The following is a 72,089-nucleotide window of genomic DNA, read 5'->3' on the forward strand; positions in this document are numbered from 1 at the left end:
GCAGGTGAGAGTCGCTCGCTCGCGGATGTCGCCCGTGAGTTTCTACCCCCAGTGACTGTACAGTGGTCTACTAGGCCCAAACCGGAGCTGGGCCTGCTCGTCCATGAGCTCCGTGTGTGGAGTTGGAGCCGGAAGCCGGGAAGCCCGTCCCCCTCGGCCGAGGGTGGAGAACATCCCAGTGGGGCCGGAGCAACAGCTGCGACGGAGACTGACGGAGGTGAGCAGCCTATACCCCAGCGGCCGGTTTCGCCCGCCACGACAGGTTCCACGGCGGCAGGGGGTGGCGCGGAGGCGAGGCCTCCCAGGAAGAGGGACCCGCAGGAGAACTTTTGGTCATTGGCCTTGGAGGCCCTGCATTCCCCCTCAGCAGGGCGGTGCACCAAGCCCAGAAGTCCGCAGTGGACTACCCGCGACCCTCCGATGACCTCGTGCGAGCAGCGGCAGTGGACCGACACCTTCCTAAGAGGCTGGCTGGAGGGGTCCAACGCAGTGCGGAGGGAGTCAGTGGAGGGCTCCCAGACCCGGGGGCGGGTCATAGAGTTCCATGTCCGCGAGGGATACGGGTTCCTTGAGGAAGAGTGGACCGGACATGAGGTATTTGTCAGCCGGGAAGCCGTCAATCTCGAATACCTGCCCGATCGCCTCCACAACCTGCACCAAGGGGAAATTGTTCACTTTGTGAAATGTGAATGTGCAAGGGGGTGGTACGCGGCTGCGGTCACCCGCCCATACAAATGGGAGGACAGGCAGGTCTTCCGGCGAGGAGCTGAGAGGGAGGCTCGGCAAAGTCGGGCTAGGGAAGCCCCTGTAGGATTCGTGTCCCCTCCCAAGGCCGGCATCCCACAGGAAGAAGAGTCGGGACGCCAGCAGCGGGGAGATGGCGTCGAAAAAGAGGAGGATGTCCCGGGTTGTAGTAGGCCTGACTCTCCCAGTGAGGCTGTAGGCTCAACCACCAAATACCCAGAAGGGGCCGAGGCAGTTAGTCGTGGAGTCGCCGAAAGGACTCAGGCTGCTGTCAGTCAGGAGGTTCACAACTTCACCGTGACTAGCTACGGCCCCACACAAGTTGGCTGTGGCAGCGCCACCTCCTCGGATGAGGACCCCGGGCGTAGCCGATACCCTGACCAGCCCTGGAGGTGGAAGAAGCCACCTTCCTCTACAGCATGGGCCGCCTTAATGAAGGAAAGGAAGGAGGCCCGAAAGAAGTGAGCTGGCTGAAAGGTCCGTTGACCTTCCACTTTCCTCTTTAGGACCCATCGATGGTGGTCCTGTCTGCAGTTTGTGACTGTTACCCAGTGGGGGCGGAGTGCCCCATGTTGATTTAAGTTAAAAAAAAAAAGGAGGACTGTTCCCCTACCTCCCAGGCCAGGAAGGCCTTAAGCAGCACCCAAAAGTTGTGTGCCCAGGAGAGCTGCTCTTTTTGTTTTTACTTTTTATTTTTCTTTCTGTTGCGCTTGTTGCGCCTTTTTCTGCTGGAATTTACAATGCCGGGGCACACCCTGAGGATAGATATCCTCCAAACCTAAGAGACTTGCGGCCTAGCGGGAAGAACCGGTGACCCCCGCTAGGGCCAAGAAGAAAGAGACTCACGGGGTGTTACCTGTGACTGTGTGCCTCAGAATGCAGCCTTTGAAGGAGATTGGGGGCTATTGAGGTGTTGGCCTGTCTTAAAAATATGGACATGGACACTGTGTTTCCAGGGTCCTTACCAAGAAGGACCGGTACCTCTGAGAGGTCTTGAAAAGTTGATAATGGACTGTCTTGAATTGCTGTTCCGGGGCCCTTAACCAAGAAGGGCTGGTCTTCCATCCAAGAAGATGACCACAGGACCAGTCGTTTGATAAAATGTTTTAGTAAAATTTCGTAATGTGATATAATGTCATAGCTGCTGATTTGTGTTTATTGTTTAGTGTGGTCGGGGACGACCAACATTAAAGTGTCGGGGAATGTAATAGTGGGGAAGGGCGTAGCCTTCCCTTGGTACTGAGATAGATAAAGGAAGTGTTCCTAAAGTCAGACCTCTCTGAACTGTTGGTAGACCAAGCTAGGGGTTAGCTTTAGTGGTCCAGTCAGTAGAGTAAAGGGGGGGACTTAGTGCCCAGATCAAGCCTTGAGTGATATAGAGCTTGTTCCTGGCATAATTCATTGTGGGCTGCAGTACCTGTAAACAGCCACAAGATGCCACTGTTCTGGGTGCAGATGTCAGGTTGAATCTGCTAGCAGGGTTACAGGCAGTGATGAGTTAATGCTGTGTGATGACAGCTCACCAAGGGTGGGCACTTTAGGAAGATTCCTGCTTAAGTGTCTAGAAAGTAGGAGGAGTAACTCAGTAAGAGACAGTACGGGGAATCGTGCGGGCAGCCTGACTATAGTGGCTGCTAGGGTAGACGGGAGCTCTACACCCTCAGACAGTGGGATCACTACTGTGCAATTCTCCTCACGCAAAAGCAAGAGTCCTGTTAGCTGGTCGGAGAAACTCATCAGAGCTAGTGAGGACCCGAGGCACTTCTAGTCTGCAGAAAGCAGAAGAAGATAAATAGGACTCCAGGCTAGGACGTGGGGGAGATATTTGATCCAGGTCACTGTTAATGTTACAGAAGAGTCTCGTGGACTAGAGATAGAGTCACAAGAGATGCTTCACTTAAAGAGGGAACCAGGGCTGAAGATGTTGTCAGTGCCTGTGAGAGAGATGATAGCCTGTCGGGCCTTATCCATTATATCTGCCTGTAAATACTGTATATATCCCTCTTCCCCAAGTAAAGTTCAAGTTCTGGTTAAGAACCTTGTGTCCTCTGAAGTTCTTGCTGCCCTGGTCCCAGAAGAGAAATGCCTGGAGACAGCCGCGATCGGATGGCTTGAAGTAAGTGAAGAGCAACACATACATAGCCACACTTCAGAGGGAGGACACGTATTGTCTGTAGGGTGCCATAGCGAGTGGGGACTACAGCTCGCCCACGACTACCTCGCTGGGGCACCTTACACAGTCACATTGGCTGAGGTTTCTTGCGCTCCTTTAGTAGGATCCTGTTCGTGATGCCAGAAAAGTTGTAATGCCAGTGATGCACTACTCTGCCATAGGTCACACATCATGTGGTGTACGGGTATTTCCACTTCACTAGCGCAGGAATAAAAGTAAAAGAAAATGTAGTTTGTGACGCCAGGATGCATTAACTTCTGTTTCCCGGTGTGATGATATGTAGTGCACTCGATTGTCCAGAAAACAGAGAGGCCGATAGGCTATTGATAAGCTTTACTTGCATACAAACACAGGTAAATCCAGACAGACGATGATTTAGCAGAGTTTCAATTACAATGCAGCAAGCACAGTTACTTTCCAGTATGATAATGCAGACATATAAAAGATGCAGTGATTCCTGAGTACTATTTTCTGCTTATGTGCACAGTCTTTATCACACAACTGCATGCAATTGAGGCTGTGGCTTCTCATACACAGGAGCTCTGAGCTTCCTAATTGCTCCTTCAGCTTCCAGGCAAGGACAACACACTTTTTACACAAAATGTCTCCTCCTCTCTGGGTGCTAAGCCCAGGACCTGGTCAAGTGGTATATCCATGTGACCTTATTGCCATATATGAAAAGCAGGGCTAATTTGTTAACTCTTAATCTCCTGATAGCAGAACATAATAAGTACATCAGTTTATGCATATATAAACCAATGCTAAGTACTAAACCATCCTGTACATTATCTGCAAAAAAGCTCTGCTACATCTTAAAGGTACATGCATAATAGCTTTTTGGGCATTACAATTACATTTACCAAGATAGAATAATTTCAAAGGGATTGTCCAAGAATAGGAAAACATGGCTGCTATTTCCAAAATAGAACAAAACGTGTCCACAGGTTATGTGTGATATTGCAGCTCAGCCAAATACACTTCAATATAAATTAACTGCAATTCAAGCCACAACCCATGAACAAGTCTGACATTGTTTCTAGAAAATAAGTGCCATTTAAAATATGTTTAATAAGTAATAAATAATAATGACCTTATATTTGCAATTAGATTTTTAATTTTTGTGTAAAAATGTTAAAATATTTTAATGCATTTTTCCATGAAAACATTTACCGTTTATTGGATTGTCTGATGGCACAGTCAGCATCTAAGCCCAGGTGGAAAAACGTGATCATATAATTGCCCCAGGGTTCAGACATCTTATGTGTGTTCCTGCCATTCTGTAGATTGCAGACTTAAAGGGGTTGACCCACGAACAAATTACATTTTAATCAATAGATCTTTAACCCCTTTTCTCCCAAAGCCTGTTTTCACCTTCATGACCAAGCCAAATTTTACAATTCTGACCAGTGTCACTTTAATAACTCTGACTGGTGGTAATAACTCTGGAACGCTTCAACATATCCCACTGATTCTGAGACAGTTTTTTCATGACATACTGTCTTTCATAATAGTGGTAAAATTTGTACGATATGACTTGCGCTTATTTGTGAAAAAATCGGAAATTTTTCCAACAAAATTTACAAAACCATTTTTTTAGGGACCACATCACATTTGAAGTAAAATTTGTATAAGTCCCCTTACTGGCTGTTTTGAAACCACATGTCCGGGCCAACTGCCCAGCAGGAGCAGCACCTATGTTAGGGTAGAAGGGAATAACAGAGAGCACCCCAACGAGTATTTTTTACAAGGGATAACCGTGGTACTACTTTACAAAAATTTTACTTTAGACACAAATTCTTTTATTTTCGCAAGGCTAACCGGAGAAAATGGACTCCAAAATTTGCTGTGCAATTTCTCTTGAGTATGCCGATACTCCATATTTGAGGGAAAACTATTGTTTGGGTGCACGGCAGGGCTCAGAAGGGAATAAGTGCCATTGGACTTTTGGAGCGCAAAATTGGCTCGAATCATTAGCAGACACAATGTCTCTTTTGGAAAGCCCCTGATGGGCCTAAACAGTGGAAACTCCCCCACAAGTAACCCCATTTTGGAAACTAGGCCCCCAAAGAATGTATCTAGATGTGTGGTTGGCACCTTGAACCCCGAGGTGCTTCACAGAAGTTTAAATAAAGCCGCGAAAATAAAAAATCACATTTTTCCCACAAAAGTATTAATTTAGCCCCCAAATGTTTATTTTCACAAGGGTAACAGGAGAAAATGGACTCCAAAATTTGTAGTGCAATTTCTCCTGAGTACACTGATACCCCATATGTGGTTGAAAACTACTTTTGAGGCACGGTGCAAAACTCATAAGGGAAGAAGCACCGTATTGGAGTTCAGATTTTGCTGGACTTGTTTGAGGGTTCCATTTCACATTGGCAGAGCCCCCGAGGTGCCAAAACAGCAGAAACCCCCCATAAGTGACCTCATTTTAGAAACTTCACCACCAGAGGGTTGCAGTTATTATATGGTGCCTCACAAAATTTTCTACCATTGGGTGGTGAAGAAGGAATAATTACAAATTTTCCTAGAATAGTTTGTGGACTCCATATACACAGCCCATAAGTGCTAGAAGAGCAGAATCCCCCCTCAAGTGACCCCATTTTGGAAAATATACCCCTTTGGGAATTTATCTACAGGTGTAGTGATGATTTTGACTCCATGGGTGTTTTCTAGAAGCAAGCAGCAGTGGATGTTGCCAAGTGAAAATTGCAAACTGGCATTGTAGTGCCCAGTAAGTTGTAGGGCCCAGCTCGTGCTTCTGGATACACGCACCTGTAAATTAGGCGAGCTCTCATCGCTACAGAAATACCAAACATGTGGATGCTAAATGTCGTTCAGGCACACTGAGGCTCAGAAGGGATGGGGACAATGATGATAAAGCATAGTTTTTTGCCTTATTTTTTTTTACGGTGTTCACTGAAGAGGTTAACTAGTTGGACAGTTTTATAGGTCGGGTCATTCCGAATGCGGAGATACCAAATATGTGTACTTTCTTTTCCATAAAAATATTTATTTATGGGTACAATATATATATTTTTTTATATTATTTTGAGATTTTTTTTTAACATATTTTTACAATTTTTTTTTTTACTTTTTTACTTAGTCCCTCTATGGGACTTTCACTAGCCTTGTGGTTCCTGGTCCTGTAATGGATCTAGCTTCAGGTCAGCCAGGGGCTTGCAGTCCTCCTGGGATGCCGGTGATCCCTACTGGGTATAAAGGACCCTGTAGGCGTGGACCCGGTGTCCAGTTTGTATATTCGGGGTGAGCCTATGATGCTCCTCTGCCCCCTAATCTCCTCTCTCCTCTCCTCTTGCCTTCGGCCACACTCGGGGCCCTCATAGCTCAGCAGCAGACGAGCTGCGTCTTCGCTAATCTCAGCGTCAGCACGCTCTCAGACTCTCTCTCAGTCTGTCTGAACTCTGCACTGAGCTGCCTGGCTCCACCTTCCATATATATCCCTAACGGGCTCCCTCTGGTGGTCTGAGGTGGTAGGGTGGAAGTGTGTGAATGTGTGAGGGCCTCTTGTGAAGAAGTCCATCCATGCACCCTACTGGGTTCTATGGCACCCGTGCGCAGCAGGGCGCCACATTCCCCCCTAGTACAATTCAGTACTCCTGTACTGAAGCATTTTTTAACAGGTTACTACAATAATTACAACAAGTATAATAATAACAATAAGTATAATAACATTAATAAAGTTACAGTAAGTCCCGTAACCAGGTGTCCATTTCACCGAAGAAAGAACATGAGAAACATGAGGGACCTGCCTGAAAACCCTCAACGTAGGCCCAAACGGGTTTTTGTTCTGTGGTCTTATAAGGGGGGGCACTTTTGACGAGTGCAACTGTGCATAGGAACAGCTTTTGGGCTGCTCACAGTCCTCAGCCTACGAGTCTTTATACCCTTATGGGTAACTAAATAAACACATATTAATTTTCAGTTTACACAATAAACATTAGTAGGCAATACCCCACTGGGTAACTATATACACTGCAGGTATTTCTAACTTATTCCTTGTACCTGGCAGGGATCTGGCCTTTTGTACTGCGTGTTGACCTACGAAGTACTGGGGTGTTGTTGATGTTTGTGTTTGCACTATCTGATACCCTATCAGATCTACGTGTGGGTAAATTGTAGAACTGTCTTAACCTCTCGATGGGACTGGCTAGTACACTGGTTACTGGGCCTACTGGCTCTGCTTCGACTGGTAATCCTTCTTCCGGGGATTCTTCCTGAGCAGGCTCTTCTGGGCCACTTACAGATCTTACTTGCTGTGGAGGGTCTTCTGGCTGTTGGTAGAAGTGCATCACAGGTATTATTACGGCTCCATCCAGTTGAGGCCAATCTGCCGGGAAATCTCCTAAGACAGTATGGAGTACATCTTCTTTGGGTTCTTCAGTCACTATAAGAGGTACTTCTTCCTGTGGCTTCAATAGATCTGGGCACAACTTCAAATGGTCTCTTGAGACTGCTGCAACTGTCTTACCTCCATCTTTACTGATTAGACATGTTTTTCTATTGTCGAACCTGGAATCCAACACAGTGTAAGGCTCTCTTTCCCACAGGTCATCGAGCTTGTGGCTTCTCCTCTTTCGCTTCAGCACAACTTCTCCAGGTGTCAAGGGTTCTGCAGGTGCACTCTTGTTATACTGTGCTTCCTGCTTATCTCTCTTCGACACAGGCCTGTACTCTCTTGTACTGCTCCTGTCGGGTCATATCCCAGTCTTCAGTGGACATGTCTGCTTCCGGCTCTACCACTCCAAGCTCCAGGTCCATGGGCAACTTTCCGGGTCTTGCTCTCATGAGGTACGCTGGAGTACAATTGGTGGAACTCACAGGTATGTGATTGTACAAATCTACCAGATCAGGTAGTTTGTCTGGCCACTGCTTCCTTTCTTCTAGAGGTAAGGTCTTCAGCAGGTCTATGACGATATTGTTCATCTTTTCACATAGACCATTAGTTTGAGGGTGGTACGGCGTAGTCCGAATCTTCTTACATCCGTACAGATGGCAAAACTCTTTGAACAGCTTGACTTCAAAGGCTGGGCCTTGATCCATCAGCACCTTATCCGGGTATCCATGGGGCCTGCAGAAGTATGCTTGAAACGTCCTTGCTGCAGTTTCTGCCGTCAGATCCTTGACGGGGGCTACCACCAGGAACCGGGAGTAGTGATCCACCATGGTCAGGGCATACGAGTAGTCTGACCTGCTGGGTGACAGCTTGACGTGATCCTAAGCGACGATCTCCAGGGGCTGGGTTGTCTTGATGGACTGCAAGGGTGCTTTCTGGCTGCTGTAGTCTCTTCTTCTGAGGCTACAGGGTCCACAATCCCGGCACCACCTCTCTATGGAACTCCGCATTCCAATCCAATAAAACCGACTCTTCAGGAGGGTTTCCAGCTTCTTCCAGCCAAAGTGCCCGGCTTGATCGTGGTAGGCCTCCAACACCATCTGGATGTCTGTCCTGGGTACTACGATCTGCCATACCATCTCATGGGTCCTAGGGTTGACATACCTTCGGCACAGCTTCTCTCTATAAATGAACAGCCGGCTTCTCTCATTCCACGGTTGCTTGGCCTGTGGAGGAGCGTCTTTCTCCAGGGAGGAACCTTCCTGGGTTATCAGTTCCTTGATACGGCTGACAACCGGGTCGCTGTCCTGGGTCTCCTTCCAACTGTGATGAGGTAAAGGGTTTAGAGTCTTACCACGATACCTCCTGGAGGTGCGCTGCTCGTGGACCATCCCATTTCTATGGAAGGCAGGTAGCTCAATCTCCTACAGGTCATCCACTTCTTCTTCAGTGTCCAACTGGTGAGGCATTCTGGATAGGGCATCGGCGTTGGAGTTCTTGTGGCCTGCCCGGTACTTGATGGTGAACTGATAGTTTGACAGTCGAGCCATCCAATGCTGTTCCATGGCTCCCAACTTGGCTGTCTCTAGATGTGTCAAGGGGTTGTTGTCAGTACAGGCAGTGAACTTAGTGGAGGCCAGGTAGTGCTTGAATCGTTCAGTGATGGCCCAGACCAAGGCCAGGAGCTCCAACTTGAAGGAGCTATAGTTTTCTGGATTCCTCTCGGTAGGACGAAGCTTCCTGCTGGCATAGGCAATCACCTTCTCTTTGCCATACTGCTTCTGGCTTAACACAGCTCCTAGTCCCTCGTTGCTGGCATCAGTGTACAGCAGGAATGTAGTCAGGGCCAGGATTTCTTCGCCAGTCAGGATCTCTTTCACCACTGCAAAGGACTCAGCCTGCTCTTTACCCCACTGGAAGGGGGGGTTTTGCTTCTGTGGGACTGTCCTACCAGAAGATCTTGCAAAGGCGCTGCCTTCTTAGTGTAGTCCTTTACATATCTCCGGTAATACCCGACTAGTCCCAGGAACTGACGTACCTCCTTGAGATTCTTCGGTTCTGGCCATTTCTGGATGGCAGTGACCTTCTCCTGGTCTGGTGCTACTCCTTCTGGACTGACAATGTGCCCCAGTTACTGAACCTTCTGTTTGAGCAGGTGGCACTTGGAAGACTACAATTTCATCCCATTCAGGGACAATGCTTCAAATACCTCCGCCAGGTGCTTCAAATGGTCCTCACGTCATCCAGGTATAGCAGCATGGTCTCGAAGTTATGGTGTCCAAAACAGCACTCCATCAATCTCTGGAACGTTCCAGGGGCGTTGCAGAGTCCAAACGGCATACTGTTGAACTCGCAAAGCCCCATCGGGGTAGTGAAGGCCATCTTCTCCCGGTCTTCCTCAGCAACTGTTACTTGCCAGTACCCACTAGTGAGGTCAAGGGTAGAGAATTAATTTGCAGACTTTAGTGCAGCCAGGGATTCCTCTATACGGGGCAAAGGGTATGCATCTTTATGTGTTATGCTGTTTACCTGTCTGTAATCTATACACATTCTCATGCTTCCATCCTTTTTCCTGACCAGGACCAGGGGAGCTGCCCAGGGGTTACAGCTATCTCTTATTATCTGTTATGTTCTGCTACCAAAGCTAAGGAAAGAGAGGAGATCTGTCCCTACTATAGGACTCAGCTGAATCCCTACGATGTAACAGGGAACCTGATCCTGCGATCAGACCTGCTAAAGTCCTAATCTAGTCTGTACGGAGACCTATAGATGTGGGGAGGGAATCCCTACAAGTACTAAGGACTGGGAGGAATATGGGACACCTCCTAACAGAAATAGTAGCAGACAGATGAACAAACAAAATAGATAGAACATAGAGGTCCGTAGACCAAGCAAACTAACAGAGTTAGATACAGAGCACAGGCTAGCTAGAAAGTAGATATACAATGAAGTCCAGCAAAGCCAGAAGGGCGGAGCAGGATTAAATAGGCCAACAAGGTCATGTGACCAGCAAAGGAAAAAAAACCTAACAGCAAGGTTCTAACAGTACCCCCCCTTCTAAGAGGATCCTCCGGATCCCCTAGGACCAGGCTTATCAGGAAATCTCCTGTGAAACGCTCTGATAAGTCTGGACGCGGAAACATCACCTGACCTCACCCAAGAGTTATCCTCGGGTCCGAAACCTTTCCAGGCCACAAGATACTGCAAACTACCTCTATACCGTCTAGAGTCAAGGATGCGAGAAATTTCATATTCCCCGTCCTCCACCACCGGAGGAACAGAGGCAGAGGCGTCACCATCCGACACAACAGCTTTTTTTAACAGAGAGACATGAAAGACCGGATTAATTCTCCAGGAGGTAGGAACCTACAACCTAACAACAGATTGGTTGACAACCTGAAGCACCTTAAAGGGCCCTACAAACTTGGGACCCAATTTCTTAGAAGGAATCCTCAACCGCAGATTCCTAGAGGACAACCAAACCATGTCACCAACAGCGAACAAAACCTCCTGTCGTTTCCTATCAAAGTAGTCTTTAGATTTTCTGTTGGCCTCCTGAAGATTACCACGCACATCCGTCCAAACTCTTTCCAAATCACCGGAAAAATTCTCCTCCTCAGGCACGGCAGATCCCAACTTGGAGAACGACCCAAACGACGGATGTCTCCCAGAACAACAAAAAAAAGGCGAACAACCAGCAGAAGAAGATGTATGATTGTTCAGAGCAAATTCGGCAAGTGGCAGAAACTCAGACCACCCCTCTTGATTGTCTGCCACAAAACAACGCAAGAACTGCTCAACATCCTGGTTTTTCCTTTCTGTCTGGCCATTAGATTCAGGATGATATCCGGACGAAAACGACAAATGAATTCCCAACCTGTCACAAAAGGCACGCCAAAAACGAGCCACGAACTGAGGACCCCTATCAGAAACAATGTCAGTAGGAACGCCATGAAGTCTGACAATTTCCTTGACAAAGGCCTTAGCGAGAGTTTTAGCGCAGGGCAGTTTGACGAAGGGAACCAAGTGACACATCTTGCTAAAACGGTCCACGACCACCCAGATGACAGTAAAACCCTCAGAGGGGGGAAGGTCAGTTATAAAGTCCATAGCCAAATGTGTCCAAGGAGCACTGGGGACCTCCAAAGGACAAAGTAACCCCGCAGCAGGAGTATGTGAGGACTTAGATCTAGCACATATAGTACATTGGCGCACCCACTTAATGACTTCCTTCTGCCATCCAGGCCACCAAAAACTGCGACCCACCAGTCTCTTGGTCTCAGAGATTCCGGGATGACCTGCCAACCGAGATTCGTGACACTCAACAAACAAATCTCTCCTAAAGGTCCCAGGCACAAACAACCTCCCATGAGGAGTGTTAGATGGGGCATTCTCCTGAGCTTTAAGAATCTCATCTTCCAAAACGGAGTCTAAAGCAGCTATCACAACACCTTCTTGTAAAATGTTTTCCTCTTTCTCAGCACCGACTATGGGAGAAAAACTGCGAGACAAGGCATCCGCCTTAACATTCTTAGTACCAGGGATGTAAGTAACGGAGAAATTAAACCGCGAGAAAAACAGTGCCCACCTAGCCTGACGGGCATTCAGGCGCTTGGCAGCATCAAGATATATCAGATTTTTATGATCCGTAAGAACCTGAACGGGAAATTCCGCACCTTCCAAGAAGTGGCGCCAGTGTTCAAATGCGAGTTTAATAGCCAATAATTCCCGATTACCAATATCGTAATTCAGTTCAGTCTCCGAAAATTTTTTTGAAAAAAAGGCACAGGGATGTAATCCATCCCCGTTATCCTGAGACAATACTGCGCCAACCCCCACAGAGGAAGCATCAACCTCAACCAAAAACGGCCTAGTAACATCAGGCTGCATAAGGATGGGAGCAGAGGTGAACCTCTCCTTGAGATACACAAAAGCTTCAATGGCCTCAGAAGACCACTGAACCGCATCAGCACCTTTCCTGGTGAGATCAGTCAGAGGTTTGACAATACTAGAAAAATTTTTTATGAATTTTCTGTAGTAATTGGCGAAACCCAAAAACCTCTGTATCGATTTCAAACCAATAGGCCTAGGCCATTCCTGCACAGCCTGAACCTTAACCGGATCCATCTCAAAACCTTTGCTGGAGATAATGTAGCCCAAAAAACTAATTCTCTGTACAGCGAACTCACATTTCTCCAGCTTAGCAAAAAGCGAATTGTCCATTAATAACTGTAATACCTCACGCACGCTCTGCCAATGAGACTCCAGATCTGGCGAATAAATCAAAATGTCATCCAAATACACAACCACATTTTTACTGATCAAAGGTCTAAGGATGTCATTAATCAGATTCTGAAAAAATGCAGGAGCATTAGTAAGACCAAAAGGCATAACCAGATTCTCAAAATGACCCACAGGAGTGTTAAAAGCAGTCTTCCATTCATCACCCTCCTTCATGCGCAACAGATTGTATGCCCCCTTAAGGTCAATTTTAGAGAACCACTTGGCCCCCAATAACTGGTTAAACAGATCAGGAATCAATGGCAGTGGGTAAGGATTGCGTACCGTAATTTTGTTAATCTCACGAAAATCCAGACAAGGACGTAAACCGCCGTCCTTTTTTTTTACAAAAAAAAATCCAACCGCCACAGGAGACTTAGAGGGCCTAATGTGACCGGCGGCCAAACTTGTCTGTATGTATTCCTCCAAAGCCTTCCTCTCAGGAATAGTAAGGTTAAATAAACGACTTTTAGGAAGAGTCGCTCCAGGGACAAATTCAATAGAACAATCATAGTCTCTATGGGGAGGCAAAACCTGCGATTCCTTCTCAGAAAAAACTCTCCAAAAATCCTGAATAGGAACAGGCAATTCTCCCCTATCCAAAGCTGCAATACGCCCGTTACAACACTTGTCATAACATTTATGGCTCCAGGATTTAATTTCACTGGTAGACCAATCCAGTACAGGATTGTGAAATTTTAACCAGGGCAAACCCAATATTACTGGAGAAGGCAAGTTATTCAACACTACCAAATCCAATTTCTCATGGTGAACACCATTAATAGTGAGAGGAAATTCACTGACCTTGAGAGTAATATTCTTCAAAGGGGAGCCATCCACAGAAACCACAGCAATGGGGGATGATAAAGGTTCAGGTTTTAAATTGAGTTTTTCCACGAATCCCCCATCAATTACATTCAGTGTAGACCCGCAATCAACAAACACCCGAAATTCCATTAATTTTTCCTGAGCAATCGTGGAAGCAGCTAAAAATATACCCTTGGAATTTAAACAGGCAATACGGGCGTGACTGACCATTTTTTTTTCTTTCTTCATACGAAGCTCACAGCCTTTAATCAAATGACCAGATTTTCCGCAATAGAAACACAAGCCTTCCGAAAAACGACGGTCTTTTTCTTGAGAGCGAGGTGCCACCGATCCAATCTCCATCGGTTCACCACTGTTAGTACACACACTATCATAACCAGAAACTGACATAGCAGAGGATTTGCTCTCATTAACCCTAGCACGCAGTCTTCTATCCACCCGTATAGCTAATTGCATAGCCTGTTGCAAATCCTCAGGTGTAGGATAAGCAATTAGCAGGTCTTTAACCCTTTCACTGAGCCCAGCAAGAAATAGACTTTTCAGAGCAGAATCGTTCCACCCTGTTTGAGTGGACCAACGACGAAAATGAGTACAATATTTTTCGACATTACCTGATCCTTGTTTTAAACGTCTCAACTCAGTCTCAGCTGATGCCACACGGTCAGGATCATCATATAATAATCCTAAAGCAGAAAAAAAACTATCCACTGATCTGAAACATGTATCACTAGGTTGCAAAGAAAAGGCCCAATCCTGAGGCTCTTTGCGCAAAAGTGACATTATGAACCCTACGCGCTGGGATTCATCCCCAGAGGACTTGGGTCTCAAACGAAAATACAATAAGCAAGCATTTTTAAATGAAAAAAATTCTCGATGTTCACCAAAAAATAAATCCGGCAAACATACCTTAGGCTCCAAGAAATATGCTCCAGGACAGTTACTCACGTGCTGACGGAGCTCGGCCACTTCCAGAGAGAGTCCCTGCAGGTGTTTAGCCAAATCCTGAACCGACACCATGATGGAACAAAAAAAAAAATAAATCTTTCCTTAGAGAATTTGCAGGCTGGACTTACTGTTATGTTCTGCTACCAAAGCTAAGGAAAGAGAGGAGATCTGTCCCTACTATAGGACTCAGCTGAATCCCTACGATGTAACAGGGAACCTGATCCTGCGATCAGACCTGCTAAAGTCCTAATCTAGTCTGTACGGAGACCTATAGATGTGGGGAGGGAATCCCTACAAGTACTAAGGACTGGGAGGAATATGGGACACCTCCTAACAGAAATAGTAGCAGACAGATGAACAAACAAAATAGATAGAACATAGAGGTCCGTAGACCAAGCAAACTAACAGAGTTAGATACAGAGCACAGGCTAGCTAGAAAGTAGATATACAATGAAGTCCAGCAAAGCCAGAAGGGCGGAGCAGGATTAAATAGGCCAACAAGGTCATGTGACCAGCAAAGGAAAAAAAACCTAACAGCAAGGTTCTAACATTATCCCTGCTTTCTTCATGTCATGCAACATTTCCTTCGCTTTCTGGTAGTGTGCTGGTGGTATGGGCCTGTAACGTTCTTTGATGGGTGGATGGTCACCTGTGGGTATATGGTGTTGTACCCCTTTAATCCTCCCAAAATCAAGTGGGTGTTTGATGAATACCTGTTCGTATTCCTGGACCACCCTGTGTACACCTTGTTTTTGATGGACAGGAGTGGAGTCAGTCCCAATATGGAGCTTTTGACACCAATCCTCCAGCTGAGCTTCGGAGTCATTGTCCTCCACTGTATCTGGTGGGGTCATGGATTCCACTGGGTGCATGGCATCATCATTCACAGTACACAACCTGGCAACAGTGGCGTATCTTGGTAATTTAACTTCCTCCTCCCCACAATTTAGGAGATGTATGGGTACCCTCCCATTGCGTACATCAACTACTCCTCTAGCAGTTAAGAGTGTAGTTCTGTGCTCCGAGCTAATGGGCTCCACTACCGCCTGGTAGTTCTGTCCCTTGAGACCTATTGCTGCCCTACACCAAATCAGCATCTCACTCATTGGGGGGATCACAATGGGTATCGGGTCTGTCACCCATACATTACCAATCTCACCACCTGTTAACTTTACCTGTTGCTGGTACAGGAGGGCTCGAATCTCTCTCTGGAGCACCTTCCTCTGCCCTGGTTTGGCAGTGTTAGCAATCTGTTGGAGCAAAAACAACACTTCTCCCAAACAGTTACCAACAATATTTGTACCAAGTATCATATACAAGTCTGTATCACCAGGGTTAGATTCTATGACAATTAGTCCTTGGTCCTTTAGTTCCACTCTCCCCACCTTCACTGTCACGTCCTTAACCCCTACTAGGTTAAGAGGAAGGCCGTTAGAGGCATACACAGAGAGGTTCGTGGCTGGTGGGCGGAGTTCATCTACGGACCAGTACCTTTTGTAGAGAACATCAGGTATGATGGTTATCTGTGAGCCGGTGTCCAGTAATGCAGGCGTTGCTATCCCGTTCAGCACGATGGACAGGAAAGGCCTTCCTCCTACGAACCGGTGGTACCAGCTTGATGGGCCTGGTTGCTTTACTCCTGGGTGTCGGCCCTTGGCCCCAGGGTTTGCTCGTTTAAAGGACAGTTCCGCGCTGTGTGGCCTGCCTTGTGGCAACGGTAGCAGATGAAGTCTCCTGGAGGGCGACGTTGGTCGTTGGTCCTCCCACGGGATGGCGTTGTCCTCCTCCGGGGTGACGTTGGAGGAGGATACCGATTCCTCGTCTGCGGCTGGCCAGGTTTCAACTTCCCGCTCTGCGGCATCAGTCAATTGTCCCAGCACAACAGCGGCTCTCTGCTTACCAGTCATAGAATACATGTCCAGTACACCGCATATTTTTCTCTTGTCTGGTTTGCCATCATACTGGGGAAGCCATTTGGCTCCAGGAATATACGGCAGGGCCATGGGTATCAGCAGAGTCACGATCCCTGCTGGTGGGGCGGCTGCTCCGGCCGGTGCAGCACCGGGCGCAAGTTGGGCATCAGAAGCGTTAACCGGTGCTCCGGCGGCTTGCTGGTTATCGGCCATGGTTGCGCCCCCCTAGTAAACCGTAGCCTACCTTCTTTACTTGGATTGGGTAGGCCGTAGCTCCGCGGGCGACGGTCTTCTTCCAGGACCTTGCGTCGCTCGCGTCTGACGTCAGAGCGTCCTCTGGACTCCTTCCAGGACCTGACGCTTCCTGGTTTGACGTCAGGGGCGGGGCGTGTCCTGGGCTTCGCGCGCTTCCAGCGGTTACGCCTCTCCGATTCCCGCGGTTACGCCCCTCTTTTTCCCACGCGGTGACAGGAAAATGGCAGACAATGGCGGGAAACAGCGCAACTGGCGGGAAAACTTCACCCCACTTTCTTGTGTTCCTAGTGTCACGCTGTCTCTGTATACTGGAGGTAGGGGGCCTAAGCTGACCCTAAGCTGGGGCCCTGACTAATCCCTCAACCTGGAGGTACTGTTAAAGGTACAGAGGTCCAGGCCGCCAGCGTAACCCCTACCTCCTGAAGATCCCTGCACCTCAGTAATCTAGTCCTGAGAAGGACCCCGATCACAACCAAAGGGAACAAGAAATAATATGCCCAAACACAGTATTTAGACGAACGAGACAGTACAAGGGAAAAGCCAAAACCACCTTGCATACAAACAACTTCTCAACTACAACAGAGGGAAAACCAACGGGAAAGGAGATAAATGATAAAGCGAGGAAAGGGAAAAAACACTTCCAAATACACTTATCTCAGCAACTCCAAACACCACAATCCGCTCTGTCAGTCTGAATGAAATGCTTTCACCGACACCTCCCAAACAGACCAGCAGGTATATGAAGGAGTCTCACTACAGAAGTATTGATTGCAGCTGGGCGAGGCTGGACCTCATCTAGCCCAGAGAGAGAGAGAGAATTAACTCCCTCACTGCCGAGAAACACAAAGCACCAACAAGTCAGCTGCGAGAAGTCAGGCTGTGTACTCGTGATGATCTTCGTGGCAACACATCCGTGACAGTACCCCCCCTTCTACGAGGGGCCTCCGGACCCTCAGGGCCAGGTTTATCCGGGTGAGTCGTGTGGAAGGCCCGAACTAATCGGTCTGCGTTAATATCCGACGCAGGAACCCACATCCTCTCCTCAGGACCACACCCCTTCCAATGAACCAGGTACTGAAGGGACCGGTGATTAAAGCGTGAATCAATGACCCTCGATACCTGGAACTCCAAGTTACCATTGACAACCACTGGAGGGGGAGGTAAAAGTGACGGTACCACCGGCGCCACATACCTCTTAAGCAATGATCTGTGAAACACGTTGTGAATTTTAAACGTAGGGGGGAGGTCAAGACGGAATGCCACCGGATTAATAATAGAACTGATTCTGTACGGCCCGATGAACCTGGGACCCAGTTTCCAGGAGGGAACCTTAAGCTTTATATTCCTGGTAGACAACCATACCCGATCATTCACACTTAGGTCCAGACCAGACACTCTCCTCCTATCAGCCATACGTTTGTATCGGTTCCCCATAGTATTCAGATTCTTCAGCACCCCTCTCCATACTGAAGCGAGTGATGAGGAAAATCGTTCCTCCTCAGGAACCCCCGAAGAGCCCCCCCCACTGAAAGTACAAAACTGGGGGTGAAAACCATATGCCCCAAAAAACGGGGACTTACCAGTGGACTCGCTCCGCCTATTATTAAGAGCAAACTCCGCCAGAGGTAAGAAAGAAGCCCAGTCCTCCTGGTTCTCTGACACAAAACACCGGAGATATGTCTCCAAGCTCTGGTTCATACGTTCCGTCTGACCATTGGTCTGAGGATGAAAAGCCGATGAGAATGACAACTGCATCCCCCGCCGTGCACAAAACGCCTTCCAGAACTTAGACACAAACTGAGACCCCCGATCAGACACCACCTCGGAGGGTACCCCGTGAAGCCTCACAATCTCCCCAATGAACACCTGCGCAAGAGTTTTAGCATTAGGGAGAGCCGGAAGAGCGATAAAATGTGCCATCTTGCTGAACCTGTCCACTACAACGAGTATGACCGTTTTACCCGAAGACGGAGGGAGGTCCGTAATAAAGTCCATAGACAGATGAGTCCAAGGACGCTCCGGGATCTTCAAAGGTAAGAGGGCGGGTATGTGAGGTCTTAGAGCGCGCACAAACCCCACAGGACGCGACAAAAGTTACCACCTCCTTATGTAAATTAGGCCACCAAAACCGACGCGAGAGGAGATCCACAGTTGCTTTACTCCCCGGGTGTCCTGCAAAAACTGAGTTATGGTGTGCCTCGATCACCTTTTGTCGCAACTGATCTGGAACAAACAATCTCCCTGGAGGTCCAACAGGGGCGTCCCCCTGAGCCTCCAATACCTCCTCCTCCAGCTCAGAGCATACTGCCGAAACCACCACCCCCTCCTGAAGGATAGGAATCGGGTCGTCCATATTCCCGGCCCCCGGGAAACTACGAGATAAGGCATCCGCCTTTACATTTTTTGACCCAGGACGATATGTAACGACAAAATTAAACCTGGTAAAAAACAATGACCACCTAGCTTGTCTGGGATTCAGACGTTTCGCGGACTCCAGATATAGCAGGTTCTTGTGATCGGTGATGACGGTGACCGGATGAACTGCCCCCTCCAGAAAATGGCGCCACTCCTCAAAAGCTAACTTAATGGCCAAGAGTTCCCTATTGCCGACATCGTAATTCCTCTCAGCGGACGACAATTTTTTAGAGAAAAAGGCGCACGGATGCCACTTACCAGGGGACGAACCCTGTGACAATACTGCTCCCACCCCTACCTCGGAAGCGTCTACCTCTACAATGAATGGCTGAGACGCATCAGGTTGAATGAGTATGGGCGCCGAGGCAAAACATTTTTTCAAAGAGGAGAATGCTTGACAAGCCTTGTCAGACTACCTAGAAAAATCCGTCCCCTTTTTAGTCATGTCAGTGAGAGGCTTAACCATGGACGAGAAATTACGAATGAACTTTCGGTAATAATTAGCAAACCCCAGGAAACGTTGTAGTGCCTTAAGATTCTCTGGCCGATCCCACTCAAGAACTGCCCGCACTTTCCCAGGGTCCATACGAAAACCGGACGCTGAAACCAGGAAGCCTAAAAACTGGAGTTCCTGTACGGCGAACACACACTTTTCCCACTTGGCATACAGTTTATTATCCCGCAAGATCTGTAACACCTGCCTAACGTGCTCCTGATGAGACACCAGATCCGGCGAGTAAATTAGGATATCATCCAGATATATGACAACAAACTGTCCCACCAAGCGGCGAAAAATGTCATTAACAAAGTGTTGGAACACCGCCGGGGCATTAGTCAGACCGAATGGCATGACAAGGTTCTCATAATGCCCCTCCGGAGTGTTAAACGCCGTCTTCCACTCATCCCCCTCCTTCATCCTAATCAGATTGTACGCCCCCCTGAGATCCAACTTAGAAAACCATTTGGCGCCCACGATCTGATTAAAGAGATCGGGAATAAGTGGGAGCGGATACGGATCTCGGACCGTAATCCGATTAAGTTCACGGAAATCCAGGCAAGGGCGTAGGCCTCCATCTTTCTTCTTAACAAAGAAGAACCCCGCAGCCACCGGTGAAGATGAAGGTCTAATATGCCCCTTAGCCAGACTTTCTGAGATATAATCCTTCATGGCCTGCCTCTCAGGACCAGAAAGGTTATACAACCTAGCTTTAGGTAACTTGGCCTCAGGGAGCAGTTTTACAGAACAGTCATACACGCGATGAGGAGGTAGTTCCTGACACCCTTTCTCCGAGAATACATCCTCAAAGTCCGCCAGAAATGGAGGTAAGACCCAAGGAGTAACCGCACCAATGACCGTGTTCATGCAGTTTTTATTACAGAATTTACTCCATTGGCTTATCTCCCTGGTTTGCCAATTAATAACCGGGTTATGCTTAGCTAACCAAGGAAGGCCCAACACAATAGGAGTGGGAAGACCCTCCAACACATAGCAAGACAACAGTTCTTTATGTATTGCCCCCACTTGAAGTTTTACGTCATGCACAACTTGCAAAAAACTTCCCTGCCCGAGAGGCCTGGCATCGATCGAGAATATGGGGATGGGTTTAGCCAACTCACTCAACCGCATACCTTGAACCCGGGCAAACCGAGCATCAACCAGATTAGCCCCGGCCCCACTATCCAGAAGAACAGATATCCTCTCAGTTCTCGTACCCACCACCACCTCCGCCGGTACGAGAAACTGAGACGAACCTAGGGACGAAATACCTACTCCCAGATTGCCGTCCACCACACAACCTGGGATCAACAGTTTTCCGACGACTCTTCACTCTGCAAGGGACGGGATGGACACCCCCCAATAAAATGTCCCTTTCTCCCGCAGAAGAAACACCTTCCTGCCTTATGGCGCACCACCGGTCCCCTCCCCCGAAATGATGTCCCTCCTAATTGCATAGGCTCCTCTGGACTGACCAGGGGAACCACCATATGAGGGGACCTTGTAGGAGGTGGAGTCATCACAGGGGGTAGAGTTATCCCGCACCTCTCCCGAAGCCGTCTGTCCACGCGAATAGCGAGGGCCATAGCGGCTTCCAGAGACACGGGAGAGTCATACTGTGCCAACACATCCTGTAATTTGTCGGATAAACCATGACAAAACTGGCTCCTAAGAGCCGGGTCATTCCACTGGGTGTCCGTGGCCCACCTACGGAACTCCGAACAGAATTCCTCCGCCGGACGATCTCCCTGCTGGATCCTACGTAACTTAGACTCAGCAAGGGAGATCCGATCTGGGTCATCATATACGAGTCCCAGGGCAGCGAAAAACCTATCCACTGACTGGAGAGCCGGGGAACCCGGGGGAAGAGAGAACGCCCAAGATTGTGGGTCCCCTTGTAGGAGCGAGATGACAATTCCCACCCTTTGTTCTTCACTCCCCGATGACCGAGGCCGCAGCCGAAAGTACAATTTACATGCCTCCCGGAAAACAAAAAACTTGTCCCGCCCCCCAGTGAACCTATCAGGGAGAGCTACTTTAGGTTCTGGTCCGGCTTGCTCCTGAGGATGCCAAACCTTGGACCTAACGTCCGCCAGCTCCATGGACAAACTCTGCAATTGCCGAGCTAGACCGGCTACTGGATCCATAGTAGCTGGAGAAAAACTAAGTGGGTCGGTGAAAATGTCACGCTGTCTCTGTATACTGGAGGTAGGGGGCCTAAGCTGACCCTAAGCTGGGGCCCTGACTAATCCCTCAACCTGGAGGTACTGTTAAAGGTACAGAGGTCCAGGCCGCCAGCGTAACCCCTACCTCCTGAAGATCCCTGCAACTCAGTAATCTAGTCCTGAGAAGGACCCCGATCACAACCAAAGGGAACAAGAAATAATATGCCCAAACACAGTATTTAGACGAACGAGACAGTACAAGGGAAAAACCAAAACCACCTTGCATACAAACAACTTCTCAACTACAACAGAGGGAAAACCAACGGGAAAGGAGATAAATGATAAAGCGAGGAAAGGGAAAAAACACTTCCAAATACACTTATCTCAGCAACTCCAAACACCACAATCCGCTCTGTCAGTCTGAATGAAATGCTTTCACCGACACCTCCCAAACAGACCAGCAGGTATATGAAGGAGTCTCACTACAGAAGTATTGATTGCAGCTGGGCGAGGCTGGACCTCATCTAGCCCAGAGAGAGAGAGAGAATTAACTCCCTCACTGCCGAGAAACACAAAGCACCAACAAGTCAGCTGCGAGAAGTCAGGCTGTGTACTCGTGATGATCTTCGTGGCAACACATCCGTGACACCTAGCTAGACCGTCTTCACGCTGGGTCTTTTTCCCTCCTGCCCTACGCTTCCCACTCTCAATCCTACTCGGGTGCTCTGAAGTCCCTCCTGTCTCACTGGAGTTCCCCGACCTGCTTGACTCTCACAGGGATTAGAATGAGGCATCGGCAACTGACTTTATAAGTCAGAAGCCTCCGGTCTTCCCAGCCGAGACTTAGAGTCACACGACTGGTCCAGGGGCCGGTCCCCTTCTTGCGGACTACGATCCCTCTGTCTTCTGACAGATTCGGGGCATACGGGTGCCATGCTGCACTCGCCGTACCCCCTAGGATCCCTTCTTTAGATCGGAGCCTACGCTACCTGGTTTGACGTCAGGGGCGGGGCGTGTCCTGGGCTTCGCGTGCTTCCAGTGGTTACGCCTCTCCGTTTCCCGCGGTTACGCCCCTCTTCTTCCCACACGGCGACAGCAAAATGGCAGACAATGGCAGGAAACAGCGGCAATTGGTGGGAAAACTTCACCACAGTGAGTATTACAGTCTTTTAAGGCGCACAGTACCCGATGGCAACGTGCACGGAATCCTGTTCGTGACGGCAGAATTTGACGCGCCCCCAGGGCCATGGGGTACTCGGCAGCCGGGCCTCTGGATGCCGGTGGGGGGGGGATATCACGGTGGCTAGCCTGGTCCGTGGGCCAGGGTGGTCACCCAAAAAGGGGAATTATTTATAGGGGATTTGTAAAGTGTTCGTGACGCCACCTGTGGAATGCGGCTAAAGTGAGCCGCCGCTGCGGAGCAGTCCTCTGGAGCTGGTGTTACGGCAGCAGGGATGGTGTGGCTCTCCACAGGTAGAGCTAGCTCCAGGGCAGTGTAGGATGTGTAAATTGCGATGGGCGTTGTAGTGCCGGGAGGGAAAGATGGCGCAGATAAAAGAATGGACGGAGGCAGTACGGTGCAGTCATCCGAGTCTTTACTCACAGTTCTCATGACAGTTCCACTGGTGCACTGTATGGGTGCCAGCCTCCCACATCGCGCTGCGTTCACCAGGCAGGGGTTCAGCACTTCAGATTAGGAGCACCTGACGGAACCCCACTTTCTTGTGTTCCTAGCTAGACCGTCTTAACGCTGGGTCTTTCTCCCTCCTGCCCTAAGCTTCTGTGGCGCCCCTGAGGGTTAGACCGCCACAGGGATGCTGCACTTCTCTAATGGAGTGTAGTGTTCCTCCTCTGAGGTAAGGCCAGTGTGATGGTTGTGACCTAACCTTTTGTATCCAACACCACACTTCTCCACCAGAGGGAGCTAGTATGCACTAGGTGCTGCTCCCCTGGTTACAGGGAGACTGGGGAACACAAAGTGGTAGGAACCAGTTAGTGGGTGTGGGTGGAGAGCTTACAAGTTAGTTACACTATAGAATTCATATTTAATGTAAAGCCATCTTTGATCTTGGTTCTTCTGGTCCTTTGTCTAGCCCTGGCTAGTCTTCTGGCAGTCTGTCTGTCAAGTGGTCCTAGTGGTTGTACTGTGCTGTCAAAATACTGTATGTAATGTGACCTCCCTCCGGGAGCGCAGATCCTGTGTGGGCCTGCGCCAGTAAGGGACACAGCCCTCGTACCCTGGCCTTGGGATGAGAGGTAGGTTGCAGACAAGGAATGTCTCAACCCGGCCGAGGACCAGGATCAAGAAGGCCCCGGGAGCTTTAGTGTGTGGCTCCCCAGCAAATGGATCCCGGGGAGGATGCAGACGGAGCGGAGTATGCCACCTGTCCTCACCTACCTGATCTATTCAGAGGGATTCCGGCTGCAAGAGGGGTACCGGCCCCCGACACCTGACCTTGTACTCTATGTCCTGGACGGGAAAGCCCGGTTAGGCCCTGAGGATCCCACCGGGCATCGGATGGAGAGGAATTGCCACCCATGCCTTAGTCCCGAGAGGAGCTCAGAGGGAGACCTGGCCTATCTACACACGCACAGACGGGAAAGGGTGAAGTTTGTAGTGCAGGAACACTCTGGTGTAGGGTCGCTACCGAACACTGGACTTCCTCGGAGGTAGTCGGACCCCCGTCCCTGGTGGCCGCAGGACTCCGCGGGGAGCAGGGAGTCGCCTTCCTGCTGACATCTCTAAGTGAGTAAAGCCTTTGAAGTTCACCCCTATGGCCTCCGGACTGTTCATTGCGCCCCATACCATGCGACGCGGTGCCCGTACTCCCCGTACTGCTACCCCCTCTCTTTCCTGTTTGCCTGCCCTGAGGCCTTGCTCCACCTGTGGGGAGCAGTGAGAACTTTAGCCGCCATGACACCGGGCCTCAGCGGACTGTAGCGGCGCTGATGACCCTTCACCAGGCACCACAGATGGCGTAGTCGTTAAAATAAGCCACTCAACCCGGACAAGCCCACACCATCTCTTTCTAATGTGACAGCCCTGAGCACTGGTCAGGCCCGGGCCACGGCTGCATCCCATCTCTCCATCACAGGGCCCGACACAGAGTCCCCCAACACCCAGGGTAAAACACGGGCTTCTCTGAGTAGAGGCATCACAACCTAGCGTAGTCGGCAGGATAGCATGCCCGCAGCAAAGGAAGAAGTGCCCATTGCTATCGGGTACTGTGTGCCTTACACCTTGAACTGTTGTTTTACACTTAAAATGGCGCCCGCCCATGAAGAACAGCAGCCATAATGCTGTAAAAAGACTGTCTTTGAACGCCTCCCATCGTGGGCTGGGCTCCCGCTTGGCGCCGAAAATATGGACTGCCCCTTCCATCAGAGACTGTCCGCGGGGTAATGCCCGTCAAACTGGATGGGCTGAACGAAGGCGGGCCTGTCAGCATTCCGCCCAGGAACCGCCCCGAAAGAGGAGGAAGAAGAAAAGCAACAAGGTGCGGCCATTGCAGTCGGAGCTTGGCGGTCAACGGAGGCAGACATGGATGCCTCTGGGGAGCAAGTCCATGCATCTACTGAACCCGGTTCAGGCCCTTCACCCGACAGAGAGCAAGGCGGCAGCGTATTGACCCCGAGAGATATAGCATTTCTCCAGCAGGAAGCTCCGGAACTCCTAAGAAGGCAGAGAGAGGCCCAGGAGGCGGCGACGGCTGCGTGGTGGGAAGAGATGCTGCTGCGTATCCGGGACCGCCGCCAAGGAGTTGAAGGCCCAGTACAAGTTGACTCGGTGACAGAGGTCGAGAGCGGCCCAGCGGCGGGTGAGTGTGCAACCCCTGCCCCGGCTGCAGAGCCTACCGTGACTATCTTGGACCTCATGTCGGAGTACCTGATTCCCCACGCGGTCACCTGGGAGCAAGCATTGGCTCCAGATCTGCAATCGGCAGCCATGGGTGGGGACCTGCGATGCCGCCCAAACCCTGATACGGAGGTGCCTGAAGCTGCAGAGGAAGCTACCGGCTCCAACCCAGACTGGTCCGCGTCTACAGAGGACTCGCAGCAACCCGTTCTAACCCCGCTACCTGCACGGCAGTAACCTGGCCCGAGGCTGAGGAGTGGGCCTGGGAAAAACAGGGGGGCGACCTAATGAGCTTCCCCCGGGAGACCCGGGCTGAAGCGCGGAGGAGGAGCCAGTGGTGCAGCGATCAGATATTCCAGCTTGCATGGGAGCAGAGTCGGCTGGAGCAACGCTGCGAGCGCCTTGAGGCCCGGACCATTGCTGCAAAAACTCGGGAGCATCAGGAGGAGGCCACCCATCCCAGTCCCCGGTACGAAGGCCAAGTCGTCCGTTTTCATCATGAGGCGGGGTGTGGGTTCATCCGGTGTCCCCAGTTCCAGGACGATGTGTTCGTCAGCCGGCGGGACGTCGAGCAGCGCCTCAAGAAGGGACACCCCGGTCGGAACCTCTTCCCGGGCGACACAGTGACTTTCACTCGCCACCAGGGGGAGCGTGGGTGGTACGCCCTGGACATACACAAAGTGTCCGGGAGCGACGCCACCCCGCCCTCAGCCTCAGGGGACCGGCTAGCCTCCATCGGGAGGAATGAGCCCTTTCCAAGACGGCAGCCCGAAGTTTAAAGCAGCCCCCGGCTGTTGTTGCAGTTTTATTTGCAAGTTTGAAAAGTTGACTTTCTTCTATTATTGTTTGATTTCTACCCGGTTTCTAGAGACACGTGTCCCTGCGGACTAGCAGACAGACTCTTTCCCCTTGTATATAGTTTGCATCTCTTTAGGTGCTCCATATTGGTTTTATACAGAACCGCGGATATTCTCTACCTCAAAACCTCAGAAGAAAAACCTGAGGGTGGCTCTTCGGGAGGTCCAACTCGGGATCTTCATGCCCTGCAGCCACCCCAGGGCCAACGTTGGGGGTTTAGGACAGGTCCCTCGCACTTCTGAACTGACTCTGCGTCTTTGCACCTTAACCTGTCTGTTTTCCTGCAATAATGTCTCTGGAAAATGCTAGCACTTTTATAATTTTATAATTTTATACTTTTGTATTTTTATACAGTTATGCAACGTTTAAGAAATGTGCCTCCCATAAAGGGAAGATAGTTGTGTTATGATAAAAAGAAAATTTCCTGGGTGTTACTTCTTTTGCAGCCCGCGGACGTGCTGTGTTTTACCAGGGGGGAATGTGACGCCCCTGAGGGTTCAACCGCCACAGGGATGCTGCACTTCTCTAATGGAGTGTAGTGTTCCTCCTGTGAGGTAAGGCCAGTGTGATGGTTGTGACCTAACCTTTTGTATCCAACACCACACTTCTCCACCAGAGGGAGCTAGTATGCACTAGGTGCTGCTCCCCTGGTTATAGGGAGACTGGGGAACACAAAGTGGTAGGAACCAGTTAGTGGGTGTGGGTGGAGAACTTACAAGTTAGTTACACTATAGAATTCATATTTAATGTAAAGCTATCTTTGATCTTGGTTCTTCTGGTCCTTTGTCTAGCCCTGGCTAGTCTTCTGGCAGTCTGTCTGTCAAGTGGTCCTAGTGGTCGTACTGTGCTGTCAAAATACTGTGTGTAATGTGACCTCCCTCCGGGAGCGCAGATCCTGTGTGGGCCTGTGCCAGTAAGGGACACAGCCCTCGTACCCTGGCCTTGGGACAAGAGGTAGGTTGCAGACAAGGAATGTCTCAACCCGGCCGAGGACCAGGATCAAGAAGGCCCCGGGAGCTTTAGAGTGTGGCTCCCCAGCAAATGGGTCCCGGGGAGGATGCAGAAGGAGCGGAGTACGCCACCTGTCCTTGCCTACCTGATCTATTCAGAGGGATTCCGGCTGCAAGAGGGGTACCGGCCCCCGACACCTGACCTTGTACTCTATGTCCTGGACGGGAAAGCCCGGTTAGGCCCTGAGGATCCCACCGGGCATCGGATGGAGAGGAATTGCCACCCGTGCCTTTGTCCTGAGAGGAGCTCAGAGGGAGACCTGGCCTATCTACACACGCACAGACGGGAAAGGGTGAAGTTTGTAGTGCAGGAACACTCTGGTGTAGGGTTGCTACCGAACACTGGACTTCCTCGGAGGTAGTCGGACCCCCGTCCCTGGTGGCCGCAGGACTCCGCGGGGAGCAGGGAGTCGCCTTCCTGCTGACATCTCTAAGTGAGTAAAGCCTTGTGTAACGGGTCTGGGAGGCGGAACCTCTGAGCAACTTATACAAGGAGGCGGTCCTTGTAAGGAAGCGGGTGGCGACCAGGGAAGGCAGGTAGTCACAGCAGGTGACCGGGACAGTCTCTGGGTAAACGGGCAGGAGGTCACAGCAAGTGACCGGGGCAGTCTCTGGGTGAACGGGCAGGAGGTCACGGCAAGTGACCGGGACAGTCTCTGGGTGAACGGGCAGGAGGTCACGGCAAGTGACCGGGGCAGTCTCTGGGTGAACGGGCAGAAGGTCATGGCAAGTGACCGGGACCGTCTCTGGGTAAAGGGTAGGCACGACCTGTGACGGCTGAGCCTCCAGGTAGGCTAGCAGGCAGATGGCAGATGTGTGCTCCCAGGTGAGCAGGCGAGAGTCTCTGGACTGGCAGGTGGTCACAGCACATGACGGCGGAGCCTCCAGGTAGGCTAGCAGACAGGTAGCAGATGAGTGCTCCCAGGTGAGCGGGCAAGTGTCTCTGGACTGGCAGGTGGTCACAGCACGTGACGGCGGAACCTCCAGGTAGGCTAGCAGGCGGGTAGCAGGTGGGCGCTCCCAGGTGAGCGGGCAAGCTGGTCCATAGACAGACTGACAGGTGTCGGAAGGAAGACCGTCGGACCTCAGGCTAGCAAGCAGATAAGCGGATAACAGGCAGGAATAAGACAGCAATCTGGCAGCAATCTGGCAGGTAACTGGCAGGTAACTGGCAGGTAACTGGAAACGGGACCTGAGGGCTGAAGCAGAGTAGTGAACAGTGCAACAACATTGCTCGGGCACCTCCATTTTGGAGGAGGTGCCTTATATATGGTGAAGTCCTCCGGCCATTGGCCGGGGACTCCTTAGGACGGCGCGCGTGGCCCCTTTAAGAGGGGGGGAGCGCGCGCGCGCCCTAAGCACCGTGGCCGGGAAGGAGCGCGCGCTGCCAGCAGAGCGGGAGGAGGACGCCAGGCTCGGAGCGGAGAGGTGAGGGGAACAGCGTCCCTGCCTAGCAGAGGGCAGGGACGCCGACGCTACAGTACCCCCCCCTTTAGGTCCCCCCTTTTTTAGGCCAGACAGAAATTTAGCAAGGATGAGAGGGGCATGGATGTTCTCCCGGGGCTCCCACGTTCTCTCTTCAGGACCAAACCCCCTCCAATCTACTAGAAAAAAGGTCTTTCCTCTTACCCTTTTTGTGGCCAGAATGTTCTCTACCTCAAACTCGTTTTCAGCGGAAACCGGAGCAGGAGGCGTACCTGTAGACTTGGAAAAAGAGTTAAGTACCACGGGTTTGAGGAGAGATACATGGAAGGAGTTAGGGATCCGCAAGTTGGCCGGGAGTTTCAATTTATAGGCCACCGGGTTGATCTGACTGATGACCTCCAGAGGACCGATGAACCGAGGCCCTAACTTATAGGAAGGAATCTTGAGCCGGACATACTTGGACGAGAGCCAGACCTTATCCCCTGGATGGAATTGAGGAGGATCCAGACGTTTTTTGTCAGCATGTCTTTTCATACGCTCGGACGACTGAAGGAGTGCGGACCGGGTACTCTCCCACAAGGAGGAAAATTTGTTAACAAGAGATTCCGCAGCCGGATTATCCACCGAGGTGGAGATGTGAAATGGGATCCGAGGATGCTGACCGAAGACTACAAAAAACGGGGATTTGGAGGAAGATTCGCTCTCGTGATTGTTGTAGGAGAATTCGGCCCATGGCAGGAGATCCACCCACTCAGAATGGTGGGCATTAACGAAGTGCCGGAGGTAACTGGTCAGGATCTGATTGATCCGCTCCACTTGACCATTAGACTGTGGGTGGTAAGCGGAGGAGAAGTCCAGGGTGACGTCTAGCAATTTACAAGTGGCTCTCCAGAAACGAGAGGTGAACTGTACCCCACGATCCGACACGATGTGGAGGGGCAGGCCATGAAGACGGAAGATGTGGCGGATAAAGTCTTTAGCCAGCTCGGGTGCAGACGGGAGGCCTGGCAGGGGAATAAAGTGAGCCATCTTGGAAAAGCGGTCAGCGACCACCCAAATGACCGTACAACCGGCAGAGACGGGGAGATCAGTTATGAAGTCCATAGCAATATGCTGCCAGGGGGCAGCAGGCACAGGAAGCGGAAGGAGGCGACCGGCTGGCAGGTGTCTCGGGACTTTGTTGCGGGCGCAGGACACACAGGCAGAAACAAAGTCTATTACGTCCTTGTGCAGGGTAGGCCACCAGTAGTGCCGGGTAATAAGCTGGAGGGTCTTTTTCTGACCGGCGTGGCCAGCTAGTTTAGACGAATGGCCCCAGTGTAGGATCTTCTCCCGATCAGATACTGAAACGAACGTCTTACCGGGAGGGGGACGATTTAGACTCACGGGAGCCACTTGCATTACTCTGGCGGGATCGATGATATGTTTGGGTTCTTCCTCGAGATCGGACACCAGAAAGGATCGGGACAAGGCGTCTGCTTTGATGTTTTTGTCAGCCGGGCGAAAATGAAGAACAAAATCAAAGCGAGCAAAAAACAAGGACCACCGGGCTTGGCGCGGGTTAAGTCTCTGGGCATGCTGGAGGTAAGCCAAGTTCTTGTGGTCAGTGTAGATTATTACCGGGTGAAGAGCCCCCTCGAGTAGGTAACGCCACTCCTCCAATGCCAGCTTGATGGCCAATAACTCTCGGTCTCCTATGGAATAGTTGCGCTCAGAAGAGGAGAAGAGTTTGGAGAAGAAGCCACAAGTTACCATTCTCCCGGAAGACGATTTTTGGGTAAGTACCGCTCCGGCTCCAGAGGAGGAGGCGTCAACTTCCAGGAAGAACTGCTTGTTGCCGTCCGGGCGATGCAGCACCGGGGCGGAAGAGAAGGCCTGTTTTAAGGAAAGAAAGGCCTCCTCTGCTTCGGGCGGCCACTCTCTGGGATTAGTGCCCTTACGGGTGAGCGCGGAAATTGGGGCAGTCCGGGAAGAGAAGTGCGGTATGAAGAGGCGGTAGTAGTTGGCGAAGCCCAGGAACCGCTGAATAGCCTTCAACCCCTCCGGTCGAGGCCATTTCTCGATGGCAGACAGTTTCTCTGGATCCATTCGGAGGCCGGTCTGAGAAATAATGTAGCCCAGAAACGGAAGCGAGGTCTGCTCAAAGAGGCACTTCTCATATTTAGCGAAGAGGTGATTCTGCCTGAGCCTGAGCAGGACCTGACGAACATCCCTCCGGTGAGTCTGGAGATCAGGAGAGAAGACCAAGATGTCGTCCAGGTACACCACTACGCAGGAGTAGAGAAGGTCCCGGAAGATGTCATTGACCAACTCTTGAAAGACGGCAGGAGCATTACAGAGACCAAAGGGCATTACCAGATATTCATAGTGGCCGTCCCGGGTGTTGAATGCAGTCTTCCATTCATCCCCCTGACGGATACGGACCAGGTTGTACGCCCCACGGAGGTCCAGTTTGGTGAAGATTCTAGCCCCCCTCAGATGATCAAATAACTCCGGAATGAGCGGAAGGGGGTACTTATTCTTCACCGTGATCTGGTTAAGGCCTCTATAGTCTATACAGGGACGGAGAGAGCCGTCCTTCTTTTTAACGAAAAAGAAGCCTGCTCCCGCCGGGGAGGTAGATTTCCGGATGAATCCCCGGGCCAGATTCTCCTCAATATATTCGGACATCGACCGGGTCTCAGCAGCGGACAATGGGTAAATACGCCCATGGGGAGGCATAGTACCGGGTAACAGGTCGATAGGACAGTCGTATGGTCTATGAGGGGGTAATGTCTCTGCCTCCTTTTTATTAAAGACATCAGCAAATGACCAATAAGGAATCGGAAGTCCAGGTAGATTAGTTGGGGTAGGAGAAGGACGGACGGGATGAACGGGAACCAAACAAGTCTTATGGCAGTCCTGTCCCCAACGAAGGACTTCTCCGGTCTTCCAGTCAAGCACGGGTGCATGTCTCTGGAGCCAAGGTAGGCCTAGTAAGAGGGCGTGAGAGAGTCCAGGCAGAACATGAAAAGAGATGCTCTCAGAATGCAGCATTCCCACCTGCAGAGTAATGGATTCGGTGATGAGTTGGATGGGACGTGGTAAGAGGCCCCCATCCACGGCAGCGACAGATAAGGGTACAGCCAGAGGTTTGGTGGGAATGCGGTGTTTTTCTACCAGGGACTGTGAAATAAGATTCCCGGCTGCTCCAGTGTCAAGTTGGGCTATTTCGAAAAAACGGTTCTCCCCGCAGATAATTGAGACAGCAGCAGAGATGGAGAGGATTTATTCTTGTCTAGGTCGACCTCTCTGAGCGAACCTAGACACAGGCGTTTCCCGACCTCTCCGGGCAGGTACGGATCCGGTGCTCCTTGCTGCCACAGTAGAAGCAGCTCCCCTCGGCACGGCGTAAGTCCTGACGGGTTTTGACCATCTTGGTCTGGTCGACCTACATAGGCTCAGGAGAGTGTACCTGGGGAGAAACAGAGGGAGTGACGGGTTTCTGGAAGGTAGGAGCTAGACGTGGAAACCTCCTCTCACGGGTGACCTCTTTGGCACGCTCCTGGAACCGTAGGTCAATCCGGGTGGCAAGAGTTATTAAGTCATCGAGAGTGGTAGGAATGTCCCGACCGGCGAGTTCATCTTTAATACGGCCGGACAGACCCTCCCAGAAGACAGACACCAGAGCGTCGTTATCCCAGGCCAGCTCCGAGGCAAGGGTACGGAACCGTATGGCATATTGGCCCACGGTGAGACTTCCCTGACGGAGGCGTAGCAGAGACGATGCGGATGAGGTCTTCCGTCCGGGTTCGTCGAAGACTTTCCGGAAAGCCGTGAGAAAGGCAGGCAAGTCGGACACCAGGGGGTCTCCTCTCTCCCATAGAGGATTTAGCCAAGCCAGTGCCTCCCCCGTGAGATGGGACATGATGAAGGCTACTTTGGCCCGGTCGGAGTTAAACTGGTGGGACAGGAGTTCAAAGTGCAGGGTGCACTGGTTTATGAAGCCCCGAGCCAGAGCGGAGTCGCCTCCGAAGCGAGGAGGTGCAGAAAGCCGGGGTCCGGAGCAGGATACCATGGTATTGGTGGGCAGCGGAGCTGCCGGGTTGCGAGTCAAGACACTAGCGGTGGTTGCTGGTGGAGCAGTCAGAGTGTCCAGACGAGAATTGACATTCCGCAGGTGACTCAGGATGGACTCCTGTTGGGACCTCTGACGGGACAGTTCATGACAAAGGTCCGAGAGCGAGGGAGCTTGGGTGCCACTGGGTTCCATGGCCCGAGCAAACTGTAACGGGTCTGGGAGGCGGAACCTCTGAGCAACTTATACAAGGGGGCGGTCCTTGTAAGGAAGCGGGTGGTGACCAGGGAAGACAGGCAGGTAGTCACAGCAGGTGACCGGGACAGTCTCTGGGTAAACGGGCAGGAGGTCACAGCAAGTGACCGGGGCAGTCTCTGGGTGAACGTGCAGGAGGTCACGGCAAGTGACCGGGACAGTCTCTGGGTGAACGGGCTGGAGGTCACGGCAAGTGACCGGGGCAGTCTCTGGGTGAACGGGCAGAAGGTCACGGCAAGTGACCGGGACAGTCTCTGGGTAAAGGGTAGGTACGACCTGTGACGGCTGAGCCTCCAGGTAGGCTAGCAGGCAGATGGCAGATGTGTGCTCCCAGGTGAGCAGGCGAGAGTCTCTGGACTGGCAGGTGGTCACAGCACGTGACGGCGGAGCCTCCAGGTAGGCTAGCAGACAGGTAGCAGATGAGCGCTCCCAGGTGAGCGGGCAAGAGTCTCTGGACTGGCAGGTGGTCACAGCACGTGACGGCGGAGCCTCCAGGTAGGCTAGCAGACAGGTAGCAGATGAGTGCTCCCAGGTGAGCGGGCAAGAGTCTCTGGACTGGCAGGTGGTCACAGCACGTGACGGCGGAACCTCCAGGTAGGCGGGTAGCAGGTGGGCGCTCCCAGGTGAGCGGGCAAGCTGGTCCATAGACAGACTGACAGGTGTCGGAAGGCAGACCGTCGGACCTCAGGCTAGCAAGCAGGTAAGCGGATAACAGGCAGGAATCAGACAGCAATCTGGCAGGAAACTGGCAGGAAACTGGCAGGTAACTGGCAGGTAACTGGCAGGTAACTGGAAATGGGACCTGAGGGCTGAAGCAGAGTAGTGAACAGTGCAACAACATTGCTCGGGCACCTCCATTTTGGAGGTGGTGCCTTATATATGGTGAAGTCCTCCGGCCATTGGCCGGGGACTCCTTAGGACGGCACGCGCGGCCCCTTTAAGAGGGGGGGAGCGCGCGCGCCCTAAGCACCGTGGCCGGGAAGGAGCGCGCGCTGCCAGCAGAGCGGGAGGAGGATGCCGGGCTCGGAGCGGAGAGGTGAGGGGAACAGCGTCCCTGCCTAGCGGAGGGCAGGGATGCCGACGCTACACCTTGGAAGTTCACCCCTATGGCCTCCGGACTGTTCATTACGCGCCATACCATGCGACGCGGCGCCCGTACTCCCCGCACTGCTACCCCATTTCTTTCCTGTTTGCCTGCCCTGAGGCCTTGCTCCGCCTGTGGGGAGCAGTGAGAACTTTAGCCGCCATGACACCGGGCCTCAGCGGACTGTAGCGGCGCTGGTGACCCTTCACCAGGCACCACAGGTGGCGTAGTCTTTAAAATAAGCCACTCAACCCGGACAAGCCCACACCATCTCTTTCTAATGTGACGGCCCTGAGCACGGGTCGGGCCCGGGCCACAGCTGCATCCCATCTCTCCATCACAGGGCCTGACACCGAGTCCCCCAACACCCAGGGTAAAACACGGGCTTCTCTGAGTAGAGGCGTCACACTTCCCACTCTCAATCCTGCTCGGGTGCTCTGAAGTCCCTCCTGTCTCACTGGAGTTCCCCGACCTGCTTGACCCTCACGGGGATTAGAATGAGGCTTCGGTAACTGACTATATAAGCCAGAAGCCTCCGGTCTTCCCAGCCGAGACTTAGAGTTACACGACTGGTCCAGGGGCCAGTCCCCTTCATGCGGCCTACGATCCCTCAGTCCTCTGACCGATTTGGGGCGTACGGGTGCCGTCCTGCACTCGCCGTACCCCCTAGGATCCCTTCTTTAGATCGGAGCTTACTCCTCTGCTCCCCTCCTGGGCCTCTAGGACTGGGCCCTACTTGTGGAGCAGAGCTCCTAAAGAGACTCTGCTCCCTGACTGACTTCTCCCTCTTACTAATCTCTCTGTTCTGCCACCCTAAGATGGCCTCTCTTTTTATATCTACTGTCAAAGTGCTCCCTTAAACTGCTTCCTCCACCCACACCCACTGCTGGTTCCCTCTACCTCTGGGTTCCCCCCACTCCAGCCAGGGACAGGGCTCAGCAGGAAAACACATTGCATGTTGCCCTTCCAGCCGGCCTGGAGTAGTGTAGTGTTGGATGCGGGTGTTGGGGTTCCAGGCAGCACTCCCTCCTTACCTGAGAGAAGGAGATACCACACCTCTGGGTGAGGTGCAGTACCTCTGTGGCGACTGAACCCTCAGGGGCGCCACATCTGACCCTGCGCAGTACCAGCATCAGGAAGTTTTTCTGTGGACGGAGATCGCTTTCTTCTCTGTCCCCGGCGTCCACATGGAATCTGCTTCGCGCTGCCGCCTTTTATCTTCCCCTCATCAAGATCTGGGTAAGTCCCGAGATGGAGCCTTCATTAGTATATGCAGCAGCCCCCTATGCTTTTATATACCGCACTCGGCCTCCTATAATGTATATACCACCCTCAGCCTCCTATGATGTTTATACGGCACTAAGTCTCCTATGCTGCATATACAGCACTCAGACTTCTATGCTATATATACCACACTTGGTCTCCTATGATGTATATGAGGCACTTGGTCTCCTTTGATGTATATACTGCACTCAGCCTCCTGTGCTGTACATACCACACTCTGCCTCCTATGATGTATATGGAGCAGTTGGTTTCCAATGATGTATATACCGCACTCAGCCTCCTATGATGTATATACTGCACTCAGCCTCCTATAATGTATATACCACACTCAGCCTCTTATAATGTTTATACCGCACTCAGCCTCCTATAATGTATATGAGGCAGTCAGCCTCCTATGATGTATATACCGCACTCAGCCTCCTATGATGTATGTTCCACACTCAGCCTCCTATGATGTATACAGGGCTGCCACTAGGAATTGTGGGGCCCCATACTGGCAAAATTTTTTGGCCCCTTTGAGACTCCCCCAGGCTCCACCCCAGCTCCGCCTCCACCACAGTTCTGCCTCCACCCCTTGAACCTTCCACATTCCACCGCCCACTCTTGGAAAAACTCCACTTCTGCACCATGTCCTCACACATTAACAGTTCCCATTGAACCATATCAAATACATAGCCAGAAGCTTTCGTTTTGGCAAAAAGATTTTTTAAGCTGCCACAATGAGAAGGTAGACTCTTTTGGCCGGGCCCTACTCTACTCTAACCTATTAAACATTTCTTAAAATATTCAATACTCTTTTTAGGTATATTTTTGTTTATTTTTCTTTAAGGGAATGTGTCACATACATTTTTTAAAATGACCAATAATATCACATACAAGGACAAATACCGTCAAACCGTGACCAGACCACAAATTACCACCACATAGTGACTGAATAATACCACATACAAGGAACACATACCGCCACATCATGACCAGACCACATATTACCACCACATAGTGACCGAATAATACCGCATACAAGGAACAAATACCGCCACACCATGACTAGACCACATATCATCACCACGTAGTGACCGAATAATACCACATACAAGTAACAATATATATCAAAAGGGGTCAATAGTTTACAACTTCCAATTCATATAATGTCAACAAACAAACTCAAGCTACATGAGCCCGGTTTTAATAAAGATATGAATACAATTATTTGTTAAAATGAATCATTTTTATTTCAATTATTAAAAACAATTTTTATTAAAAATTTTTTTTAATAAAAATCAGGTACCTTCAGAAATTTACAAAATCAAATCTCCATTAGTGGCTTATATCATTGCAGTAAGTTATCTCCTCTGATGTATCCAGAAACTCTATTACATTTCTATTGCACCCTTTCCCTAATTATGAGGTGCTGAAGACGTTTAACCCATTTAATCAAAAAAACTCCAGAGAAATAATGTGCAAGTGCAAAAAAAGATATTTTCCCCTCAGTATTAAGGAATATATATGAGTAAATATACTTGTAAGTATATAAATAAGTGAGTTTTGTTAAATTTTACATTTTATCTTTCAGATAGAGTAGTAGCTGAAAGGTGAGGGAATAGAGACAGCAATACTTAGTTAATACCCTTAATAGGGAACTGTGCAAAAAGAGACAAATTCATTCAGGATTCCCAGTCCATAGACATAAGGTCCTAAGGAGAGTACTTACATATTCCAATATCAGTATCAGTATACAGCCTGTGGAGATGAGATTGTGGTTTACCCCGACGCCGCCGTTTCGCCTTGGGCTTCTTCAATGGGGGGCGTTGATTCGTGTGCACAGTGTCCTGTTTTTATATTCCTCCCACCAGCTGTGTATAGTTGATTCGATGGATCAGAGTGGTTATGGCGCATGCGTTGGTTACGTAGGTGCCCCGTAAACAGAAGGGGACTTCCGGAATCACTGCGTCTGACACGCATGCGGTGGAACGCATAAAGTGTCTCTTGCGCAGGACCGGAAGTCCGACGGGCCCGTTCACGCGCGCATGCGCACTCTCTGTTGGGAATCCCCATATAGTGATAGCGGAGTTTAGAAGGGGCGTATCACAATAACGGAGATAGTGAGTACATTTAGGCATATGGATATTCATCTTATTTCATTCTTTTGCATTTTCCATATAAACAGTTAAGCCCTAATCGTCCATTGAGGAATGCTACTGATATTTAATACATATAGTCTTATTAATTAAAAAAATATCTAAATGGTATATATTTTTTTTATATAATAGAATTGATGTATAAAAAGGTGTGTTTTAAATGTATAAATATTTAAAGTGAGAGAATAAATAAATAAGAAAAATATAAAAGTAAAAATTCATAATTAATGAATTCATAAAATATCATAGTGAACATCTATGATGTTAAAATGTGCATGAAGAGACACAAACTAATTTTAGCATATACTAGGTATCTCATATTTTACAGGGGTGAATAATTATGTATAGTGGGACACAACCTGATTTTAGTGTATATTGTGTATTCTCATATTTTAAAAGGGTGAGTAAATGACTGAAGAAAATAGCTGTGCATCAATTTAAAAATAGAATACTCCACAATTGTGTACAGTAAGCTACATCTACCAATTTCCAAAATGTACAATGTATGATCAATACAAAAACTATTAGGGCTCAGCAGGAAAACACATTGCATGTTGCCCTTCCAGCCGGCCTGGAGTAGTGTAGTGTTGGATGCGGGTGTTGGGGTTCCAGGCAGCACTCCCTCCTTACCTGAGAGAAGGAGATACCACACCTCTGGGTGAGGTGCAGTACCTCTGTGGCGACTGAACCCTCAGGGGCGCCACATCTGACCCTGCGCACTACCAGCATCAGGAAGTTTTTCTGTGGACGGAGATCGCTCTCTTCTCTGTCCCCGGCGTCCACATGGAATCTGCTCTGCGCTGCCGCCTTTTATCTTCCCCTCATCAAGATCTGGGTGAGTCCCGAGATGGAGCCTTCATTAGTATATGCAGCAGTCACAGCCCCCTATGCTTTTATATACCGCACTCGGCCTCCTATAATGTATATACCACACTCAGCCTCCTATGATGTTTATACGGCACTAAGTCTCCTATGCTGCATATACAGCACTCAGACTCCTATGCTATATATACCGCACTTGGTCTCCTATGATGTATATGAGGCACTCGGTCTCCTATGATGTATACACTGCACTCAGCCTCCTGTGCTGTACATACCACACTCTGCCTCCTATGATGTATATGGAGCAGTTTGTTTCCAATGATGTATATACCGCATTCAGCCTCCTATGATGTACATACTGCACTCAGCCTCCTATAATGTATATACCACACTCAGCCTCTTATAATGTATATACCGCACTCAGCCTCCTATGATGTATATGAGGCAGTCAGCCTCCTATGATGTATATACCGCACTCAGCCTCCTATGATGTATGTTCCACACTCAGCCTCCTATGATGTATACAGGGCTGCCACTAGGAATTTTGGGGCCCCATACTGGCAAAAATTTTTGGCCCCTTTGAGACTCCCCCCAGGCTCCACCCCAGCTCCGCCTCCACCACAGTTCTGCCTCCACCCCTTGAACCTTCCACAGTCCCACCGCCCACTCTTGGAAAAACTCCACTTCTGCACCATGTCCTCACACATTAACAGTTCCCATTGAACCATATCAAATACATAGCCAGAAGCTTTAGTTTTGCCCAAAAGATTTTTTAAGCTGCCACCATGAGAAGGTAGACTCTTTTGGACGGGCCCTACTCTACTCTAACCTATTAAACATTTCTTAAAATATCCAATACTTTTTTTAGGTATATTTTTGTTTATTTTTCTTTAAGGAAATGTGTCACATACATTTTTTAAAATGACCAATAATATCACATACAAGGACAAATACCGTCAAACCAAGACCAGACCACAAATTACCACCACGTAGTGACTGAATAATACCACATACAAGGAACACATACCACCACATCATGACCAGACCACATATTACCACCACATAGTGACTGAATAATACCACATACAATGAACAAATACCGCCACACCACGACTAGACCACATATTATCACCACGTAGTGACCGAATAATACCACATACAAGGAACAATGACTAGACCACATATTACCACCACAGTGACTGAACAATACTACATACAAGGAACAAATACCTCCACACCGTGACCAGTCCACATATTACCACCACATAATGACCAAATACTACAATACTGATCATTAATAAAAATTTTTTTACTAATATTACCATGAATGCTATTATACACCAGAGCTCTGTATATAGTGTTAGTGTACAGGTAATAGAATGATCATCAGTGACATTATACACAGTAGCTCTGTATATAGTGTCAGTGTACAGGTAATACAGGGATCATCAATGATAATATACACAGGAGCTTTGTATATAGTGTATAGCTTACAGGTAATACAGGGATCACTGGTGACATTATACACAGAAGCTCTGCATATAGTGTCAGTGTACAGGTAATATAGGGATCACGGTGACATTAAACACAGGAGCTATGTATTTAGTGTCAGTGTACAGGTAATAAAGTGATCACCAGTGACATTATACACCGGAGCTTTGTATATAGTGTCAGTGTAGAGGTTATTCAGGTATCACCAGTGACATTAAACACAGGAACTCTGTATATAGTGTCTTTGAACAGCTAATACAGTGATCACCAGTAACATTATACACAGGAGCTCTGTATATAGTGTACAGGTAATACAGTGATCACCAGTGACATTATACACAGAAACTCTGTATATAGTGTATAGTGTCAGTGTACAGATAACACACTGACTCACCAGTGATGTTCTAGTTGAAGTCGTTCATCTTCGCTTTACTGCTTCATCAAGCGCAGACCACCATCACTTTTTGCAGCCCGAATTCGTCTCTGCATAAAATAACACGCAGTTATGTAGAGCACATTCCCCAACTTCTACATTATGCAGCTGAACACAGACATGCACCCACCATTATTATATAATTAGTTATTATGCAACCCACCATTCCAAATATAAATTGTAATCTACCACTGTGCCCCCAATAACAGTAAATAGCCACTTTCCCAACCTAAAAAATATATAAATGAATTAGAACCTGTACTCTTTCCCCAATTCATTACCAGTCACACTCCGTCATCCTCAACGCCCCCCACTCTCCCGATTCATTATATTTACATGACCCCATCTACCCCAATTAATTTTGTCATGTCCTATCTCTCTCCCACCCCCACTTCATCATCATTTACTCTCCCTCACCCCCCAATGCATCATCATTTGTTGTCCTCCACCCCCAATTCATTATCATTTGTTGTCCCCCACCCTCAATTCATTATCATTTGCTCTCCTCCTCCACCCTCCAGTCATCATTTGCTCTCCCCACCCCCACCTTCAATTCATCATTTGCTGTCCCCCATCCCCCACCCTCAATTCATCATTATTTGCGCTCCCCCCTCAATTCATTATTTTCTCTCTCCACCCTCCACTCCCAAATCATTTGATCTACCCATCCCTCACTCCCTATTCATCATAACTCTCCCCACCCCCACTCCCAATTCATCATTAGCTCTCCCCACCCCCATTCATCATTTGCTCTCCCTACCCCCACTCCCAGTTCATCATTTACTCTCCCCACCCCCACTTCATCATTAGCTCTCCCCATCCCCCACTCCCAATTCATCTTGTGCACTCCCCAGCCCCTACTCATCATTTGCTCTCCCCACCCCCCACTCCCAATTCTTCATTTGCTCTCCCCCCACTCCCAATTCATCATTTGCTTTCCCCCCACTCCCAGTTTGTCATTTGCTCTCCCCACCCCCATTCCCAGTTCATTATGAGCTCTCCCCAGCCCACCATTCCCATTTCATCATGTGCTCTCCCCACCCCCCACTCCCAGTTCATCATGTGCTCTCCTTACCCCCCACTCCCAATTCATCATGTGCTCTCCCCCCACAGTCCCAATTCATCATGTGCTATCCCCCCACACTCCCAGTTCATCATGTGTTGTCCCCAAAGACCATTTAATTCTATTAAAAAAAAATAAAGTTTTCATACTTACCTCTTATACGATCCCTGCAGCTCCACTTCTGGACTGGCAGCATACTTGTGCTCGATGCTGGCGAGTACGCGATGACATCATTGCATGTTCACTGTTTCCAGAGCATTACTGAAGGGGAGGAAGAACTCCCTTGCAGCTGCTCGGCCATTCAGTTTTGACAGCTATGCAGCTCCAAGGTATAGTATATAGTATGGTGCTGTGTTTATATAGTATATAATGTAGTGTTGTGCATATATAGTATATAGTGTAGAGATTATATATATATATATATATATATATATATATATATAGTATGGTGCTGTGAATATAGTGTGAAATCTAACCTATATTAACATCTCTACACTATATACACTTGAAAACAGAAGTTTACATACACTATATAAAAAGACACATCTGCATGTTTTTCTCAATATCTGACATGAAATCAGAATAAACCTTTCCTGTTTTAGGTCAATTAGGATTACCATAATGTTTAATATGTGCCAAATGCCAGAATAATGAGAGAGAGAATGTTTAAGGCATTGTTATTACTTACTGCAAAGTCAAAAGTTTACATACAGTACATTTCATTAGTATTCGGTACCATTGCCCTTAAACTGAATGACTTGGGTCAAATGTTTGGGATATCCTTCCACAAGCTTCTCACAATAGTTGGTTGAGAAAAACATGCATATGTGTCTTTTTATATAGTGTATGTAAACTTCTGGTTTCAACTGTATTATATGCACAGCTCCACACTATATTCTTTAGCACAGTAAATAGAGTGGAACTGTGTATATAATTGATTGTAGCATATATTGTGGAGCTGCATATGCTGCATAAACTTCTCCAGTCCTGTATACATAGTGTAAGGCTGGAGTCAGATGCGCGTATAGCATCCGATGCGATATGCTAATGACATTCACAAGCTTGTGCCGAGTGTCATGCTACTATGCTTGTATTCTTTCACATCAGAGAATCGCAGCACAGGTGCGGAGGAGACGGAGAAAGTAATTTCTCCATCTCCTCTATTGTCTGTCTCGGCGTATATCGTACTGCACTGGGATGACATCCGAGTGCAGTTCGATGCTTCACACACACCCATAGATTTGTATGGGTGTGTGTGAGCAGAGTCTCACTGCCAATTGCAGATGTGAGCTGCCCCACAGAATAAAACTAATCCGAGTGCTATGCAATGTTTTATCGCATAGCAGTCGGCCGTGTTATACGCTCGTGTGACCCTGGCCTAATTCTCAGTATCTGCTCTTATGTATGTGTGCATATAAATATATGTATATTTTGTACAGAACCACTTCTGTCCTGTATACGAAAATTATGCGAAACAAAATAGGATTCTTGCAGGCGCTTCCATTTTAGAATGAATCTCCAAGATGAGTTGCAGTAGTCCAACAGGATGTCTTCATTAATGATGATGATTATTATACTTTCTGCTTTTATAAAAAGCATACATTTATTAAAATAAAAAAATTAGAACATGTGAGTGTAGCCTTATTTTGTATATATACACTGCACAGTACCACTTCTCTTGTCCTGTTGTTGGAGAGGCGACATTGGATTTTGGGAGGGTCAGTATTGGTTTGTTGTTTTCTGTATTCCTATGGGGGAATAAAAATAAAATATATATTGGAAAACCTATTTAAATGGGCTATCCCGAGTAATCACCTCTTCTTTTGATAGTGGATAACTTTCGAATCATTGGGGATCCAACTGCTGGGACCCCCATGATCCCGAGAGCCAGAGCTCTGAAAAGCTCCATGTAAATGGAGATGTGGTTGATCATGTGCACTGCTATGCAATTCACAAGTGGCTCTTCCAGTAACTCCTTTAAGAGAGCTTTGAGGGCCATGACCAAGTAAAGCAAATTTCACTGATCAGGGGTGGGGAGTGTTATAGTATGTGGGTTGGTGGGGTTTGTGTGGCAGGGCAACTCTTTTGTCCCAGTTCGGTCCTGCCGTGCAGGAACATGGTCTGAACCTACCACCACTCCTGACCAAGGGAGTAAACAAAAGAGTATACAGACAGGAAAGTATGGGATTTTAGCTGATTCTTTCTGTGAGGTAAAACACTTCTCTGCTTGTTTTATCACATGAGTGATCAGTGTTTCTACCACGTCTCCAACACTCTAAGCTCATCATAAATCAAATTAGTCACATCAGACCTCAGCAGCAGCTGAAGTTCGTACCTCACCGGCTTGATTTATGATGTGCTCAGTGGACTGGAGACAGTCATGGGTGTGTCAGAGGTGACAGACAGTCGCCCTGCAGTAGGTTGCAGGAGATCTCTACGTTTGGCATTACAGACATCTTCTTAGAGGCTGGCTGTCTCTAGGACCCAGCGGCTACCTCCCTCTGGCTAATTAGCTTTCTGGCCTGGGTGTATAAATACCTGGTGTGTCTGAGAGGGAGGTGCCGGCGATATTCATTACTACTTGTGAGGCTTTAGCAAGAGAAGTACTTCGTCCTCTCTGGAGCTTGAGGCCGTGTGCACATTTGTTTGGATTCATCTAACGCTAAGCAATTCCCCCCTGTTTGTCTACCCTTGTTGTCTATAGAGTTTAGTGGAGATCGACTAGTGCTCATCTCCTTCCTTCCCTAGCCTTAGCCATAAGCCAGGGAAAGTCAGGGTGAGGCACGCGTACGGTGATTGGTGAAGAGCCAATATAGGGACGGTATTTGATACAGGGTGACACTAGACCAGACTAGGAGGTCTCCACTCTCCCCTTTCCCTAGTGTCTGGGCTCCCTTTCCCTCTTCCCTCTGTGTTGCACTAAGTCTTTCCCATACTTTGCGTGACAGAGACACAGCAGAAACACTCATCACTCATGTAATAAAACATGCAGTAAAATATTTTACTTCACAGAAAGCAGTAGCTGCAAGCCACTGCTATGTCTTCTGTATAATCAGTTATGTTTTCCCCCCTGGCCAGGATCTGTGGTATGTACTGACCATGAACTGGAGCAGCTCTGCATGGTTAGACACAGACATTAAACAGTACATAACAGGGGCACATTTATAAGGTTATCTCAGCACAGGAAAACATTTTTTCAACACATTTGAATTTTAATTGTGGAACATATTATTATCTCAAGATCTATTTATTAAAATGTATTTTATTTGTGGGACAACCCCTTTAAAGCAACCTGTTGTACACAAAACAGAGATTGGTGGAGCAAGGAGACGGTTTGAGCAAGGTTGCCAATCAACAAGAAATTCCATGACAGTCCTCAAATATTGGATAAACCAAGGAAATCAAGGAAATCAAGGTTTTTCTTACAAATAGAGAGGTGATGGTAGTCATTAGTGATGAGCGAATATGTTAGAGATCCGATCTCCAAACTTAAGTTTGACACGAATGTGGCACATTTGGATTTGTGATCGGAAAGGCGAGCAAACTTTGTTAAATTCAGTAAAATCGGTAACATTCTGCAAATTTCAATGGTTACGTGATTGCGGGCCAACTACAGCGTTTTTTACAGTTTTGCTAGCATAGTGCTTGTGTATGATGAGCGGGGACACGTGGCAGATGAGTGGGGGGGCTGGTGATAGCTCAGAAAAGGTCAGATCAGCGGCGCACTTTTTTTTTTCCTGTAGGCGGTAACTTTAAGTCAGGAAAGCACGGCTAGCCAATGTCACTGAAGGAGATAGACGCTGCTCAGTGTGCTCTGTCCTGTGCAATGATAGATATTAGCTAGATAGATGAGGGCTTCTGTGGAAGTCAGATAGTGTAGATAAGTTCTGTACCTGTTCAATCGACCTTGCAGCCCTTTTTTTTTGTTTTTGTGCAATTACTGAGATTCTGACAGAAAGAGCAGGGCCTATGGCATAGAACAGTGTTGTGCAACGGTTGTACTGTCTGTGCTCCATGCAGACCTTCAATCTATTTTTGCACTTGCTAATGTGATAAAGCAAGCAAGCAAGCCCTTGTAGGCCAATGTTTTGTTTTTGTGGGGTTGAAATTCAGCTGCAGAACTTGTCAGTGCAGAGCTTCTGAGTGCAGAGCACAGAAACCTTTTTTTTTCATTTGCTAATGTGATAGTGCAAGCTGTGTTAGCCAAGTTTGTCATTTTTTGGTGGGTGAACTATAGCTATTTTCAGAGTAAAAAAAAGTTTTTTTCTGTTGCTAGCCACAGTCCACCAAAGATTTTTTTGTGTTGCAGACGTGTTACACTCTGCTGTAAGCCACCTAGTGCTTTTAGTGGCAGTGAAATTCATTTGTTTTCAGAGTAAAAAAATAGATTTTTTCTGTTGCTTGCCAGTGCCACAGTCCACCAAAGATTTTTTTGTGTAGCAAACATCATACACTCTGCTATACCTCAGTTACTATGTTAGTGGCAATGAACTTCAGCTGTTTTCAGAGTTAAAAAAAAGTTTTTTTCTGTTGCTAGCCACAGTCCACCAAAGACTTTTTGTGTCACAGACGTGTTACACTCTGCTATAAGCCACCTAGTGATTTTAGTGGCAGTGAAATTGAGCTGTATACAGAGCTTGTGCAGAGTCAAAAAAAATCAATTTTTTGCTGTTGCTAACGTTATACAACAGGGACATCCCAGTTTGAAATAGTTTGGAGAATATCTCGTATGTTATACAGGCAGGCCTCATCCACAGTAAAAATATATACTTTGTTCGGTTCCTAACACTGTACAGCAGGAACATCTCAGTTTGAAATAGTTTTGAGAAAATCTTCTATTTTATATAGGCATCATCCAAAGTAAAAAAAATACTTTGTTCAGTTCCTAACACTATATATCAGGAACATCTCAGTTTGAAATAGTTTGGAGAATATCTCCTATGTTATACAGGCATCATCCACAGTAAAAAAATACTTTGTTTGGTTCCTAACGTTATACAGCAGGGATATCTCAGTTTGAAATAGTTTGGAGATTATCTCGTATGTTATATAGGCCTCACCCACAGTAAGAAAAATACTTTGGTTCCTAACATTATGCAGCAGGGACATCTCAGTTTGAAATAGTTTGAAGAATATCTCCTATGTTATACAGGCGTCATCCCCAATAAAAAAAATACTTTGCTCGGTTCCTAACACTCTACAACAGGAATATCTCAGTTTGAAATAGTTTGGAGAAAATCTCCTATGTTATATAGGCGTCATCCACAGTAAAAAAAATACTTTGTTCGGTTAGTAATGTTATACAGCAAGCCATATCTTACCTTGTCATTTAGTGCCACTGAAATTCAGGTGTGTGCAGAGCTGTTGCAGAGGAAAAAAATCTAATTTTGTTTTGCTAATAGCGTACTCCTACTACAGTATCTGAGCCACATGAGTGGGAAAAAGAGATGTCGTGGTGGAAGAGGGAATAGGCTTGGTGTTCAAGGTATACGTGGGGTAGGTGGTAATGTTAGTGAAAGCACTAATGAACCAACACCGTCATGTCCTATCAAAACACAACTGACAACTTCTGTTACTGGACGGGCTACTCGACTCCCTTTCTTTGGCAGCTGCGCAGTGATTCGCCTTGTTGAGGGCCAGAAAGAGCAGATGCTCCAGCGGATGGCAAGCGCTGCTTCAAGTGGCCTCTCCTCTTCTTCCTCCATCTCAACATCACACACAGTACAGTCCACAGATGTGGCACCCCAATTACCCTTGCTTCCCCCCGTGTCACAACTGTCCAAGTGCCCAACTGACTGTAGCGAACCACAGATGGGCGAGTTTGTAGAACTGTTCACCCATTCTATAGCATGGGCATTAGAAGTGTACTCCAAACATTCCCAGAGTCAAGAAGAGGAGGAAAGCATCTGCACCGATGCCCAAAATTTTTTACGTTGGATTCGCGGCAGGACGGAGTAGGATCCGAGCAGGTTCCTGACCCTCATCACCAGACGTTAACCACCAGGGAGGGAGGTGATCCTGATGAGACTCAGATACCTGAGGCTCATGCGGACTGTACTGTGCTGTCAGGGCAACAAGAGGAGAAGGGTCACTCTGAGCGCGAGGAATGTGATAACATATTGGATGATGACAAGGTTGAAGATCCTACTTGGTTGGAACCCAGAGTCACGCAGCCGAGTAGGTCATCTGAGGAGGTGGAGGAGGAGGTTACCTTCCGCCCTACGGCGCAGACACGGAGTGATGCAAGCATGAGGAGCACTGCATCCTTAGCCACAACTGTGGCTGTGGCCAGCAGTAGTCCTGGGTCTGAAGCTCGCAGGGTTGGCAAGGGTTGCCTAGCCTGGTCCTTTTTTGAGACCACAAAGGATGAGCCAACTCACGTTATCTGCACACTTGTTCAAGAAAAAACTCAGTAGAAGGAAAAAGTGCAATAATTTGACTACTACATGTATGAACCTTCACATGCGTACACAACATGTACGCATGTGAAGGTTGGGAATCTCATGCGCTAAAATGCAGACAAGTGGCCCTCAACAACCATCAGCTGCCCCATCAACCGCATCCGCTGCTTCTTCCTCCTCCTCTGTTACCGTGCCAAGTATTGGCACTCAGGTCTCCCACCGCAAAACTTCTGGTTCTCTACCTGCTCCAGTCAGGCTGAGTGAGAGCCCATCAGCTGTAACAGAAGCGGACATGCCTACTATGCTTGTTTCACGGAGCCCCTCACATGTTTCTCAATCCACCGTAACATCTGCGCCTACACCTTACTCACGGTCCAGCAGTTTGTCCGTTTCACCATACTCTGCCCGCTCTCAGCACCGCAGCCAGCTCTCAGTCCCGCAGTTGTGGTCACGTAAGAGATTGTTTCATCCTACACAATTCAAAGCTAAGAGATTAAACTCCACCATCTCAAATATGTTGGCCATGGAAATGCTGCCTTTCCGGCAGGTAGATACAGACGGTTTACGAAAGCTGATGGCCATCGCAGTCCCCCAGTACCAGTTGTCCAGTCGACATTACTTCTCTAAGAAAGCTGTGTCTGCGCTACACCAGCATGTCGCAGACAACATCACCCGTTCCTTGACTAAATCTATATCTGCCAGGGTGCATTTCACCACAGACACCAGGACAAGTAAGCATGGCCAAGGGCTTTACATCTCTCTGACTGGGCACTGGGTGATTCTGGTGGCTGTGGGGACAGGCAGGGAAGGGGCTGCTCCACAAATCTTGGAATCCCCAAGGCTTGCAGAAGAAACCTCTGTGTTTCACACTTCCTCCACTGCTTCTGCGTCCTCCACCTCTTCTAGGGCATCCACCTGCGCAATCAACCTCTGCCTTAACGAGACACTCGTTCCAACAGTGCAGAGCGAATCCACACCACCTCCGTACTGCACAGCCAGGAGGATTTTGACCCTGTTACATTTTGGTCTTCAAAAATAGATGAATGGCCTGAGCTCGCCTGTCACGCCTTGGAGGTTTTATCATGCCTGGCAGCCGGCGTTCTCTCAGAACGTGTGTTCACCGCACTAGGCTGTCCCATGAGAGTGTTGACTGCCTAACATTCATCAAGATGAACAAGTCATCGATCTCAAAAGACTTTTGCACCTCAATTGCAGACTGTACATAGTAGGCGATGTTGTAGTTTTTAGTGTGCTGCATTGATCTTGCGGAATTGCAGTCTGCGATATGGCTTGTGTGCCTGCTCTTGCTGTGGCTGCAGGTTTTAGGCCCTAATTTTTTGAAATGTGGAGAATACAGATTTGGTCTCTCAATCCATTGGGTTGGCTGTAGTGGAAGAAGTGTCGGTCCCCATTATACTACTTATACTCTAGTGAAATTGATGCCACTTTGTTGGTTTTAGGCCCAAATGTTTTCAAATGGGAACAGTCCTGATTGGGTCTCTATCTACTGGGTTGGCTGTAGTGGAAGAGGTGTTGGTCCCCATTATACTACTTATACTCTAGTGAAATTGATGCCTCTTTGGTGGTTTTAGGCCAAAATGTTTTTGGATGGAAAAAGTCCTGATTGGGTCTTCATCTACTGGGTTGGCTGTAGGGGAAGAGGTGTCGTTCCTAATTGTACAATTTCTACTGTACTGAAATTGATGCCACTTTGGTGGTGTCTGTCAGTAATTTTTGGAAATGTGGGGAATCCTGATTGGGTCTCCATCTACTGGGTTGGCTGTAGGGGAAGAGGTGTCGTTCCTAATTGTACAATTTCTACTGTACTGAATTTGATGCCACTTTGGTGCTGTTTTCCAGTCATTTTTGGAAATGTGGGGAATCCTGATTGGGTCTGCATCTACTGGGTTAGCTGTAGGGGAAGAGGTGTCGTTCCTAATTGTACAATTTCTACTGTACTGAAATTGATGCCACTTTGGTGGCGTCTGCCAGTAATTTTTGGAAATGTGGAGAATCCTGATTGGGTCTCCATTAGTCTTGAGCCACCCCCGTAGTGTTCGGGTTCGGTTCGTCGAACACCGCCATATTCGCCGAACGGTTCGTCGAACAGTTCGTCAAACGGTTCATCGAACACCGTTAAAACCAAGGGCAGGCAAACAAAAACACATAGAAACACATAGAAAACACCTTCAAAGGTGTCCAATAGCTGACAAACTGCTCAGAAGACACAACTAACACGTGGAAAAGTGACAAGTACATATAGTCATGCGAAAAGAAAAGAGGTGGAGGAGTAAAAGGAGGAGGAGACACAGATATAGGCATGTCATGCCCTTCTAAAAACAAGAAAGGCTGGAGTAAAAATCTAAAATCAGACTACCAACACCCAGACGTTGTGACAAGAAAATTAAAAAAAGAAATATCTTTAGGTAGAATGGCGCTTCCATTCAGAACACTTTCCTTACAAGATGTAGTGGTATCCCCATTGGGAGTCGTGCCAAAAATGGAACCCAATACATTCGGACTAATCCACCATTTGTCATATCCAAGGGGCAGGTCAGTAAACGACAACATCGACGCGGAAACAAGTACAGTAGTATATACTGTACCTCCTTTGACAAGGCAATCAGGAGGGTCAAGAAGTTGGAAAGGGGCACCCTAATGGCCAAAACAGACATTGAGGGGGCGTTCCGGTTACTTACTACCTGTGCCTCCGAATAGTGTCCACCTATTGGGCTGCTTCTGGGAAGGAGCATACTATATAGATCGCTGTTTGTCCATGGGGTGCTCCATATCCTGCTCACTATTTGAGGCGTTTAGTTGCTTCCTCGAATGGGTCGTCATGGACGTTTCTAAGGGGGCACATATTATCCATTACCTCGACCACTTCTTATGCCTAGGCCAAAAAGATTCGCCACAGTGTGAATACACGCGGTAGTCCACCTGTGAGAAGGAGAGAGCTGGAGAGAGAGCGGACACCACAGAGCCGAGGGGTTAGATGGAGAACGGAAGAAGGAAAGAGGGCGAGGGAGGTAAGGGAGTACGGTGGAAGGCCGATCTGAGCTCCCTCATGTTCCTGCTGGGCGGGGAACAGCCCTGGGAAGAAAAGCCGCTTGCGCATCCCTTTGAGGTTACGGGCACGAGCGGGCAGCGGGACTACGCTGGAGTGCGGAGCTGACACGGCCAGGCCGTTCCTGATCGTTCGACCTCCGTGTCGCCGGGTTTGTGCCAGAGCCACGGTGGACCCTGACGGCCAGCCCCCCTCTCCCAATACTGGTGCCTGTCCGCTGGTGGGTCGAGACCCCCCGTGGTGGAGGCAGGTCTAAGCTCTGTAATTTAAATTGGCTCTGTAATTTGAATGAGTACACTTTAAAGCCTTTTACAAGGATCTATTGGAGGGCAAGTCTGGTGCGAGCAGCCGCGGTAATTTCAGCTCCAGTAGCATCCACTAAAGCTGCTGCAGTTAAAATGCTTTTATAAGGATCGAGCTTGGCGGTCCGCCGCAAGGCGCGCTACCGCCAGTCCCAGCCCCATTGCCTTGGGGCGCCTCCCCGATGCTCTTGACTGAGTGTCCCAGGGGCCCGAAGCGTTTCCTTTGACACTGCTACTAGGCCCAAAGTATTGCCTGGGCTAGATGCAGTTAAAAATTTGTAATTAGATCTACAGGCGGTCTAGCTTGCTTAAGAGCTGGGCTGCTCCGCTGACTAGCAGACACTGCTACTAGGTCCAAAGTATTGCCTGGGCTAGATGCAGTTAAAAATTTGTAATTAGATCTACAGGCGGTGTAGCTTGCTTAACACCTGGGCTACTCCGCTGACTAGCAGACACTGCTACTAGGCTCAACGTATTGCCTGGGCTAGATACAGTTAAAAATTGTTATTAGATACAAAGGCGGTGTAGCTTGCTTCAGATGGGCTACTCCGCTGACTGCGAAACACTGCTACTAGCCCAAAATTATTGGCTGGGTTAGATGTAGTAAAAAATTGTTATTAGATACATAGGCGGTGTAGCTTGCTTCACAGCTGAGCTACTATGCTGACTAGCAGACACTGAAGCTTTGGAGCAGACCTCTGATTCCCAGGCTATAGTATGAGTAAACAGCTCTGCAGACTCAACCATCTGTGTTACCCCAAGCCATAGTGTATGTAGATTCTTACGGTTAAAAGTGGGGGGAGCGACCCGACCCACCTGGAATTGACAATGCCAACGTCATGTAAAACACAGCAATGGGACTCCAAAAAGAGTCTCATTTTTCCAAAAATTGTGGCACAGACACCACTTAAGTGGCATCAATTGCCCCAGAGTTGCTTAAAATGGTTGGTGAGGTGATTTTCCAATATCCTCAAGCTTTTAGTCTCCCCAGGATGAAACAGGGTTAGAAAAGTCCTTGCGGATCCATGATTTGTTCATCTTTATGAACGTGAGTCTGTCTACATTCTCAGTGGACAGCCGCGTGCGCTTATCTGTCAGCACACCACCAGCAGCGCTGAACACACGTTCAGAGAGAACGCTGGCTGCGGGGCACGACAAGATCTCCAAGGCGTGAGTGGCGAGCTCAGGCCATTTTTCCAGATTGGAAGCCCAAAATGAGCAAGGGTCCAGTGACACAGTCATGGCTTCGATGCTCACTTGGAGATACTCCTGTACCATCCTCTCTAGGCGTTGACAATGTGTCAGACTTCTTGTCTCCTGTGGCCTTGCAAAGGATGGTCTAAAAAATTGGTGAAACAATTCCACAAAATTGCTGTTACCAGCAGATACAGTGTTACTGTTACGGTTTGAGTGATGAAGACTCGACAGTCCCACGGTTGGCAAGTTATAACTGTGAGATTCACTACGTGCACCACTGGTGTTTTGTGGAAAAGCACATGGAAGATTCTGTATACAGCCTCTGCTGATACTCCTGCATGTGTGAATCCCTTTCTATGGAAGGAATTATTTCGGCAAATTTACTTTGTACCGGGGATCTAAGGGTGTGGCAACCCAGTAGTCGGGATTACTTCGAATTCTGACAATCCGAGGGTCATGTTGCAGGTAGTTCAGCAAGAAGGCACTCATGTGTCTTGCGCATCCAGGAGGACCAAGTCCTTGTTGTGTTGGTGGCGAGGTAAGAATCATGCTTCCTTCCTCTGCCCTCTCCCCCCAACCTCGCACAACAGAAATGTGATCAAGGTCTCCCTCATCTGGTGAGTCTTCCATGCCCATAGCCAGTTCGTTCTCCACTTCTTCCTCGGCTCCTGCACCTTCCTCAACAGTTTGGCTGCTACCATGCGCCCTCGTTAATCCCTCTCCCCCACCCTCCCATGCCTGCCGCCTTGGTGCTGCCGACCGTCTGGACCTTGGAGATGTTATCATTTCCACATACGACTCCTCCTGTACTCCCCCCCCCTCCTCTTGTCCCACCACCTGACTCCGAATACTGTTTAAAGTGTGCTCCAGCATGTAAATGACCGGAATAATCATGCTGATAATGGCATCGTCAGCACTAAACATCTTCGTCGCCATTTCAAAACTGTGCAGAAGGGTGCATAGGTCCCTGATCTGAGACCACTCCTGCAGCGTGATTTGCCCCACCTCTGGATCTCGTTGGCCCAGGCCATACGTCATAACGTATTGCACCAGGGCTCGTCGGTGCTGCCACAGTCGCTGCAACATGTGCAGAGTTGAATTTCATCGTGTCGGCACATCGCATTTCAGCCGGTGAATTGGCAGGCCCAACGACTTCTGTAGAGATGTAAGTTGTTGAGCTGTGGAATGCAAATGGCGGAAGTGAGCACACAGCGACCGTGCCCTCTGCAGAAGGCCATCTAGTCTGGGATAGTGGGCTAAAAATTGCTGGACAACCAGGTTCAACACGTGAGCCATACAAGGCACGTGTGTGACATTGCCCCGGCCAAGGGCCACACCCAGGTTTGCAGCATTGTCGCACACGGCCTTCCCAGGTTCAGTGGAGACAACCATTCATGAAACTCGGTCTCCAGAGCTGACCACAACTCCTCAGCTGTGTGACTCACATTTCCCAGACATTTCAAAGTAAACACCGCCTGATGCCATTGAGCCCTGCTGCCAGCATAGTAAAGAGGTGTGCAGGATTCCTTCTGCACAGTTAGAACGGGAGTGGCATTACCAGACAGGTTTTGGGTGCAGGTGGAGGACCGAGAGGAGGTTGAGGAGGCAGAAGCAGTGGAGGAACTTCTACATAAAGAGGATTGACGCACAACTTGTGGGGACGGCAAGACTTGGACAGCAGCCCCTTGTCCTGCTGTCACCATAGTTACCCAGTGCCCAGTCAGTTAACTGTAACGCCCCTGTCCATGCCTATTCGTCCAAGTGTCTGTGGTGAAATGATTTCTCAAGGAAGCGGTGATGTTGTGAGCGACATGCTGGTGTAGCGCAGGCACAGCTTTCTTTGAGAAGTAGTGGCGACTGTGCATCTGGTACTGGGGCACTGCAACGGACATAAGGTCTCGAAAATCCTCTGTGTCCACCAGGTGAAAAGTCAGCATTTCTGTAGCCAACAGCTTGCAGATGGTGAAATTCAACCTCTTAGCTTTGTCATGGCTAGGAGGAAATGGTCTTTTACTCGTCCACATCTGAGGGACCGAGGTTTGGCTGTTGTGCTTAGATGGGGTTGAGTAGGGTGTCCCCGGCAAACTGCCGGTCTGTGAGGAAGATGCAGGCGGCATGTTATGTTGCCTTGATTCAAAGGTGGTGCTCTCTATGTCGGAGAGTACTCAACACCAGCAGGTGTTTCCACTTCCAAATGAACTGACGACCTGTCAATCACACTGGCTGTTGCGGGTAAAGAGGTGGCAGGTCTCCGTCCAAAAACATGTGTGACTGATGTCCCCCCAGTCACAGAGGATGAAGAGGCCGCGGATGCACAAGATGGGGCAGACGGTGGTTGGCCCGGCCCGCTAGGCCGCATTGCAGCACAGTGAGCTTCCCATTGCAACTTATGCTTCATATCCATGTGACGGTTCATGCATGAAGTACTCAAACTATGGATTTTTTGGCCTCTACTTAGCTTTTGGTGACCAATATTACAGATAACATGAGTTGGGTCATCCTTTGCGATCTCAAAAAATGCCCAGGCTATGCAAGGCTTAGAGCCCATGCGACCAGAAGAGCCACCATGACTTGTGGTCAGAGGCAGAGTTGTGGTTGAGGATGCAGTTGTTGACGTGCTTCCAGTACTCCGTCTCTGTCCAGGAAGGCGCAACCTAACCTCGTCGTCACTTGCATCCTCCTCCACCTCCTCTGCTGACCTCATCGACTGGCTGACTGTGGGTTGACAGTAGGTGGGATCTCTAATCTCGTCATCATCACCCTGTGTGTTCTCACACCCGTCGTCCTCAGAGCCAACCTCTTCCTGCCCTGACCGAAAAGTCAAGTTGTCGCTCCAATTAGGTATCTGAGTCTCATCATCGTCTTCCTCATTGTCTCCACCAACAGAAGTTACAGTTTGGGAACGAGGGTCTACATTATGCTGAGAACCTTCTTCATCTGAACCTGGATCCGACTCATAAACATTCTGGGCATCAGTGCAGATCATTTCCTCGTCTGGATTCACAGAAGCTCTGGAGCAGACCTCTGATTCCCAGGCTATAGTATGAGTAAACAGCTCTGTAGACTCAGACTCAACCATCTGTGTTACCCCATACTCAGACGGGCAGCTGGAGACTTGGGAGCTGTGAGGAAGCAAGTGTGATTGGGGTGACACCTCTGAGGACTGGAGTATTTGTGATGTTGAAGTTGAGGTGGAGGAGAGCCCACTTGAAGGAGCACTTGATATCCGTTGAAGCACCTGCTGTTTTTGTGCCTCATCTGGAATTTGTAGCGATGGGCGTGTCCGTAAGAAAGGGATCATATCACATTGTCCACGAAAAGAAGTAGACATCTTAGTTTGGCTGGAAGATAGTCTTTCTTCTGCAGATGTTACTGTTGCTTTACCACCTACCTCACGAACACAACCTTTTTTTCCCTTTCCAACATGCCTATTCCCCTTTCCACCAGCAACAGGCCTTTTGCCACTCATTTTGGTGGTTAACTAATTGGCAACTCTGTAGTTGCTTGCACAAAAAACGATGGATGGAAACCGAGCAGAGCTGAGTGGCCAAACTGTGGTACTAGCCCAAAAGGATTGGCTGGGTTAGATGCAGTAAAACAATTTTATTAGATACACAGGCGGTGTAGCTTGCTTCACAGCTGGGCTACTCCAATGACTACAAGACACTGCTACTAGGCCCAAAAGGATTTCCTGGGTTAGATGCAGTAAAAAATTAGAATTAGATACACAGGCGGTGTAGCTTCCTTAACAGGTGGGCTACTCCGCTGACTACGAGACACTGCTACTATGCCCAAAAGGATTTACTGGGTTAGATGCAGTAAAAAATTGTTTTTAGATACACAGGTGGTGTAGCTTGCTTCAGATGGGCTACTCCACTGACTTCCAGACACTGCTACTAGGCCCAAAAGGATGTCCTGGGTTAGATGCAGTAAAAAATTGTTATTAGATACACACGTGGTGTAGCTTGCTTCAGATGGGCTACTCCACTGACTACCAGACACTGCTACTAGGCCCAAAAGGATTTTCTAGGTTAGATGCAGTAAAACATTTGAATTAGATACACAGACGGTGTAGCTTGCTTCACAGGTGGGCTACTCTGCTGACTATCAGTCACTGCTACTAGGCCCAAAAGGATTTCCTGGGTTAGATGCAGTAAAAAATTAGAATTCGATACACAGGCGGTGTAGCTTCCTTCACAGGTGGGCTACTCCGCTGACTACGAGACACTGCTACTATGCCCAAAAGGATTTACTGGGTTAGATGCAGTAAAAAATTGTTATTAGATACACAGGTGGTGTAGCTTGCTTCAGATGGGCTACTCCACTGACTACCAGACACTGCTACTAGGCCCAAAAGGATTTCCTGGGTTAGATGCAGTAAAAAATTAGAATTAGATACACAGGCGGTGTAGCTTACTTCACAGGTGGGCTACTCCGCTGACTACCAGACACTGCTACTAGGCCCAAAAAGATTTCCTGGGTTAGATGCAGTAAAAAATTAGAATTAGATGCACAGGTGGTGTAGCTTCCTTCACAGGTGGGCTACTCCGCTGACTACGAGACACTGCTACTAGGCCCAAAAAGATTTCCTGGGTTAGATGCAGTAAAAAATTAGAATTAGATACACAGGCGGTGTAGCTTCCTTCACATGTGGGCTACTCGGCTGACTACCAGACACTGCTACTAGGCTCAAAAAGATTTCCTGGGTTAGATGCAGTAAAAAATTAGAATTAGATACACAGGCGGTGTAGCTTCCTTCACAGGTGGGCTTCTCCGCTGACTACCAGACACTGCTACTAGGCCCAAAAAGATTTTCTGGGTTAGATGCTGTAAAAAAATAGAATTAGATACACAGGCGGGGTAGGTTCCTTCACAGGTGGGCTACTCCGCTGACTACCAGACACTGCTACTAGGCCCAAAAAGATTTCCTGGGTTAGATGCAGTAAAAAATTAGAATTAGATACACAGGCGGTGTAGCTTCCTTCACAGGTGGGCTACTCCGCTGACTACCAGACACTGCTACTAGGCCCAAAAAGATTTCCTGGGTTAGATGCAGTAAAAAATTAGAATTAGATACACAGGCGGTGTAGCTTCCTTCACAGGTGGGCTACTCCGCTGACTACGAGACTCTGCTACTATGCCCAAAAGGATTTAATGGGTTAGATGCAGTAAAAAATTGTTATTAGATACACAGGTGGTGTAGCTTGCTTCAGATGGGCTGCTACACTGACTACCAGACACTGCTACAGGCCCAAAAGGATTGGCTGGCTTAGATGCAGTAAAAAATTGGTATTAGATACACAGGTGGTGTAGCTTGCAACACAGATAGGCTACTCCAATGACTAACGACACTACTACAGGCCCAAAAGGATTGGCTGAGCTACATTTCACCAAATGCTGTGAAAAACACTTGCACAGCACTGGCACAGACCTGCCTGGCAAAAAGTGCTATGAACTGCTGTAACCTAGCCCTCAAAAGGGCTGCAATTAGAACTAGTCCCTACTCCCTAAACCTATCTCTCTATGTGTTAGAACCCTCCTGTTTGCTTTTTCCATCTTGTGTTTTGCAGTCACGTGACCATCTGCCTTTATATTCCAGCCCCGCCCTTGTGGCTGTGCTGGATTTCAGTGTTTGACTGTTTCTCTAGCCTGGTGCTTCGGTGCCTTTCTCTGTTAGTTCGCTTGGTCCTCTGGGACCTCTAGTATGTTTTGTCAGTTTGTCTTTTTGTGTTCTGCAACAACTTCTCTGTTTAGGAGGTGTCCCATTTTTTGTCCCAGTCCTTAGTTCTTTTAGGGACCCCTCCCTTAATTCTATAGGTCTTCGTTCAGACTAGCCGAGGACTAAGGCGGGTCTGTTCACTAGGAACAGGCAGCCTGCTACATCGTAGGGATTCAGCTTAGTCTTACTGTAGGGACAGCTTTCCCCTATCTTTCCTTAGTACATGTTGCAGTTCATAACAGTAAGTCCAGCCCAAAAAACTAAAAGGAAAGAAATTCAGGGATCAGTATGGTTTCCATCCAGGATTTGGCTCAACGTCTGCAGGGATTGTCTCTGGAGGTGGCCGAGCTTCAGCAACACGTGAGTAGCTGTTCTGGAGCACATTTTGTCGAACCCAAGGTAGGACTGCCTGATGTTTTTTATGGTAAACAGCAAGAATTTTTTTCCTTTAAAAATGCTTGTTTGTTATATTTTCGTTTGAGACCAAGGTCCTCTGGGAATGAATCACAGCGCATTGGTTTTATTATGTCACTTTTGCGCAATGAACCACAGTGGTGGGCCTTTTCTCTCCAGCCTAATGATCCGTGTTTAAGGTCTGTTGAAGAATTTTTTTCTGCTATGTGGCAATTATATGACGAACCTGATCGAATCTCATCTGTTGAATCAGAACTTAGACGTTTGAATCAGGGGTCAGATGATGTTGAAAATTATTGCACACACTTCAGGAGATGGGCTTCAGAAGTTAAGTGGAATGATCCTCCGCTGAGATGTTTATTTCTTGCTGGTCTGAGTGAAAGGGTTAAGGATTTGCTAATTGCATTCCCTGCAATGAGGTAAAGACTCCTGTAATGTCAGTTCCTAGTCCCCAGAAAATCTGCTCTGACGGCGGGGAACCGATGGAGGTTGGAGGGATGTCACTCCGCTCTCAGGAAAGAGACCAGAGGTTCGCCGAGGGATTGTGTCTTTATTGTGGTAAAGCTGACCATTTGATTAAGTATTGTGAGCGTCGTTTAAGTAAAGAAAAAAAAAGGTCAGTTACGCCTGTATAGCTTGTTTACGCTCTGCAGGAGTATTTCTTTCTGGGAGTACTACTCTGCAGGGAGATTTGATTGAATTTCAGGTATTTGTGGATTATGGTTCCACACTTAATATGATTGATAAAGGGTTTTTGGAAAACCTTAAATTGAAATCCAAACCTTTGTCATCACCTATTTCTGTGATTGCAATTGATAACATTCCTTTGAAATGTATTACTCACAAGACTGCTGCATTTCCCCTCACTATCAATGGAGTTCACCAAGAAATTTTGGACTTGGTTGTTTTGGATAATTTGCCCTCTCAAGTTGTTCTAGGATTGCCTTGGTTAAAACTGCACAATCCTTTATTGGACTGGTCTACTAATGTGATTAAGTCTTGGAGTCTGAAGTGCTATGATAAATGTTGTAATGGTTGCATTGCGGATGTGGAAAAAGGGGAATTACCGGTACCTATTCAAGATTTTTGGAGGGTTTTTTCGGAGGAGGAGTCGCAAGTTTTACCTCCTCATAGGGATTATGATTGTTCCATTGAGTTTGTTCCGGATGCTACTCTTCCCAAAAGTCGCTTGTTTAATCTGACTATCCCTGAAAGAAAGGCCTTGGAGGAGTACATAGAGACTAGCCTGGCTGCTGGTCACATTAGACCTTCTAAGTCGCCTGTGGCAGTTGGATTCTTCTTTGTTAAAAAAAACGACGGGGGTTTACGTCCATGTCTGGATTTTCGTGAAATTAATAAGATTACCGTACGCAATTCCTACCCATTGCCGTTAATTCCTGACTTGTTTAACCAGTTAGTGGGAGCCAAGTGGTTCTCCAAAATTGATCTCCGGGGGGCATACAATTTGTTATGAGTGAAGGAGGGTGATGAATGGAAAACTGCTTTTAACACTCCGGTAGGTCATTTTGAGAGTCTGGTGATACCTTTTGGTCTTACCAATGCACCTGCATTTTTTCAGAACCTTTTTAATGACATCCTGAGACCTTTGATTGGTAAGAATTTGGTTGTGTATTTGGATGACATTTTGATTTATTCACCAGATCTAGAGAGCCATTGGCAGAGTGTATGTGAAGTTTTGCAGTTATTGAGTGATAATTCACTCTTTGCTAAGCTGGAGAAATGTGAGTTCGCTGTGCAGAAAATTAGTTTTTTGGGCTACATTGTCTCCAGCGAGGGCTTTGAGATGGACCATGTGAAGGTTCAGGCTGTGCAGGAATGGCCTAGGCCTATTGGTTTGAAATCTATACAGAGATTTTTGGGTTTTGCCAATTATTACAGGAAATTCATTAAGAATTTTTCTGTAATTGTTAAACCTCTAACCGATCTCACCAGGAAAGGTGCGAATACGGCCCAGTGGACTACTGAAGCCATTGAAGCGTTTGAGTATCTCAAAGAGAGGTTCAGTTCTGCCCCTATTCTTATGCAGCCTGATGAGACCAAGCCTTTTTTGGTCGAGGTCGATGCTTCATCTGTGGGGATCGGAGCAATTTTGTCTCAGGAGAACAAGGGTGGAGTACATCCTTGTGCCTTCTTTTCTAAAATTTTTTCGGAAACCGAACTGAATTATGATGTTGGAAATCGGGAGTTGCTGGCTATTAAACTTGTGCTTGCACATTGGCATCATTTTTTGGAAGGCGCTAGATTTCCTATTCAGGTTTTCACAGATCATAAGAATTTGATCTATCTGGATGCTGCCAAGCGCTTGAATGCCAGTCAAGCTAGGTGGGCACTTTTTTTTTCTCGGTTTCATTTTTCTGTTACCTATATCCCTGGTACAAAGAATGTTAAAGCCGATGCTTTATCTCGCAGCTTCTCTCCTACGGTCGGTGCCGAGGAGAAGGAGAGCATTTTACAGAAAGGAGTTGTGGTGGCGGCTTTGGACTCCGTTTTGGAGAATGGGATTCTGAAAGCTCAAGATGATGCTCCATCTAACACTTCCCATGGGAGATTGTTCGTGCCTAGAGCCTTTAGGAGAGATTTGTTTGTGGAGTGTCATGAGTCTCGGTTGGCAGGTCATCCAGGAATTTCGGAGACTAAGAGACTTATCAGTCTCAGTTTTTGGTGGCCTGGGTGGCAGAAGGAAGTCATCAAGTGGGTGCGTCAGTGTACTGTGTGTGCTAGGTCAAAGGCTTCACATACTTCTGCTGCGGGGTTGCTTTGCCATCTGGAGGTTCCTAGTGCGCCTTGGACGCATCTCACAATGGATTTTATTACTGATCTTCCTGGGTTTTACTGTCATCTGGGTGGTCATGGACCATTTTAGTAAGATGTGTCATTTGGTTCCATTCATTAAGTTGCCCTGTGCCAAGACACTCGCTAAGGCGTTTGTTAAGGAGATTGTCAAGCTCCATGGCGTTCCCACAGATATTGTTTCTGAACGAGGACCTCAGTTTGTGGCTCGCTTTTGGCGTGCTTTTTGTGACAGGTTGGGAGTCCATTTGTCATTTTCATCTGGTTATCATCCTGAGTCTAATGGACAGACTGAAAGAAAGAACCAGGATGTTGAACAGTTTTTGCGTTGTTTTGTGGCGGACAATCAAGAGGTGTGGTCTGTGTTTCTGCCTCTCGCAGAATTTGCTCTTAACAATCATACAGCCTCCTCTGCTGGGGGTTCTCCTTTCTTTTGTTGTACTGGGAGACATCCGTCTTTTGGTTCGTTCTCCAAATTGGGGTCGGTGGTGCCGGAGGAGGAGAATTTTTTCGGTCATTTGGAGAGAGTTTGGACTAATGTACGTTGCAACCTTCAAGAGGCTAACAAGAAGTCCAAGAACTATTTTGACAGGAAACGTAAGGAGGTTTGTTTACTGTGGGTGACATGGATTGGTTGTCCTCGAAGAACCTTTGGTTGAGGATTCCCTTTAAAAAACTGGGTCCTAAGTTTGTGGGTCCATTTAAAGTGCTTCAGGTTGTTAACCCATCTGCTGTTAAGTTGGATGTCCCTACTTCCTGGAAGATTAATCCTGTGTTTCATGTTTCCTTGTTGAAAAAGACTGATGTATCTGATAGGGACGCCACTGTCACAGTTCCTCCTGTTGTGGAAGATGGCGAATATGAAATTTCTTGTATCTTGAATTCTAGATGGCATAGAGGGAGATTACAGTATCTTGTCTCCTGGAAGGGTTTCGGTCCCGAAGACAACTCCTGGGTAAGGTAGGATGATGTCTCTGCTCCTAGGCTTGTTAAAGCTTTCCACAGGAGGTTTCCGGATAGGCCTGGGCCTGCAGGATCCGGAGGATCCTCATAAAAGAGGGGGTACTGTTAGAACCCTCCTGTTTGTTTTTTCCATCTTGTGTTTTGCGGTCACGTGACCATCTGCCTTTATATTCCAGCTCCGCCCTTGTGGCTGTGCTGGACTTCAGTGTTTGACTGTTTCTCTAGCCTGGTGCTTCGGTGCCTTTCTCTGTTAGTTCGCTTGGTCCTCTGGAACCTCTAGTATGTTTTTGTCAGTTTGTCTTTTTGTGTTCTGCAACAACTTCTCTGTTTACGAGGTGTCCCATTTTTTGTCCCAGTCCTTAGTTCTTTTAGGGACCCCTCCCTTAATTCTATAGGTGTTCGTTCAGACTAGCCGAGGACTAAGGCGGGTCTGTTCACTAGGAACAGGCAGCCTGCTACATCGTAGGGATTCAGCTTAGTCTTACTGTAGGGACAGCTTTCCCCTATCTTTCCTTAGTACATGTTGCAGATCATAACACTATGTAACTGGAAATTCGCTCTCAATTCACACAGTTATACTGTATAGCGCCCACAGCAGCAGCGGTGCCGTCTAACTCTCAGCTGCAGCAGTGAGAAAATGGTGGCGACGGGGAAAATGGCTGGGTCTTATAGGGCAAGGACATGTGACATACGCTGCCAATGACACATGCCCTTGCTTGTGTGAAAAAAAGCAGCTCGCTCCATGTGTGCGCTGCTGATAGGCTGACAGATTGCACCGCCCCACTGTAAATGCGGGAAAGAAAAAAAAATGGAGATCGGCATTATTTCTGCAGAGATCCATCCCCTGCCCCTCCCCCCGCCCACTCTACAACGAAACTGTCTATTAACATTGATTAACAGTATTACTGTGAAAAAATCCAGCTGCGCTTTTGGTGCACGAACTGTTATCGAACATAACCTCGAACAGCCGAATTTTTTGCAAATCGTTCGAGTTCATCGAACGACTCGAACACCGCGCAAAACAGCTCAAATTTGAGATTGGCTAACAGTTCGAGTCGAACACCGCTCATCGCTAGTCTCCATCTACTGGGTTGGCTGTAGGTGAAGAGGTGTCGTTCCTAATTGTACAATTTCTACTGTACTGAAATTGATGCCACTTTGTTGGTGTCTGCCAGTAATTTTTGGAAATGTTAGGAATCCTGATTGGGTCTCCATCTGCTGGGTTGGCTGTAGGGGAAGAGGTGTCATTCCTAATTGTACAATTTCTACTGTACTGAAATTGATGCCACTTTGTTGGTGTCTGCCAGTAATTTTTGGAAATGTGAGGAATCCTGATTATGTCTCCATCTATTGGGTTGGCTGTAGTGGAAGAGGTGTCAGTCCCCATTGTACTTCTTATACTCTCATGAAATTGATGCCACTTTGGTGGTTTTAGGCCCAAATGTTTTCAAATGTGAACACTCCTGATTGGGGCTTCATCTACTGGGTTGGCTGTAGTAGAAGAGGTGTCGTTCCTAATTGTACAATTTCTACTGTACTGAATTTGATACCACTTTGGTAGTGTCTTCCAGTAATTTTTTGGAAATGTGGGGAACCCTGATTGGGTCTCCATCTACTGAGTTGGCTGTAGGGAAAGAGGTGTCGTTCCTAATTGTACAATTTCTACTGTACTGAAATTGATGCCACTTTGTTGGTATCTTTCAGTAATTTTTTGGAAATGTGGGAAATCCTGATTAGGTCTCCATCTACTGGGTTGGCTGTAGGGGAAGAAATGTCGGTCCTAATTATACTATTTCTACTGTACTGAAATTGATGCCACTTTGGTGGTATTAGGCCCTAATTTAGGGAAATGAGAGCATTCCTGATTGGGTCTCCATGTTTTGGGTTGGCTGACGTGGAAGAGGTTTTAGTCTCCTTTACAATAGTTATACTCTAGTGAATATAATTTTTTGGTGCAGATATTGTTCTCCACACAGGAGTACACAGACCTGATAAACTCAAAATCGGTGTATAAAGCAGACTGCATCTCAGCTTAAAATAGTTTGGGTCAAATATTCTTCTCCACACAGGGGGAAAAAAAAAGTTGGGTCCGAGTAGCTTCCTGACCCTCGACTGTACTGTGCTGTCACGGCAAGATGAGGAGGGTGACTCTGAGGGCGAGGAAGGGGATAACACATTGGATGATGATGAGGTTGCACATCCAACTTGGTGTGAACCCAGAGGCACGCAGCTGAGTAGCTCATCTGAGGAGGTGGAGGAGGAAGACGAGGAGGTTACCTTGCGTCCTATGGCACAGACACTGAGTAATGCAAGCACGAAGAGCACTGCATCCTTAGCCACAACCGTGGCAGTGACCAGCAGCGGTCGAGGGTCTGCAGCTCGCAGGGGCGGCAAGGATTGTCTAGCCTGGGCCTTTTTTGAGACCGCAAAGGATGAACCAGCTTACGTTATATGCAAACTTTGGGATAAAAAACTCAGTAGAGGGAAAAAGTGCAATAATTTGACTACTACATGCATGAACCTTCACATACGCAATCAACATGCGTTACTCTGGCAATCTAACTGCGATAAAATGCGGACCAGTGGACTCAACAACCATCAGCTTCCCCATCAACCGCATCCACTGCTTCTTCCTCATCCTCTGTTACCATACCAAGTATTGGTTCGCAGGTCTCTCACTGCAGAACCTCTGCTTTTCTACCTGCTCCAGTCAGGCTGATTGAGAGTCCGTCAGCTGTAACGGAAGCGGACATGCATGCTGTGTTTGTTTCACCAAGCACACCACATCTTTCTCAATTCACCGTAACATGTCCCCCTGCACCTCACTCACAGATCAGCAGTTTGTCCGGATAACCCTACTCCCCCCTCTCCCAGCACTGCAGCCAGCCCTCGGTCCCGCATTTGTGGTCACGTAAAAGATTGTTTCATCCTACATATGACAAAGCTAAGAGGTTGAACTCCACCATCTCCAATCTGTTGGCCACGGAAATGGTGTTGTTAGGTCCTAATTTTTTTAAATGTGAACACTCCTGATTCTGTTTCCATCTGCTGGGTTGGCTGTAGTAGAAGCGGTGTCTCTCCCCATTATAATACCTATACTCAATTTAAATTAATTGTTTGGTGCAGATATTGTTCTCACAGGAGAACACATGCTAAAATATAAATTGGTTTTCTTTCTACCGTGGTATATAAAGCAGGCTACATTTCCGCTTAAAATTGTTTGGGGCTGATATTCTTCTCCACACAGGGGTACACAGACCTGATAAACTCAAACTTAAAATGGGTATATAAAGTAGACTGCATGTCAGCTTAAAATTGGTTGGGGCAGATATTCTTCTCCACACAGGGGTACACAGACCTGATAAACTCAAAATCTATAATATAATGCTGCAAGCGTGTCTCTGACCTGATAAAGCTAAAATGGTATATAAAGCAGACTACATGTCAGCTTAAAATTGTTTGGGGCAGATATTCTTCTCCACACAGGGGTACACAGACCTGATGAACTCAAAATGGGTATATAAAGCAGACTGCATCTCAGCTTAAAATTGTTTGGGGCAGATATTCTTCTCCACACAGGGGTACACAGATCTGATAAACTCAAAATCTATAATATAATGCTGCAAGCGTGTCTCTGATGCGCAGTCTGGCTCCAGACAGAGGCACGCATGGAGCCGTTACAGGTATGAGGAGTGTATGGCGCCAGAGATCGCGGTATGCGTAGACACTGAACGCATACCGCGATCTCCGGCGCCATACTTACATACTTACCTGATCGGGAGGAGCGTTGCCACAGCGCCTCTCTTCGCCGGAGACCGGGGCAGGAGTGAGGCGCCGGATCAGCGCATGCGCATAGCCCTATCCAGCGCCATTTTACTGAAGACATATTTGCAGTGTATCTTCAGCAAAATGGCGCCGGACAGCGCGGTGCTCCGGCGCTGCACTACTCCCCCAGCCTCCGGCAGAATAGGACGCAGCAGCGCTGGAACACAGAGAAGAAAGGCTGTTTATTTTTTTGTATGTGTGTACAGTGTGAAAGGGATGAGGGGGCCATACATACCAGGATTGTGGAGTGAGGGGACCATGCATACCAGGATTGTGGGGTGAGGGGATAATGCATACCAGGATGAGGGGTACCACACATACCAGGATTGGGGTTGAGGGGACCATGCATACCAGTATTTGGGGGGTGAGGGGTACCACACATACGAGGATTGGGGGGTGAGGGGACCATGCATACCAGGGTTGGCTGGTGAGGGGTACCACACATACCAGAATTGGGGGGTGAGGGGACCATGCATACCGGATTGGGGGGTGAGGGGACCACGCATACCAGGATTGGGGGGTGAGGGGACCATGCATACCAGGATTGGGGGTGAGGGGTACCACACATACCAGGATTGGGGGGCGAGGGGACCACGCATATCATTATTGGTGGGTGAGGGGACCATGCATACCAGGATTGGGGGGTGAGGGGACCATGCATACCAGGATTGGGGGGTGAGGGGACCATGCATACCAGGATTGGGGGGTGAGGGGACCATGTATACCAGGATTGGCGGGGTGAGGGTACCATGCATACCAGGATTGGGGGGTGAGGGGACCATGCATACCAGGATTGGGGGGGTGACGGGACCATGCATACCAGGATTGGGGGATGAGGGGACCATGCATACCAGGATTGGGGGGTGAGGGGACCATGCATACCAGGATTGGGGGGTGAGGGGACCATGCATACCAGGATTGGGGGGTGAGGGGACCATGTATACCAGGATTGGCGGGGTGAGGGTACCATGCATACCAGGATTGGGGGGTGAGGGGACCATGCATACCAGGATTGGGGGGGTGACGGGACCATGCATACCAGGATTGGGGGATGAGGGGACCATGCATACCAGGATTGGGGGGTGAGGGGACCATGCATACCAGGATTGGGGGGTGAGGGGACCATGCATAACAGGATGAGGGGTACCACACATACCATTATTGGGGGGTGAGGGGACCATGCATATCATTATTGGTGGGTGAGGGGACCATGCATACCAGGATTGGGGGGTGAGGGGACCATGCATACCAGGATTGGCGGGGTGAGGGGACCATGCATACCAGGATTGGGGGGTGAGGGGACCATGCATACCAGGATTGGGGGGGGTGAGGGTACCATGCATACCAGGATTGGAGGATGAGGGGACCATGCATACCATGAATGGGGTATGAGGGGACCATGCATACCAGAATAGGGATGTGAGGGGTGCCATGCATACCAGAATAGGGATGAGGAGTACCATACTTACCAGGATGGGAATGCGGGGTACCATGCATACCAGGATGAAGGGTACCATACATACCAGGATAGGGATGAGGGGTACCATGTATACCAGGATTGGGTATGAGGGCTACCATGTATACCAGAATTGGGGGGTGAGGGGCACCACACATACCAGGATTGGGGGGTGAGGGGTACCACACATACCAGGATTGGGGGGGTGAGGAGACCATGCATACCTGGATTGGGGGGTGAGGGGTACCACACATAACAGGATTGGGGGTGAGGGGACCATGCATACCAGGACTGGGGGGTGAGGGGTACCACACATACCAGGATTGGGGGGTGAGGAGACCATGCATACCAGGATTGGGGGGTGAGGGGACCATGCATACCAGGATTGGGGGGTGAGGGGTGCCATGCATACCAGAATAGGGATGTAAGGGGTGTCATGCATACCAGAATATGGATGTAGGGTACCATACATACCAGGATAGCAATGTGGGGTACCATGCATACCAGGATGAGGGGTACCATACATACCATGATAGGGATGAGGGGTACCATGTATACCAGGATTGGGGATGATGGGTTCCATGTATACCAGGATTGGGGATGAGGGGCCCATGCATACCAGGATAGGGATGAGGAGTGCCATGCATGCCAGGATGGGGATGAGGGGTGCCATGCATAACAGGATGAGGGATACCATACATACCAGGATAGGGATGAGGGATGGGTACCACACATACCAGGATTGGGGATGAGGAGTGCCACGCACACCAGGATTGGGGGTGAGGGATGCCATACATACCAGGATTGGGATGAGGGGTGCCACGCATACCAGGATTGGGGGTGAGGGGTGCCATGCATACCAGGATTGGGGGTGAGAGGTGCCATGCATAGCAGGATTGGGGGTGAGGGGTGCCATGCATACCAGGATAGGATGGTGGGGACAGGATGGGGGCAGCAAAAATATCAGGAGGGGGGCAGCACATACCAGCATGGGAGACCATATACCAATAAAAATGCTCGCCACCCGGGCGTAGAACGGATTCAATAGCTAGTGGGTATATAAAGCAAACTGCATCTCAGCTTAAAATTGTTTGGGGCAGATATTCTTCTCCGCACAGGGGTACACAGACCTGATAAACTCAAAATGGGAATATAAAACAAACTGCATCTCAGTTTAAAATTGTTTGGGTCAGATAGTTGACGCGCCCCCTGGGGCCGTGGGGTACTCGATAGCCGGGCCGGTCCTTTTCGGGGTAGTCACGGTGGCAGTGACCCGGTCCGTGGCTCCGGGTAGTCAAATAATTAAAGAAAAGGGGAATAAAGTTTTTGGGGATAATCTTCGTGACGCCCTCCGTGGTATGCGGTTATATGGGGCCGCCGCTGTGGTGCAGATCCACTGGGGCTGATGGTGACGCAGCAGAGTTGGTTCAGCTCTCCACAGGCAGAGCTAAGCTCCAGGGCAGTGTATGGTGATTTAATGAGGTAGATGTTGTCAGCAGGGACAGTGTAGTAGTGCAGGGCAGGTGACGCAGCAATTAAGTCAAGGACACAGTGGGGTGCAGTCTTCATGCTTTACTTACAGTTGTTAAGCTGCTCCAAGTTACAATGGCCAGGTTATAACCACCCACGTCATCCTGTGTCCTCAGGGGAAGTGATCCAGCCAACTCTTAGATATCTTAGGAGCACTTGAATGGGACCCCTTTCTGTGTACCTCTCCAGGTCGTCTCACTGCGCTGGCTCTCGCCCTCCTGCCCTGCGCCTCACACACAGTGTCCCGAACCAGTGGCCGTGGGCCTTGTCGGGCGACGTCCGGTCTCTCCCCTTGGTCCTATATGGCCACCTTTTCAGCAATTATGTGTGGACTGTGGCTACGGCACATAAAGATACCGCAACCTACAGTTTGCTAGCTGAGACTTAAAGTACTTCACTAGGCTGGGGCCGGTACCCTACTGTGGCCTGATCCCTCCGCGTCAGCATGAATTCGGGCGCATGGGTAGCTTCCTGCACTCGCCGTGCCTCTAGGATCCCTCTTCTCTCTCTGGAGCCCTCCTCACAGCTCCGGTCTTCTCTCCTCACTTTCCTCCTGGCCCTCTCTGGCTGGGCCCTACTCCTCACTCAGCTCCTCTCCACTCCTGCTCCAAGCACTGGAACAGGAGACTGGACTCTGGACCCTTCTCTTGCTCCCCTGATCAGAACTGGACCCTTCTAGATGTTTCTACCTTCCTTTTATACTCCTCTGTCTGTGTTCCCTTAAACTACTTCCTCCACCCACCTCCTCTGTCAGGCAAAATGTATTTTTGTCCTAGTTTTAAAAATGAGAGATGTCTTAAATCTCCCTCCCCTGCTCATTTGGAAGAGGCTACATAGAACTTGATTTCCCCCTAACAAGCAATTTTTATTACCGCCATAAAACGTCAGTAAGCATACTGGTATACCCTGGATTTTCCCTCCAATCCTATTGTTTAACTGTACAAACTTTTAATGTCGAGTTTAATAATGCACATGACTGTCACAAACACAGGGACCACATTTTTGGAATGCTCACCTTTTTCCAATTATAATAGTATATCTTGCATAACTGAGAAACCACCGGAAACCCGGGAAATGGGTTCTGAGCTTCTGAGCGTCATAGAGATATCATATTTGATATCCATCTTCATGAATATTGGTGACGGCAAACATGATGTCTCCATCTTGGATGTGGGACACCCCCATACGAAGATATGAAATCTGAAGGATTTTTATGTCTTATGCAGCTGGGTGGGTTCACAAAACCGAGCCCCCATGTGAGGTAAACAACATGGGTGTCTCCTAGAGTTTTGGCCCCTTACTAAAAACCAGAACGGCCATTTTATTTCATTCTTACCCCGGGACGTCAGACGCATGCACTCCTCGCTGCATGGAGGAATCACATCTAATTTCCGGGGAGCCGTCCCCCCCCACAGAATCTGAAACCATCACTTCGTGGCGCAGGTTTTGCTATTATTTACCCCTTTTATTTTAATAACTGTTTTATGCATATATGTAAATTGTCTCTTTTATAATATCTTGTATATCTTTTGTAAACACTGCCCACTTTCGGGAGTAAATCATTATTATTTACCAGCTTCGTTCTTGTCCTATGCCGAGCAAACACGTTCCTCACCCGCTAATTCATGTTACCTAACGGGTACCCGATCCACCTGTTAAGCGATCGGTGGTGGCAGTATACCAGTATTTATGTGATATTGTGGTTTGAGGGTGGCTGGACGGAGGTATATATACGTTCCTGAAAGGAACTGGTGGTATATATACGTCCTGTCACATCACGTGCCACAATAGTCGACATAAATTAGAGCAGCTGCGCCCGTGCTTATCCTTGGTCAATACCGTGTTTGACCAGCAGGATAAGGGGGTGCCAGAGGGCTGCAAGGTCTGACCAAGTGTTTTTCGTGACATCCTCCACTTAGTTCCACCCTTCTGACAGGGACAGGGACTGTGCTCTCCCTCAAGAGCAATCTCGCCCTTCCTTCAGGAGTGGTGTGTGTTGGATGTGAGTGTGTTGGTCCCGGGTAGTGCTCCCTCCTTACCTTAGAGTGGGGTACCACACCTCTGGCTGAGATGCAGTACCTCTGTGGCAACTGGACACGCAGGGGCGCCACATATTATTCTCCACACAGGGGGAGAAAAAAAAGGTCCTATGGCGCAGACACGGAGTGATGCAGGCACGAGGAGCACTGCACCCTTAGCCACAACCGTGGCAGTGACCAGAAGTGGTCGCGGGTCTGCTGCTTGCTGAGGCGGCAAGGGTTGCCTAGCCTGGGCCTTTTTTGAGACCGCAAAGGATGAGCTAGCTCACGTTATCTGCAAACTTTGCGATAAAAAACTCAGTAGAGGGAAAAAGTGCAATAATTTGACTACTACATGCATGAACCTTCACATGTGCAATCAACATGCGTTACTCTGCCAATCTAACTGCGATAAAATGTGGATCAGCGGACCTCAACAACCATCAGCTCCCCCATCAACCGCATCCGCTGCTCCTTCCTCCTCTTCTGTTACCATGCCAAGTATTGGCACGCAGGTCTCCCACTGCAGAACCTCTGCTTCTCTACCTTCTCCAGTCAGGCTGAGTGAGAACCCGACAGCTGTAACTGAAGTGGACATGCATGCTGTGTTTGTTTCACCGAGCACACCACATATTTCTCAATCCACCGTAACATGTCCCCCTGCTCCTCACTCATGGTTCAGCAGTTTGTCCATTTCACCGTACTCCGCCCTCTTTCAGCACTGCAGCCAGCTCTCCGTCCTGCATTTGAGGTCACGTAAAAGATTGCTTCCTCCCACACATGACAAAGCTAAGAGGTGGAAATTTACCATCTCCAATCTGTTGGCCACGGAAATGGTGGTGTCAGGCCCTAATGTTTTGAACTGTGAACACTCCTGTATGGCTGCTTTTTTACTGAGGAGGTAAACGTAGAACCTGGAGGAAACCCCCGCAAACCCGGGGAGAACATACAAACTACTTACAGATGTTGTCATCTATCATCATAACGGAGTTAGCTCGTTGTTTAGGAGACCAACCACCGCTGCTGTCTACCTTGTGAA

This window comes from Phyllobates terribilis, unplaced genomic scaffold, assembly GCF_046119375.1.
Source record: "Phyllobates terribilis strain yellow unplaced genomic scaffold, ASM4611937v1 Scaffold_4__5_contigs__length_816908805, whole genome shotgun sequence".
Taxonomy (NCBI): domain Eukaryota; kingdom Metazoa; phylum Chordata; class Amphibia; order Anura; family Dendrobatidae; genus Phyllobates; species Phyllobates terribilis.